Here is a 72089-nt window from a genome sequence, read left to right as displayed (position 1 = left end):
AAAATGCACAGGACATCAATCCTTTTTTCTGTGCCAAGACGCAATTCCATTTCAGATGCTCTCATTTCTGAAGTGTGTTCCTGGTAGGACACTGAAGGTATGCTGGGAAACTTGCATATATCTATATATGGAGGCTTCTTACTTGATAAATCTCACATAGTTTTTAGGTTATTGCACTTAGGACTACTTTATTTTGTTTGGATTTTATTTTGGTTTATTTTTAAAATAACTGCTGGTTTTTATGAGACTTTTACAACTGGGTTTTTCTTCTACGCTTTCAGACTTTAGCAGAACACACTTATTGGCTGACATAGTCCCATGTCATTGAAACTGGGTTTTCTTGAGTTCAGCAAAACTATAAGAAACATTTTTGTATTTGCATCTAGAAACATTTTTGTATTTGCATCTTTTTTTTGTTTCCCCCACATACACCAGGTCCATCAGGTGATCTACTCGATGCCCTCTTTGTGCAAATCTTCCCTCTCTTGTGGTCTTTGTCTATCACAGTCACAACAAGAGAAGCAATTCTTTGTGTGGAAGCAGCAGAATAGCATACTTGTCCTCTTCAGGCAGCAAATGTTATGGCCTCAATGGCAATAACCCAAATGGCTGCAGCCTTTCCTTCAGAAACTCACTGTGGTCTTGTAGAACACTCCAGGCACTTCTTGAACACTTGTTTTAGAGGAAAAAAGAGGAAGAGCAGCTTTTGTAGGGATCTCCATCCTCAGTGATACTCAAAACTCAACTTCACAATTCCCTGGGCAACACGATCTAGCTTTAAAGCTTATTCCAACTGCAAATTTGGCACTGCTCTCATCAGAGCTTGGACCAGATAACCTCTAAAGGTCCTTTCCAAACAAAGGTTTTCTTTGATAGTAAATATCAACTGAATGCTTTCTGTTCTAGCTCTTTATTTTAAAAGGGAAAAGCATACAAAACAAAGCAGATATTATTGTATAAAATTATTTTTCACAATAACACAATCAAATCCCACTTTTCTAGTGTTATCTAACCAGTCACCATCTGCCTCTGGAGACATGTTTTTCTGTATCTCCATTATAATCTTTTCCTAATAAAGTGGGGAATAGAGAATGTCTTAAGAGTCAGAGATATGTAAGAAAGACCAAATATGATTTAAGTCTGGGAAAAGTGTAATAAGCCCAAGACTTCCAAGGTTTCCTAGTCTCCAGAATAAATTTTTAAAATAATTCCCATATATTTAAACTCATTTTTGCTCATCAGCTGTTTGTTTCTCATAGCTTAATTTTCTCACCTCATCCCTGAGTACCAGATTAATCAAATTTAAATTACTTTGTGGGAATGTTCCATGCTGTCTCCATGGGCTTGAGCCATGTCTAGCAGCAGTTAAAAGCTCATCAAGAACCATACTGACAAACTTACAGCTCATATAAATCTACCAATGCTCAAATCTGTGTACATGCCCTGTTTAATTTACCAGCATATTAGAGTTTAGTAGTCTTGGTTATGATATTTAAAGCATAACTAGAGAAAAGCAAAACTATGAGGAATATATCTGAAAATACAATAACAGATAGTCCTTGCTTATTCATTCTTTAAAGTTCATCTTCTCTGCCATCAATAGTAAATCTCTAAAGTGGAGGCAAGATAAAAGCTCGGTATGGGCCCTTCCTCCAGCCTTCCATTGCTTCCAAACTGAGTTGTTAATGCCTGTAATTCTAATCAGCTAATTAGAACACAAACAAATAGTCTGAAGGAGCTAGTCTTGCATTGAAAGAAAATAAGCTACCCTACTTAATAGTATATTTTATATACACATAAAAACTGACCTGAAAAACTAAAATATTTGATGTAAGGGGCAAGGGTAATATATTTTTTCTGGATGAAAAATTCATTGAGCTGTAAAATAAGAGGGTTTCCTTTTCTTTCCTCTTCAAGGCCTAATTGTCCTATCAATAATACTTTTTTTTATTACAAACATTGCATTTTTTTTTGCTGCCAAGTCTACAAGATTTCAAGAATTCTTTTATTCCTGAACTTTTAAAAGATGCAAAAAGATAGTTAGAATACTTTCTTTTAATGTAATAAAAATTACTTAATTTTTGTTTTAAATTTCTGCTTTATGTGTTTAAACAAAAAAAAAATGGACAATTCCCAAAAATTGACCATTTGGTATTGATATTTCTGGACCTACTTTACCTATTCACTTTAGAGGTTGCAGATTAGTAGGTGTATCCAATTAAGGTTCAGAAGCACCTTTTTCAAGGTCATCTAAACAAGCACATTAAGTTCTTTCACTTTATATAAAATCTGTTTAAAAGGCAACACATTGTCTGTAATGACACTAATATTTCAGTGTCACTGTAGGCATGCATTCCCATATTTTCACACGTTTTTCTGCTTTGTCTGAGAGCCTTGTGGTACTTCAGAACTTGAAACCTGTCAACAAGTGAAAATTTCAGTTAGATAAAACCTCCTTAGAATGCATGGAGACTGGCATTTCCTACATCCAAGAATCCCAGGGGAAAATCCTTCTTACTCAAATACAGTTGGTAAAATAGAACTACATTTTTTAAAATTCTAGTATTTTAATTGATGAGAAATTCATAACAAAGTCCTTTGTCAGTTAATGCAAATATGTCTAGAGTGAGAAAATCTAGAATCATTCCTGAAACTTTTCATTTGCATTCTGTAGCAGCTTGCCCTGCAAGGAGTCCTAGTGACAGTGACACTTAATGAACCAAGACTTGCATTCTACATTAGGGATCCTTTGGTGTAATGAGAAAAGTTAGTATCATTGAAGCTCATTTTCTTCATTGAAATAAAGAAGCAAAGAGGTGTATAACCAAGATGAAATAGGTACTTAGCCAAGCACACACTATATTACTGTAGTATTTCTGTTTACTTTATGAAAAACAGAAAAATAAAAAGCATCAAAAGAATCTGCTAATTTTGCTGGTGAAGCTGAACCACCCAAATAGGTGATAATCACAGCTTGACTTTGCTACAGGATGCAGAGCAATCTGAGTACCTACAGTGAATCCAGTTAAATGTTTCCTCTACATCTTATTGTTACCTTGCAGTATTTATTTCTTGTTCTTATTTGCCCTCTTCACTTAATACAGACTAAACACTGATGGTAAGATGGTAAGATTTACATTAAGACATATTAGCACTTTCTGAAAAGGCTTCAGCCGAGAAGAATATGATATCTAATGTGAAGACAGATTTCTCAAAGCAAGCAGGATGCTATTAAATGTGCCATCCCAATGAATTCTCACACTTCACACCCTCATAGCTGAAGCTGTTACTTTCTTAGAACTGAAAAAAAAATTGAGTTTGACTTGATCCTCAACTTTTGATCTTCACTGTTGTGGTTGTTCCTTTTCCAGAATTTGGCAGAAAAAGCTCTGCTGGACCTCAGAAACTTCCATGATATATTATGAGGTTAGAACTTTATATCATGCTTTTCCATGACATTTTTGTTCATCTCTTATTTTCACTTCATAGTCCTTTCTAAAAAATAAAACCAAAACCCAAAAACTAAACCCAAAACCTAAACAAAAACCAAACCCCACAAACAAATACCAAGACTCAGATGTGAACGCTGTCAGATACTGTCAATGTTGAAAGTACTTGCTTTGACTCAAGCATAATCCAAATTATGGTTTTGCATAACTGGGAGACTCAATATTCAGTATTCAATTCATTGTGCCTCACCTCTACAACAGAATATCTCTATACTCTAACTTATGAAATTTATACTGCTGACAAAACATTCTTTTTAAAACATTTCTAACCCTCCTGACCACTCAAGGGATCTGTGCTCATAACAGGAATCTATGTGACATAACAGGTATAAACTTTAGAATCATCAAAAATATTAACTTTGAAAAAAATATGGATTTACCTAAATCAACAACATTGTGCACATTCTCCTTATTCCATGTCCAGAAAGCACAGAGCTAGAAGACTAAGGTAAATTCACAACTTTGCCTAGTTTACTATAAATCCCCTTACTGGGTTTACATTTCATAAGTATCACTTGTTGTTCTAATTAGTTAACTTTTCTCATCAAGCTCTTATCAAGTCTGCATTGTGCTTTTCATATCAACATTGCCTACTAGCTGAATTTTCAAGGTAACTTTCCCATGACAGCCTTTATGTTTGTGTGGAATTTGTAACTCCTCCCTCAAAAAAGCAATACACATTGTAAATGCCACACACTAAATGCCTCTTCTCTCTTGTATTTCCAAAAACTTGACAGAAATTACATTTACCCCACCATTTCCATGCTAATAGTATTGGTTTGTTTCCTATCTTCCCCTATTTGCACTTTGTCATCACCTGCCTTGTTTTATATATGTACATTGAGTCTGCAGTGCAATATGACAACAGAATTTGCTCTTTGTCACCTCAGGTTTGCACGCATTCATAAACTTGTTTGTTTCCCAGCAACAAACCCCAGCTTTTTCATTACCAAAATAAAGCCACTTTCCTGCAAAATAAAAACACACAATCATCATATTTCTCTCAGAATCTGTGCTGTTTTATATATTCTTATAGCCAGAATTCCTTAACAACTGTGCCCAAAAGTTGTTATGCCTTTGACATTGACTGATCTTCTGCAATGGAGTCCCACTTCACATCATCACAGTCATCAGAAGTTCTTGCTCAAACACCTAGTACTTTTTGGTCAACATGATCTATTATTCCCACATTTAGGCTGACAGGCAAGACTCAAGAAAAATAAAGCTAAAAATAAGATTCCTGTAGCAGCATGAATTCGAATATATTTTTATAACTTTTTGGTCTGTATGGACCATCAAGTTTAAAACCAGTCAAGATGTAACAGGAGTTTGAATCATATGAAGAAAGCAATTCAAGACAACTAAATCTTTTCTTCTCACTTTTATTGAAATGCACTCTACTCACTGTCTCATGAAAAGAGGAGATTTCTTAGACCTGTAGCATTTGATTTGTCTGTCAATGCCTCAGGAAAGCTGAAACTCTGGTGTCCTACCAGTGTCCCTTTATGGAGACCCTTCACTGAACAGGCCTGTTGACACACCCCAACAGCATAAGGGAGACCCCTCAGCAGATCCCCTCAGCTTTTCATCTGAGTAAGTTCCCCTCGGCCAGCAACTGCAAAGGACTCACACCAGCACTTTATGGAATAACAATTTATTAATATAAAATTGTGACACGTTAGGGCTTGAGGACTGTCAGTCACAGTATCTGACTGCAAAACCATATTCAAAGCAACACAGACAAGCTTTAATCCCCGATGAAAGCATTCAGTACACACAGTGTGGCTCTGACCCAGTGTGTGTCCCTATGGGAGAGAAGACAGGGTCAGCCCCTTGACTGATCCTAGCAGCTATGTTGGACCCCTAACTTTTCTCCATTCTCATCTTACTGGCTTTTTGTGTTTAGGTGGAGTTTGTGTGACTGTAGGCATGCATACTTTTGTTAAGGATTGATGTCAAATTCTCTTGCTTTGCTTTGAGATACAGTCAGTAAGATCTAGAGCACGCCCCCAGTGAGGTGTGGCTGTGCCCTGGAGGGAGTACCTGTGGGTTGAGGTGTGTGTTAATATTACAGTTAGGCTGTAATGAACCAAGCCCATCTGAGGAGAGCGATTTCACCTCAGCTGTTGGCTCAGCAGCAGGACATCTCCTCCTCTCTCCCCTGGCTGACAGGTGCTATGTGGGTTTTCAACTGCAAAGTACCACTGAATTCCTGTCCCTGAGAGGATTTCAGCTCAGCCTGGTTGTGGTGCCTGCACCCTGCTCCACACTCTGTTCCATCCCCTTTAGCAGTGCTGTGGATGCAGACTGTGGGTGTGGGGAATCACCATGGAATAGGTTATGAGCATGGCAACTGCATTCCATCCAGAGAGCAGCAACTGTAATTTACCCTATAATTTCTGTACCATTATAAATTATATTATGTTGTGAATATAATTTCTCAGTTTCCTCTTATTTTATCTCCAGCCATCCTTCCACATTCACAATTTAGAAATCATATAACTCAAGTCCTGAGGTTAGAGATTTCTTACAAAATCTGTTTGATTTCAAGTACTGTGTGGTGGTACTTCAAGTTGTCTTCTCTTTGAGATACAAATTATCTTTTCAAACTGTATTTTAATGCAAGCTAATGGAATGGTTTGCAAAATAGACTACCAGACAATGTGAGTATGCAAACCTAAATAAAAAAGGATGTGGGTTTTGGTCAGTCCAACATTCAGAAGGCATTGTCCTAATAAATGAATGAATGAAAAACAATTTTTATGGTAATTTAAATGTGAAAATACTGATTAGCTGAAATGTAATAAGTTAAATGCCATAAAAAAAATCTATGAAGGGACGCCATGTTCCTGAATTTCAATTCATAATCAGTTCAGCAGCAGCACCTAAAAAAGTTCTGTAGCACAAATGTCAGTACATTTGTAACAATAAATGTACCACGGTTAATCGCATTTGGCCTCTAAGATTAAACCTGTATGTCTCACAGGACTACTCTAAATACTTGGCAAGACAGGAATGAGACTGCTCTGTTACTGCTTTTTGATACATGGAAATTCAGCTCTGCTCCCTGCTGAAGTAGACATCTTTAGAATTCATAACTCTTTGAATTACAAACAGTTTTATTCACCTGTCTCTAAAATGTTGAAAACTGTTGATGTGAAACAGCTCATTTAAAATATGACTTTGCCAAATATTTCTCTCTAATACAGGCAAGGCAGAGAAAGGGGAAGTAACTTCTAATGTACTGGGGAAAATCTGCATTTTTTAATTATTTGATTCTTTTGGTGAAATGTCATCAAAACACTTATCCCTTGGAATTTGCCAAGTCAGAAATTAATGGAGATTGATTTAATCAAACAGGGTCTCCCTTTTAACATATATGGTGTTTTTGTCAATATGTAAGAACTTCATCTACAAGCTTAAGAATAATGTAAAAAAGTAAAACCAGGTGGAAGCTCACATTCAAATCCTGTAAATAACATAATTATTAGCAAAAAATATCAGTTTGTAATTCTGGCAGGTGTAGTAAGAGCAAAAATTTGAGCTCAGGAGAATCTCCAGCTCATGAATAAATATTTTACAGTGCTTTTCCATTTGTATTCTATCACAATTTATTCTGAACACTGACTATTAAAAAATCCCAAAGCAGCTTAAAAATGTAATAAACTGTAAAGGGCAGAAAGGAGATGATACTTTCATATTTTGGAACCCTTGGCAATAATGATCAAAGTTTTGAGTTCTTACTTCTGGACTAGAATTTTGCCCTGCATAAGAAATTTGTCTGACACTGACCCCAAACCTTAAAATTACTCCCCACAGATTAAACCTTCCTGTTGTCTATGCTAAATGAAAATATTCAATTCCAAATAATCCAATCCAAGATAATATTTTTGTATTTCCAAAAGTCATAGGTTAACAATAGAACCAGAAGAATAAAAATACAAAAAAGGATGCCAGTTCCAGTTCTCATGATGTGTAGAGAGTGGTCAAATACCACAAGGATAGTAACAATCTCTGTTGTCTTTTCAAAAGACCCCTTCTGGAATGCTGTGTCCAGGTTGGCAGCCCCCAGCATAAGAAATACATGAACTTGTTGAAACAATTCTGGTGGAGACTGGTGATGATCAGATCTGCTGGTGCAGATTTCCCATGATGATGGGTTGAGAGGGCTGGGGTTGTTCAGCCTGTAAAAGAGAGGACTCCAGTGAGAGCTTAGAGCACTTTCCAGTACCTAAAGTATTACAAAAGAGCCAGAGAGGGTCTTTTTATAAGGGCATGGAGTGATAGGGAGAAAGAAACTATTTACAGTCAGAATGGTGAGACAATGGAACAGGTTTTCAGGAGAAATTGTGGATACCCCACAGCTGTTTAATGCCAGGCTGGATGGGGCTCTGAGCAATCTGGTATAGTGGAAGGTGTCCCTGCCAATGGCAGGGGTTTGGAATAGATGCTCTTTAAAGTTCTTTCAATTCAAACTATTCTACGATTCTTGAGATTGAACCAAAAGACAGAAAAACAAAATGAAAAAATGCTTGTGGGAGGAAATAGTATAAAAATACTGTGGGTTACTTGTGAGTATGGCTAGGAAAACCATTAAATCCATGTATCTGCCTTATTATTAGGAGTTTTCACATTAATCAAGGACTTCATGCTCCAATACATTATTTTGGCCTAAATCTGTCACTCATGTCAAGAACTTGCAATGCCTTTTAGCACATCTTCAAATAGCTTTCAATAGTGTTTTCACTTTCTGTCAGAAGCCATGAATAGCACAGTTATTTTGGAGGTTACTGTGGGCATAATGCAGCCAGTCTTTTGGGTTAAATACTGTGCCATGGCAGTCAGTTTTCCAGCATCAGCTTCTGTTGGACAAAATCAGATAGTGACAATTCTCTGGTGGTGAGGCTTGCTGGCACGACTTCCACGGTACAGTCAGCCTACACAAAGCTCTGCATCCTGGAAAGGTGCCTGGGCCTGGACTAAGTCCTCTCTGATCAGTATCATCCATATTCTTTTTATTTCTCACGGTTCCTGAAGGATTTTTTAGAAGTGCTTGGAGTTAGGAAAGTGGTTCCTTAGGAACCTGACTTTACTGATCTTTTGCATGAAGCTGTTAGGATTCCAGAAATTCACATTGTGTGACAACCAAGGATTACTGCCCAGAAGAAGACTGACCATATTCTGAATTGTTTCTGAAGAGCACATGGTAGTCTTATGTCTTAGTTCTTATGTTACTAGAAGTAAAATAAGACATACAGATACACTCAAGAAAAGAATACAATAATTCACATCTTTGAAAATGTGAAGAAGCAGTCAAATTTGAATTTGCACTTCATTCCATAACTCTAAATAATAATAAGAGAGAAAAACTCTTCCTTAAGTATTCAGTTGCTTTCCATTTATTTTTGTTAACTCAGGACAAGGTTTAGAAATGGTATTAGAGACATCTGAACAGTGTCTACAAGTGAATGTGACAGTTGTGAGAAAAAGGGGTCTCTTCTTTTTTTCTTTTCTCCCTATATGTTAAAAGGAGAGAAAATAGAAAAGACCACAAAAGGCCTTGTATTGAAATGGTTAGAATATAAATTTTGCTATGGTTTGGTATGGTTTACTGAGTCCTTGATTTTTATGATTGTTAGCAGTATAACAAGTAACCGAGTCTTGAAAAATAGATGAAATAACAATCACTAGAGGAAAAAGAATGTAACAAAGGAATAAGGATAAGAATGGCTCATTTAGGCTGATAATGGCTTTTTCTTTTTAACTAGAATTCTCCAGTCATATGTGAGTCCACACCTCTTGATAGAAATGTTGTAACTGAGATTTGCAAAGAGAAAAACAGTTAAACACACAGAATATACAATTCACAAGCAAATAAAAAACAACCACAACAGCAAACTTAGAACTTCTTTCCCAGAGCAATTAGAAAGTGATATTCAAAAGGAAAAAGCAACACTATAGAATTTATGAAATGTCTTTAGATTTACAGTTAAGATTTTTAGGATGAAAAATAAATAGATTCACTGTCAGTTTGAAAACAACAAATATCACAGCTCAGTTTGATTCCTGGCATTGGAAAAAAGCTGCAAGAATCCAGTGCCTACAACACTTTGCAGGAGCCAGAACAACATACACAGCAGGGATGGAGAGGATGGTAACAGCATCTCTGTATTGGATGAGTTCCTTATGAAATCATTGGACAATATTTCAGGAACAGGTGAACAGAGCAACAGCCTGAAGCAAACAGGATAGTTAAATGTTTTTCAGTCAGGCAAAATTAGGTAAGCGAGCATGATATCTGAATCAGAAGTAAAGAAAAGGAAAGAAAAACAATAGAAAATCAAGATGCATCAAGGAACTGTAGTTACATCGGTTAGCTCGGGTACTTTCTTCTGGGCTGAAATATCTTGTATTTTGTAGCTTGTAACATATAAAAGGTGATTCAGAAAATCAGGCTGCTCATATTTTTTCCTAATTGTGATTAATAAAAACCCTTGATATTTTTTTCAATTTATAATTTGTTTCTCAATTACTTCCAAATATTAGAAAAAGAAAAAAGAAAGGGAATCTATTTCAGCATAGCATTGCAGTGACTTTGATTGATCCTCCACCTTGCCAGAAACACCTTCTGATCAGTTTTCCAATAGTTATATTTAACCCATACACCTTTGGGAGTGTAGTGTTCTCAGTGCTATTTTTCACCCTCTTTTATAAGACTGTGCATTGTTTGCCAGAAGCTCCTGTTTCACAAATGCTATTTCATGTTATTCCACAGGGACATTGAAAAACTAACCAACAAATACTAAAAATTACTTGCATTCAAACTGGAAACAAATAAAGTCATCTTTTCTACTACTGTAGCTACTAGTAAACAATTTTTCTTGTATTGTCACCAGCATAACTTGTTTGTGGCTCTATTGAATTCAGTTTAATCCCTCTGGAATTGCCTCAATGCAACAGAAAACCTATTATCCTCCACTTAATACATCCTGCACTTTGATTTCTGTGAAGTGCAATATTTTTAACTCCCCAGAAATCTTAAAGGGTCCATCCATTTATATACTTACTGCTTATGAAAAACTAAAATCCTGAGCATCACAACTAAAGGTAACCAGTGAGTGCAGGGCTGCATCCCGCAGTCACCTCAAGATCAAAGATCCCAAGGTCTTAAAGCCCATTGCAGGATTCTTATAGATTGAACAAAATTAGTTCTGCTTTTGGAAGGTCATAACTTTCTTCTAAGTCATAACCACTTCTGCCCCATGATGATTAGTTAGTCATCCTCATTTTATTGAAATATGAGCAGGCTAGAGCTTCACATTAGCTAACCTCGCTCGTTTCCTGGCCCTTTGCTCGAGTACTCAGTCCCTCAGTGGACACATGGTTACACAACTCCTTGTGAGCATGCCAGGAGCCCTGCTGGAGAGGCAGCTTAGTTTCAGACACATGATGCTGCACAAACAGCTCTGCTCCTGTTCCTGACTGTCTGCAGTGCAGAAAGGAGGAACACTCACTTGAGAGACATCCTGGGCTGATTGTGTATGGGCTGTGGGATGGTGCTCAGTCAATGCCTTTGTTGTCAGAAGGAAGAGAAATCAAGCAGCCTTCAGGAAAGCAACAGTGTGCATTCTGCATTGATTTTTAAATGCCCAATGTTTTGTTTGGATGAGAGGATAACCACAGTTTGTACAGCCCTCTAATCAATAGTATCAGAGAAGGTGCTGACTTAAATACAAATCTGTATGTTTAAGCTCTCAGAAGCCTTGGGAGACAGTCTCACCTTTGGCAGAGATGCCGTAAGCTGTAACTCAAAAGCTAGTTATTTTCCATTCGCCCTTGATTTGATGAATTACAGTGTCATTTTGCAGCATACAGATTTATGAATTTTTTGCTTGATTCACTCATCTAATTCTATTAATTTGTATTGATAAGTGAAATGTTCATGTACCTCTCAGCCCTAGAACCTTGAAATGATAATGATACCTCAGGCAACATTTTCATTGAGAGCTGAAATGTGATGTCCATCATTCTTTGTCTTTGGTTATTGTATAACTCCAGTGTAACTGCAAGGCTGTCCTAGCAACAGCAGTTTCTCTCCTGTTCTTTGCAGACAGAAACTTCCTGAGAAGTGAGACAGGTAGCAAAGCAGGAGAGCTTAGAGCAGGCTAGCTGAGTGGTGTCCCATGACCCTTATAAACTGATGCCAGCTCTGAAGTGTGTTCTTCTCAGCTGTCTCATGAGAGGACAATTGTATGCTGATGGTGAACTCACAATTAGCTGATATCCCTTGTTTGCATTATCATAAGTCTTACCAATGAAGTGTAGGATTTTCTCTGAAACACTAATTCTTCCTTCCTCCCAGGACCTCCCTCTCCCACCCCATCCCTCCATTCCTGGTTACCACTAATTGGGGCTCTTCTGAGGTATTGTTTCCAATACCTCAGCTTTTAATTTCATGTTGTTATCACTACATCACTCTGCAAAAAAACCTGTTTTTCCAAGTTTCTCATTCCCTCAGAAGGTCCCCACCAGATACACATGGGCATGAACTGCTTTGTACTTAGAAATTTATTTTCCTAATACTGTGAAAAAGTTCTGGAGTTAGATAACAAAGGATAAACATACAATGTAGTCCAGGTGATGGGTTCATGGATTGTACAGAAACAGGAATCAGTGGAATGATCAAGCATCAGATACTGTGACAACTTCTCATCCTTCTCTTACCTGTGGTTTGGCAGGTACAGCTCAGAACAAGCCGTATCTGCTTCTCAGAATCTATCACATTTTCCTATCTCACTTCTCTCAAAGAAAATATTGGTATAGAGAAAAGTAAGAGTATAAAGTGACAAAACAGAGAAGGGACAGAGTTTTGTCATTGGTTAAGTCTCAAGGAACTAGCACCATTCTGCAAAACCATTTCTGCTGTTTCTTCTGTGTGGTGATTCTGACCCCTGTGTTGTTTTACTCTGGGCACTTAAATGTACTAAAAATATGTACAAAATGACTTTTCTGTGCAGAGAAAATTTCTAGATAGATTTACTACACATTTATGACCTTATTTTCAGTTCCACGTTCTAGAATATTTTGGGAAATAATTTATGGGCAGTTTTAGTATTAAATATAAAATAGTGGAGAATTTAAACTTTCAAAATAATATTTGTCCATGCAACTTGATGTTTACTATTATTATATGCAGACAGTAAAAGCTGTCTCTGATCTGAAGATACAGCTAAAAAATTCCTAGGTTTTTTTTAATTATTTTTATTGAATTGCTGGCATGTTTTCACAGATAACAACTCCTACAAAAGACACAGAAAAACTTGCAATTTGACAAATGATTAGCGATGCACATATAAGCAGTATCAGACATAAGTAATAGGATGTTTTTAAGGAAACACAAGAGGTCCTTGGAGTTGCCATTGGAGAATGATGTGTTCAATGCTTCATTTGTTGTAGCCTACCCAAGATTTTGATTCCCACCAAGGGACTCTAGCAGAATTCCACTAAGTGTGTCTGTAACACTGTGTTAAGGCCTGTTTAAAGTGGTTTTATGGGTATATTTCTGGGCTTCAGATTCCGTCTTCCAATATCAACATGGTTCTGTGACTTTTTTTTTCCTCTATAGTAATGCTATTTCCTTATGTACTTGGAATAAAATAGTAAAGTTGACAAATTAGTGCCTTTTATTAGCTCTCCTGAAAGACTGGATTTTATTTCTCATCTGATCACTCTGAAATCAAACTAAGTGTAATTGTCCAACAAAGATGATGGGGACTGAAGTGCATCTCAGAGTAATGTAGAGTAAATCTACATTACTAATGTTTAAAAGAGAAAATCATAGCACCTGAAAGTTTTCTACACACAGAGGTTGCCTGAAACTCCCTTCTCTGTGCTGGTCCCAGCACATCTCTGGAAGATTTGGTCAGATTTCCTGCCATCAGCATTTACTGGCTACAGTAATTGGGTTCATAGAATGCTTTACTTCTTCCTTCTCCTCAAATCTCAACCAGCCCAAACTGTCTCAAATCATGCCCTTCAGGTTACTCAGGGAGGAAAGTATTCTTTGCTAAAAATTCACAGATTTGAGAACTGAGGAGAAAACCTGAGTGACCTGACAGCTGGGGCAGATTTGAACACACTGTTCCCCCAAATTCAGAAGAAACTGGGAAGTTGGTGATGTCTCATCTTAAGCTTGGGACCTAACACACCTGCCCCTTATGGCACTTGTTCTTTAATGACTTTAATCACAGTCACAGTGCTTTATGTTCTGGCCAGCATTCAGGATACTCTTCATGTACATTGTCAGCCAGAAGTCAATAATGAACTACATACACTTAACATTGTTTAGATGTTAAAACCTTACATGTCTTTAATACTGAGATTCACATAACTATAAATTTCAATGAAAAGTATAGACTAAAATATATTGAGCAGCCATCACCCTAAGGAGTGATATTTTTGCCATTCAACAAAATAAAGTGGACACAATAAAGAGAACATGACTGGCCTTGAAGAAAGAGATTTAAATACTTTTAAAAATAAACATATTTATTTTAATTTAGGAGTGCAGGGCTGCCTTCAGATTAGGGAGGGACCACAATGAATTTCACACTTAAAAAAAAATAAGCTTCTCTAGAGCCTTTGAAATGTTAAAAGGAGAGATTAACTAAAAGAACAAATGTGTGATAACAACAAGGAATAAAAGAGAATAGCAATGCCAGACCTGAACCCTTCTGGAAGTGTACTCTGAGGTCTGCTGATAAGCAGAATTTAACAGATCCCTGTCTTACAGGTAAGTTCTGTGACAAAGCCTTCAGACCTAAGCACAAAGCACAGATCCCATCTGCCCTCAAGTCAGGAGACAGCTCTGCAGGACAAGGAAGTAGGGAGAGAGAGGGGTCTTTCTGCAGGCACTTGAGCATAATGAGGTTAGATGTTGGGTTTGTTTCATTTGCAACTCAATTTTTAACCTTCTTATTTTTTTAAACTGTTTTAAATTATGTACAGTTCAAATTCGCTAGACAACAAGCTATTTCCCACGTAATAGTGTAGTGGTTCTATAAACTGAGGCTGTGGGACACCTTCACAGGCCATCATCTACTGGAGAAACTAAAGAATGCCTGAAGGATGCAAAGAATGCAGTCTGAGCTGAATAAATCTGTTAAAAATCAAAAAACTAGTCAGTAGATAGAGAAGTAACTCCTGTGACTACTGGTGACACCAAAGGTGATATTTGTGGTGTGACATCCAGAATTCTCAGGCTGGTGATGTCTCTAATCTGGAAATTAGAGGAAAGAACTATTTAAATAATGCTGCCATTTTATTTCTCTGGGCTCTACATATTCAGCTCAGAGATCAACATAGCAGGAGCTGAGGCAAGACAAGAAAAAATCTAGATGTTTTTGTGACTGGTGAATGAATGATGTGTTAGCCTACTAGAAGCAGCTTGAGTATTAATTAGTGAAAGAAAAATCAAAATAATCCTACTGCCATGCACATTATTCAGACTGGTAACCATCCATTTTATGTTTTGTGTGGTAATTCCTATGACAAATGAAATTATGAGAGTATTCTTCAGAGAAATGAACTGGTCAGTTTTGTGGTTTTGAATGCTACAAAAAGTTACTTTTTTAAAGTAAAATCTGAAATTATGTAAAGAGGAAGGGAGGTGAGAAAGAAATTATTTGGAATAAATGTAAACTTCCAATATTGCAGGTAAATTTGAAAAAGTAAATGTAAAATACATATATGAAATATATCTAAAATACAAAATGTAAACAAATGAAAAGAAAAATATTAATAAAACAAAATTGCTATTAAATAATCTAACAATAATATGAAATAATATATAGAATATATGTATTTATACATCTGTATAATACATATATAAATGTAACTGATTGGGCACGTGCTTGGGAATTGAGTTTATTGACAGCAAAAAAAAAGTACTGGTGCTTTTAGAAATAGGATGCTAAAAATAGCTGTAAGGCAGGAGAGCTAAGCATGCCTAAGTATGTTCACTCCAAACTATGAGCCCCATGGCTGCATAACCCTCCAGAGAGACAGACCAAGTCCCAGCTTCTCTACCACTCACTAGGAGGTTTTCCTCCTAGGTTAAGCTATATTTCAAGGCTTCTTCCACAGCCAGTGCAAACAGTGGCACATTCTGCATTCATGTCACCCCCTCTAGATGGCTACCAAAGGAGGCAAAGAACCACGTGGTGCTGGGTTAATGGTTGAACTTGGTGATCTTAAAGGTCTTTTCCAAACTAAATGATTCTATGATCCTATGCCCTTGAGGCATTGGTCTCAAGTGATTACAAAGAGTATACATAGGACTAATTTAATTATAGACAGCTGTGTTTTATTGAGTGGGAGTTAGATAAGACATACATTAAGTAATCAAGCATTATTGTCTATCACGAGCACATGAGCACCCAAAAGTGCCAGTCAAGTTCTCCATGGGGAATATGGAGGCTGCACCTCATCTGCTGAGTCCAGTTCACATCAGGAAGGACACTGAGGGGCTGGAGTGTGTCCAGGGAAGGGCAGGGAGCTGGGGAAGGGTCTGGGCACAGGTGTGATGAGGAGCAGCTGAGGGAGCCGGGGCTGTTTGGCCTGGAGAAAAGGAGGCTCAGCAGGGACTTTGTCACTCTCTACAGGAGGTTGTGGCCAGGTGAAGTCAGTCTGTTCTCCCAAGTAACAGGTGACAAGACAAGAGGAAATGGCCACAAGTTGGACCAGGAGAAGTTTATGTTGGATATAAAGAAAAATTCCTTCACTGAGAGGGTGAATAAACATTGGAACAGGCTACCCAGGAAAGTGCTGGAGTAGCCATTCCTGGAAATGTTCAAAAACTAAGTAGATGTGTCTGTACACAATACAAGTTAGTGGGCACGGTGACAGTCATTCAAAGATTAGACTTGATGATCTTGGTGGCTTTTTTCCAACCTTAACTATTCTATGATTCTATGACTATCCAAATAGAAAAATAAAATCTGAAGAGTTTATATTACTATTTAATACAGAGTGAAGAGATGGCAGATGTAACTAGCTCTCAGGAAAAAAAAAACCCTCAGACAAAGGCAAAAATATGGTTGATTCATATACATATTGTGCTATAAGAAATTTTTAACATATTCAACTTTGAACAAAAAGAGGTTTTGTCAAAGTCTTTTAATCATCACTGTGCATGGCCAGCTGTGATGTGGGCAGTGTGGGCATTGCAGCACTCCCTCCCTGGCAATGTGCCTTATCCAGGGTATTGAGTGAAGGCAACTCCTGGCTAATGTACAGTTCAGATAATCTCGTTCCAGATAACAGGCTGCAAGCACACTAGCATTTGGTCTGGAATAATAGCAAGGTCAGGAAGCCAAACACCTTTATTTCATATTAATTCAGTTAACATAGCAGTTTTGATATATTCAGACTAGATTGATTTTGAAGGCTGTTATACCACAGACTCTACTTCAGCTACACATCAAATAATCTCCAAATCCCAGAGAATACATAAGGATTTGAACTAGTGGCTGGTAAATTGAGTCAGTTCTCATCCACGTGCTTGTATGTTTGGTTCCAATTAAATTAATCCTGAATTAAATCCTGCGTACTATATTTACTGTAGTGTCTCCTGGCTCACTCTTCTGATCTTCTCCTACTGTACCAAAGCAATTCCTACTGTAGGAATAGCCAGAGGCGATTCTGGAATCACTCAAAACATCGTCTGAGCCATTCTTTCTTTTAGACTATGACCAACTATATCTAGGTGATTTCTGGCACAATACATTCAGTATATTCCTGACAAATCTAGTTTTCCATGAGCTTGTCTTATTCCTGCTTTCTGTTATTGTCCCTATTTTTGCTAAACCAAGTCACTGCCAAATCCAAATCCATTATTTCCATCCTGCACATGGAAAAAATTTATTCTCATCATCTTTGTCAGTAGTATCTACATACCTGAAAGTTGTTGGCATGCCTGGCTCCCCAACAGATTTTGCCTTGATACCTGCACAATCCCAGCCTGTGTAGTCTTCCTTAATATAAACAAAATAAGAAAGACACCAAGACATGCAAGAGTTGAACCCATTTCTCTACAGTCAAACACTTTAAGAACAAGGCTTCCTTCCTTCCTGACACAGTGACTGCCTTGTCATCGTGTTCAGATTACAAGTAATTTTAATTTTTTATGTGAAAAATTTCTGAACCTTTACAGGAAGCATTTATAATCCCAAATATTCGTTTGCAAAGTAATTCTTTAGGGTTGGTTAGGTTGGGTTTTTATGGTCCAAAGCTAACCTGGAGAAGGATGTGGAGAGTAAGAGGAGCATATGAGCATTGAGGGAGTTGAGTTTGGGATTGTTTAGTTTGGAGAAAACAAACAAAAGTTTGGAGAAATCAGGGATGACCTGATTATTCACTACAATTACCTGAAAGGAGCTTTCAACCAAGTGGGGTCAACCTCTTCTTCCAGCAGACAAAAAAAACCCCAAACAAACAAGCAAAAGCTCCAAACCCACCCACCCACCAACCAACCAACCAAAAACCCCCAACAAACAACCCCAACACATAATATTTGAACTGAAAAGCTAAAATTAAAACAAAATCTTGTTAGTTAGATGACAAGGGGTTTAGTTTTTAACTAGACAGCATTTAAGTTTTGCAAAAGTTTCAATATTTCAGATTTTTTTTTTATTAAAACAGAAAGCTCTGGATTCTAATCTGGTTCTTCTAAATTGCAGCTTGGCCAGCCATTCATATGCCCTAATGTTTGACAGTTCTCAAAGTTTGACCAGATGTGAAAATAGTCAGACAGGACAGAGCTCCCAAACTCTGAAATATGAAAGAGGAGTTATAATTGAGAAAATCAAAGTGTAGTACCCAGAGTTTAAATTGTAATTGTCAAAACCATTTACTAATTAAATTATGTTTCAATAGCTAAGTGCAGCATATTTTGAATTAAAAACAGGTGTGAACACAGGGTATGCTAAATATAAAATGTCCACTACAATTGGCACAACCACAGGTAGGATAAAAGCAATGCCTAAAGACAACAAATCAGAGTATTTGGAGAATTAAAATAAGCTGGAAGCATGTAGGCTCATGTAAACTAAGTATGTAACAGCCAATGATTTCTAAAATCTGCATTTTTTGTCTTCTGTTTTAATATATTTTTATTAAATATTATATATTTATATAGTTATTTCTATTTTATATATATTAAATATTATATCATATATTTAATATACTAAGGTTTAAATCTACTAAGAAAAATTGAAAACTCTGTTAAGCTATGGGCTGACTGGGGTTTTTTTCAGTCCAGGAGAACAAAAAATTCCTTTTGTATGGAGGACAACCTCACAATTTGTCTGGTGGTTCACATTTTCTGACCCAATCTCAGTGCTCAACAGTCAAGCCTGGATGGGGGGACCCGTTTGTGAGCTGCATGCTGTCCCATTAAATAATCTTTTTGAGCAAATATCCCAAAGTGCAGCTCCATGTGAGTTGCTCTCCTGTTTTGTAATCCAAATCTCTCAGGGAACATCAGCAGGGATGACTCAGACACATATCATGGTGATCATCAGTGGTCATACCATGATCATATCATGAATACTCATCAGTTCCAGCACCAGCCTTCACTCCATACCTGTGGAGATGCTTTCTGTTCTTGTCTGGCAGGATCTGTCCCTGGATCATGGCTGAAGATCCACAGTATGTACCATTTCCATTGGCCCCTGGCCAGAAGGAGATCACAGAATCACAGAATTATTAAGGCTGGAAAACACCCCTAGGATGATCAGATCCAGCAAGTGTAGATATGACTGACCTGTGACTCATTGGGTCAGAAAAGCAGGGTGGTCTGATCTGTGAAAAGTTCCCTGTGCCTCATTTAGTTTTATGGTTTGGGATAAATCAGTGCTTTGGGGGTTATTAGGTTGTGTGGCTTAGTGCTGACCCAGAAGTCAATCAGGAAGCAGACAGTGACTCAGACATTGTCTCATCAGCATCCTCCTGGGTCTGAGGAACACTCCCTGCAGGAGCACCTCCATTCCCAACAAGACTATTCCCTGTGCAGAGGGGAAGATGCAGAGACAAGGTCTGCAGAAATCATCTTTCCCCAATGCATATCGTAGGTAGTACATGAAATCTATGCAGGGGATGCATTTCTGCATTTGCCTGCACAAATTAAGCCCCTAGTTATTTTCATTCCCTTTTTTCTATTGGAATAGTTGGTAATTACTCTGGTGCTTGCCTCTTAGGATGTCATCATTTATGTCTCACTTCTGTGGGGCTAAAAGGTATAAGAAACTCAAATCTGTGTTAAAATTAAGGGATTTATTCCTTCTACTTGGCAGATCCATAAATTCATGTCTTTCCATCCCCTCCTGGAATCTCTAACCTCAAATATGGCATTTAGAATTGGTTTAATTGCTCCTAAATATGAGAAGAAAAGGGTGAGGGTAGAGCTCATGTAGAAATTTTTTCAGTGCATTTAGACTGAATTTCTATTCTATTTTTACTCAGCCTGGGTTTTTTTCTGCTTCAGCTTCTTATAATTATAAGGCTTTTTCTAGGCATAAATAAGTGCTCTTGGTACACATGGGAACAGCTCTGTGTGAGAATAACTGACATTCAAGGGTTTTAACATTTTCTTTTTTGGTACCAATTCAAAAGCATATCACCATCCAGTTTAGCACAATTAAACACCAACACTAAGGTCTGACTGCAGTGGATTAACAAAACTGCTTCTAACCAGAGCTCAGCCACAGCCTTATTCCATTTGCCCTGTGTACCCACACAGTCAAGTCTCATTTTTCAGCATTTTTACTTACTTGAACACTGAAATGAACTTTAGAAACAACACTAACAGAACACTGTCTAGCCAGGCCTGTTCCATTTTGTTCTTTCTTATTGAATTGAGCCTCAAAATTGACAGTTGCATAAGAATACGTGACTAGACTGTCACCGAGCCAAAGCCTGTTTGGTATGCATCTCACATCCTCCCCAGGATTTCTATCACTTAGTGCTGACAGTATGAATGGATACAGAGATTTACTGACTGACTCTGCAAAGTTGCCATTGTCAAGAGAGGCAGACACCCTAATGATGTACAGCATTGCTGAACCTGAAAGGGAGAAGGGAGGAAGAAAGAGAGGCATTGTTTCCATGGCTGCACAATGCTACTTCTTCTACACCTCTTCTTCTCTCAGCCTTGCCATCTGTGTCCATTCTGCAGTTAGCAGTTATGTCTCATTAAAATATTTAATGATTCCCAAGTTGTTAATTAGCGAAGGTTCAAATAAGATAGTGCCTTGCCGTAAACATTACTCTTATAGTAATACTGAAAAATATTATGTAAAGAAAATGATACCTCTGTGTGCCTAATTTAACTCCATGTACATCAAGACACCTTGAAGCATACTGCAATACAATGGTGGTGAGTTGCCTACTCCATCCTTGCAGTGTGTGTTGGTATTTGCAGCAGAGCACTTACCACAGAGGTTCTTGGGCTGCATTTTTAATCATCTAGTAGTAATGTTACTGACATCTGAAATACAGAAACAACCAGATTAATGTAATTATCTGATTAAGTTGCAGCTCTTGGAAAAATGAATAATCTTCTTTTTGGGGTATTACTTGACCCCCAGTATCAATAGGTGCCACTGTCTGTACTCATTCAATGGGAAAAAGTAGGCAACTTCCAGAGCTATTGATTTCTGCTCTTCAGGAAACCTTCCCTTTTCCTGTCTATCTTGTGTGTGCTGAAATATTCTTCTGGAGCTGACTATGCACTCCTGAGTGGTAAGATTAAGTTGGTACATGAATTGGTTTGATTTAGAAATGTACCCTCCAAAACTGTTCAGTAATCTCTTTCTCAGCACTCACAGTCAGCACTGGATTTCCTGCAGTAATGTGAGCAGCACTGGGACAGCTAGAGCAGCTGCACACCTGCAGAATCGAAATACAAATACAAAATAGAGGATTAAAGCAGATGGAAATCTACAGACATGGGGGGCAGAGATATCCAAATAAAGCATCTTCACATTTTGAAGGTGCAAGTGACTCATTTAAAGATGGCATTCTGTGAAGTTCTTTACTGAAAAGTCCTTTTACATGATTCAAAGGATTTGGATAGTTTAGCAGTATCTTATTCTGTATTATGCTGTATTTGTTTAGTCATAGTCCACCAGAGGCAAAAAACATTCATTCCTCTGACCTCAGTAGCTTCACAGAGGATATAAGTAATGGTTGTTAATAAAAGAGTATTGGTGGAGTTTAATCATTTGCAGTGTGTATAGACTCTCCTTCTTATTAAGCTGCTTTATATTAAATTATTGTTTCCAAAAATTTAAAGGCATAAGAAATTTTGTACATAAAACATACAAAGCAGCTTTAAGCTGAAAGTATCAAGATGCAAAATAAATGAAAATACTTGAAAAATATCTCCTCAAAATTACGCATACATTTACAGCACAATTTCCTTTAATGCCACAGGGAAATTTTGCTGTGATAAGAGCCAGAGACCTGCAGTTTTGCTACAAGATATGATTAATCTTTAATTAAGGTATTTGTGGCACAGAAATACAAGTGTCCCAAGAGCTGCAGACTGAAGATTCACTATTCATTTGTCTGCTGAGCACAGTGGGCTTTTTCAGGCCTGTTCCTACAACTCTGACTTGGTCCTGTGTAGGTCTTCAGCTCAAGTGAATCATCTCTGCATACTGTGAATCATCCTCTGTGAGAGCTGCAGAAGAGATTCTTAGTTGTTCACTCCCTGTGTTGAGAAAGACATGAATAATAGCCAGTAGATGTCCAAAAAGACCATCATGTACCCCGAGTTTCCCTAAGGGTTTCTTTGGCACTATACATTTTATTGGATTTGCTGGGCCTGGCTTTGGCAGTGGAGGGCTACAAGGTTTCTGTGAGGAGTTGGCAGGAAGTTCCTCCATACCAATATAGCCAGCTCCAAAGACAGTCATGCCCCTGGCCAAGGCAGGGCCAGCTAGAAATGGTGGTAATGTCTCTGTGATAACACACTGAGGAAGAAGAAAAAAAAGTTATTACACTGTTGTAAGTACAGTCAGAGAAGGGTGATGTGAGAACATGTGAGAGGAACAACTCTGCAGACACCAAGGCCAGTGACAAGGAGGGACAAGAAGATCTGGGTGCCAAAGCAGAAATTCTCCTGCCACCTGTGGTGATGACCCTGATGAAGGAACTGTCCTCCTGCATCCCAAGGGGATCCACAAGGGTGCAGAGATCCACCCACAGCCTGTGGGGAGACCCAGGCTGGAGCAGGTGGATGCCTGAGAGGAGGATGTGACCCCGTGGGAGAGCTGAGGAGAGAGGGCCCTGCTCCCAGGCTGGAGCACTGCGTTCTTGAAGGACTCCACCCCATGGAAGAGTGACCCTTGCTGCAGCCATCTGGTGAGGGCTGTTGCCTTTGGGATGGACTGACATTGGGGAGGTCCAGGTAGAACTCTCTCCTGTGGGAGGGAACCCACGGTGAGCAGGGGAATGACTCCTCTCTCTGAGGAACAGGAGAAACAGTGGATGATGAACTGACCATAGCCTCCATTCCGTGTCTTCTTGCCCCCCTGGGGTAGAAGGTAGAGCTGGGAAGGAGGAAGGGGTGAGGGGAAGCCAGGGATTTTTTAAGATGTTGTTTTTCTAGGTTTTATTTTACTTCTCATTATCCTTTGAATTTATTGGTAATCAATTCAGTTCATATCTCTAATCAGAGCCTCTTTTGCCAGTAAAGGTATTTGTTGAGTGATCTCTCCCTGTCCTTATCTCAACCCATGAACCCTTTAATATATTTTCTCTCCCCTGTCCAGCTGGGGAGGGGAGTGATAGAGAGGCTTTGGTGGATGCCTGCCATCCAGCCATGGTCACCCCACTACAACATATTCAACAAAATCTGTCTGAATTTCCGAGTTTGAAGGTGGTGACACCCCAGGATGATCCTTGTCTCATTTTGATTAACTGGACATATAATAATAACATTATGCATTTGTCAGCAGGTGTAGAATTTATATACATAATTTGCAAATTGACATTCAGGTTTATGAAGACATACAGTATGGTACTTTGAGTTTTACTACACAGGTTTATGAGCAGTAATACCATAAAATTAACAGCAAAATTGGTCTCTGAATGGAATCAGCTCCTTAGACAGGATAAGGCTCTGGAGGGGGGCTTAGCTTCTCAACTAAAAGACTATTTGGATCGTGGTTGTTCATTCTTTTTGTCTAAGAAATATTATATGATTTTAAAAACCCCAAGCAACTCCACTCAGTTCCCAGTCCCCACTTAACACATTAAAGCATACTTCAATCTTCCTAAACAGCATGAAAACTTTTATTTTAACCTCAAGTGGATGTCTTCATTAGAAAAACTACAAAATACAATGGAATACCTTTACAGCCTTTCATATTTTCTGCAGAATTGTTAAAAGTTCCTCAGAGGATATGGAACCTTACAGTCATGTTCACTTCATTTAGTTTTAACCACCTAAAAAATTAGGTGTCTGGTTCAAGCTACATTTCGTCAGGCTGCTTTGGAAGATGGAACTTGTGCATAGCAATTAATCCTTCCTCTCTTGAAAACCCCTGGTTCATGCTTTGAAATTCCCCTCATCCTCTCACAGACCATAGGTCACAGAATTATAGAATGGTTTGTGTTGGAAGGGACCTTAAAGATCATCTAGTTCTGACTTTCCTGCTGTGGACAGGGGCTCCTTTCACTAGACCTTTCACTAGACATGCTCAGAGATCCATGAGTTCACAGATATCTATGAAACATAGGTAGCAACCTTAGTCTAGGCATGCAATTTTAAGATGGAAAAAGTTAACTGAGATTAACTCACACATTCAGTTGCATTTAAGGAAGATCTTATTCTTAATCCTATTCCATTATATCAGCCACTGCAGGGATGACCTGAAAGTCCACAGAACTCAAATAGGCCCTAAGGTCTTTCTTGAAGATAAACGTATGATGTGATATCCAGGACCATATCTATTTCTAGTATTATTTGCAGATTATCCAGTTGTGTGGCATACTTAGATTGTTTGTTCCTCCTCTTTAATATTCCATTTTAGTCCAGAGTGTCTTTTCCTTCTGGGAAAGTAGTCCATTCCTAAAAGGAAAATATCTAACAATCCAAGATTTAAGGTGGCTAGCAGAATTTAGTTAAACTACCCCTATTTAGGAAGTACATTCAACATATTCAACACATTCTTAAAGCTGCTGAAAATTACAGGCATTTGGGTAAGACACTTTAATAGAAAACTATGTACCATCAGTGTTTGGGATAGAAGGGCCAGAGCAAAAATCTCATCTACATTTCCAGCCTGAAGAGTCTACATGTCTCCATGGTGAAGTGTAGTGAGACAAAAGAGATATACATCAACCAATAAACAAATCTCTACTCTTCCTTTCATATATATTTCAGAGGTATATTTGGAAAAAAATCAAACAACAGAACAAAAAAAGCAAACAACCAAACCAAACAAAACCAACAACAAAAAAACGATGTTAAAAAAAAAGTTCCCACCACATAAAAAAATCCTTCTCTTGAAAGGCTGTATTTTACATATCTTGCTGATAGGATTATTTTTATTATTCCTAATTAGTGAGAAACTATTATTGAGTCCAATGCTGTCCGGATTTCTGCATTTCAGAACTGAAAACCAGCTGCTTGCTGATACCTTAAATATAGGCGCATGAGCATCAGTAACATTGTTCTCAAGTAATACATAAAATATACCACAAATAAAATGATTTTTGAACCAAAATCTTTAAGAAAATCAGTGAACATTAGAAAGAATTGAAAGCAGTATCTCTTAAGAAATCTTTGTTTATTCCCAATAGCATCTTCACAGATGAAAGTTAGTTGGCATATCTAATATAAACCTATCTTCAACAGTTCTGCCTTGTTAGCTTTGGAGAACTTGTCTCATTTATTTAAAATTAATTCTGAAGTTCTCTTCACCATTTGTACATTTGGTGCTGAAAATCTCTTTTCCCTTTATTCTGCTGTCATAATGACCAATTTGTGAACCATCACAATCCCAATAATCCAATAGTATCTGAACACTCTACAGTTTATACTTAGGTATTAGTGTTGAAAGATGCAACAACCTTTTTCTCTTTGGCTGAAGGTTGTATTTTGTTTGGTTTTTTTTCTTAGCAGTTGTCAAAGTAAAACCAAAAGAACAAATGTTTAATATATCCTCTTTTTTAGAGGGTTGCATTTTAATTATATCTCAGAGCCATTTTTTTGCAGATGAAATTTAACTGTGAAACTCTTACGCTCCATAGGGTTTGCTTTGTTTTAATTTACTACATTTAATTACATCCCAGTATTTCCCAATTTGGGAAAATATGTATTCTGTTGGGGATTTCAAGTAATCAGGCTGGGAATGCTGAATACTCTGATCTGGATTCTGAACAGAATATATTCATAATGAAAATAAACAAGCTCAAAGAGAATTAATGTTGAACCACAGTACCCATTTTACCTGTGTGTCTTTCAGCCTGTGTGTTGCTGAGTTTCCTTCACCACTCATTATTTAGAACATGATTATTAGAATGGCCTGAATCAGACTAAAGGTCTATCCTGATTCCAAAAGTTCTGAGACATATTCATGCTGAGTATAAATATGAAGCAAGCACTCAGGGTACTTTTCCCTGACATTTTCCCAATTTCTTCTTTTATAGCACAAGGATTTTAAGAGAATGGAGGCGGTGTCTATGCATTCAGTTCACACAGTGAATTTCCTGGAACTCCAGGAAACTATCTATCTTCTGTTCTTAATTATATTTGGAAAATCTGGACTACATTTTATCTTTTCTCAGGTCCCTTGGGCAGAAATATTGAAAACTACCAAGAAAAATAAGCAAAGAGTTTCAACCTCCTCTTCCAATTCTGTGTTTACTGGAGATTTGGCTACATTCAACCGTGTCAACTATGAGGTCAGACCAGATTGTTCCAGGTGTCATGCCAATTTCAAAAGTACTGCTGCCAAAACCTCTTTGGGGAACATGCTCAACTATCTGACATTTCTCTGGGGCAAAAAGTTGCCATTTTTGACTTTACTTTAAAAGCATGAACCTTTCCTGGTTCAAATTATGCCCATTGTTTCTCAACCTCCATTTAGTGTCTAGTTTTGAAAGTGTATTATATTCTTTAGATCCATGGCATAATCTTTTTTTTCTTCTTCACTATTCGATGTTATTTAAGAGTTTGCTTGCTATAGACTGGATAATTTAAAAAGACAAATCCTAATTCTGTATTTCTGAATGTTTACTTTCTGGAAAATACTTAATAGCTTTCTTCACTTTTTTATTCTAGAATATTTTTCAAAAAACAGCAAATTGATTTTAACTTTAGGTTTCAATTCCAGTTATAGGACACTTAGAAATCTACAGGCATGGAAAACAAAAAATGCATGTTTCTTCCTAACTAGAACCACTCAGCAAAATAAAATAATTATCTCCTCAGGAAATATTTTACTTTAACTTTTTATTCTTACTGTATAATGTGGTATTGAATAAACAAAGTTAAGAAAAACAAGATAGCATTTAGTTTGTGACATGTAAGAGGTATAGTCCTTATGACAGCTGCTTACTGTGAAGATGGTGACAGTGTCAGCTCCAGATACACCTGGAGCTAACAATCACCCGAATCAGCAGGTTATGGGGTACACCAAAAAAGACAGGGCTGCAGTGATTAGAACGAGGTTAACTGCTGCTGCTCAGAGCAGGGGCAAGAGTCTGTGGCATCCCACTGAAATATTCCTTCTGTAACTGTCTCAATTTGTTTTCCAGAAGAAAGAACTAAGCTTCTCCAGGACCTTCCTTCTTCTCTCAGCCTTATTCCTCTCCCAGATATGTATCACTCTTCCTCTTCAGCCTGTGTGGGAGGAAGGCCCAGCTCACCCCTGGATCTTCCTCTCTGGAGCAATGAGTTTTGCAGTGTTCAGTTTTGCAGTGTTCAGTTTTGCAGTATCGAGTTTTGCTCGCAGTGCTCTCCACTGGGAGCCTGCTCTGTATGTAGGTCGTGGCTCTTCCCTTGTTATATTTATGATGCTGACCTCAAGGTAACCTGAAGAGATTGTCTGGGTACGTAGAGGACTGATGTTTCTTTAAGTAAGAATAGCAGATATAGAATACCTAATTAAAATGAAATATGTCAACTTGGAGTCCTAGACAAATCTGAAGCAGAAACTAAGATGACATTGCTTACTTCTGTAAGAACAACAGTCAAACTGAATTTCAGTCTGAGTTTAAAGATACAAACTCTCAGATTTTAGAAGGGTGTGCTTAAGAACTATTGTTCACTTTGTTTTATATTTGGCTTTATTTCTTATCTATATTCTGCTATATATGCTCTAAATAATAAGGTATTGCTTAATTGCTACCCACTGGGTAGCCTATTAAGCAAAGGGATAAAGTAAAAAGTGTCAATATCATTTTTCATCAGCCTTGGAAACAAAACCAGAACAACCAAAAATGTCATAATTACGACAATTTTTTTTCCTTCTAGTGCAGGATTTATATGAAGGATATTTTCAAGTGTAAATTTCCCCAGTCCTATGAATTGCAATCCATACGGCTTCTAGGATCAGGATATCATACAACATGGTAAACCAGCTAACTGTAATGATTTTCAGATTCCCTAATAAAATCCCCTAGGGCAAATTATGTTTTTCAAGAGTATAAATAACCTCTTCGATGAGGATGAGTGTCTGCATTAGGAGGTCTTCCAAGTCTATGTAACCTATCAGTCTGCCTACAATTAGAATTTTCTATGTAGAAGCTAGAACTGTCTGAATAAGAACAAAAAACATATTACAAATAAAGGATCACAACTAAACATATGCATATATATATATATATGTATGTATGTATGCAAATTATGGATAGCTAAGTTGAGAATAAAAAAAAAAGAAATCAATAAATAATGGAGAGGACTGTGCTTTTGAACCAGAGTAGTCTAATTCTAATTATCTAGGAATTTACTGTATAGTTTCAGATAATTATTTTAGAGTCTCAGCAATCAGAAGAAAAGGAATGAGAATACTGTGTTTATATTCAAGCAAGTAGAATGAATCACTCTCTGGAGGCACCTCTTCCTATCCAGACTATAGAAGGACAAGATATAATAAACATAGACTAGGCTGGTGGGACAAGCTTTGATTCAAGACATTTTTATTTATATGTCAACATAAATTAGTGTGCCAGAAAAAAATCAGGTTGTCCAAAAGCATAAAAGCTGTCTAAGCTCTCATTATTGTCAATGAAGATATATTAAACAGAGACATGATCTGGAGCAAATTCAGCTGCCCAACTGAAGGTGTCCACAGCAGCATGAGACAATAGTTGTCTGGTTTCCAATAACTTAATTAACTAGATCTTTATAAAAGATAAAGGATGCTTAGGCACATAGTTTACCAATGGACACACAGAAGGTCCAGTTTCAGACTGAAACTTTTTAAAGGGCTAAAACTAGGTGAGATGGGTCATGTATGATGAATTGAACCGCTTTGGAAAATACTTGTGTAGACAAAATGAAATTAAAAGGCAACCAAAGGCAAATTTAGATAACTGACAGGAACACCAGCCATACACATTGCATGATCAGTATAGACACTGCTTTCTTTGGCAGATATAAAAATATCTGAAATGTGAGTGCCAGCAGGCAGCATATAGTTGGGTGCCTCTGTGAATGGAGTGAATGTCCAAACCCAAACATTTGCACCATCTAACAAAGAGACAGAACTGCTGATTAATTATAAGACTGATTAGACATTTCCTTATGCAAACTACTTTCTATTTAAACTTTTCAGGCAATCCTGAAAAGGTACTGAAGAGGTTCCTGAAGAGAAGAGATGATCTTAGAAAGTCATGAAAGAAGGGAGAGATGACAGCTGGAGGAAGAGTCACAGAGAGGTGTGGAGTCAAATGCTGGGGATGCCCAGGGATTTTAGCCAATGGCACCTCAAACAGGTAACCCTGAGCACCTGAACAGCAGGAACCAGTAAGATTTTCTGCCCTACCTTGCCAGACCAACAGTGATGTCCTTGCAAAATCCTATGAGCATTGTGTAATGGGAGGGAAGAAGTGAACACATGAAATAATTCATGAAATCATAGAATATATTGAGTTGAAAAGGACCCCATATGAATCACCAAGTCCAACGCTCTCCTTCTTTCAGGACTACCTAGAATGTATAAAAAGCTTTAATCTTGTTGATTTTTAAATGAATGCCAGCATTCAGGCCCACTTCAAGTTGTGGCTTACTCTGTCTTACCTGTGTGGCACTTTGGAAAACAGAGGCTATAAAAATGATTTTTATGTTTAGTGGACAATTCAGAATGAGTCTGCATTGCAGTTTTGTGAATCAAATGTATAGTGCAATCATAAAAAAAAATATCTCCCACAGAAAACCAAATAAAGTCCAGGACATATGTATTTTCTCTTTTTATAGCATTGATAAAAACAAAGTTAGGAAAGAATACTGGAAAAAAGTGTGGCAATGATTGGGTGATAGAAGAAACTGCCTCCTATTAGAGAGCTCAGTTTACCTCTGATGAATGCCTTTGTAATGCTAAAATATTCAAGTGCTGAAGAATAGACCACCTAATGCTAGAGTCTGAGTCTTTTTAAAAAAAACACACGCTGTTTTATGGGAAGGAATGAATCTACCTGTACCTCTACATGTATTTGTATATATATTTCCATATTTATGTACAGGGCAGGAAGCTCCTGGTGGAAACAAACATTTCAAGTGGTGACAGCTCTTCACCCCTTGATGTCTTCAGCAAGATTATTTATCTCTAGGGCCAGTATATTTTTTTTTTCAAATTCAAGTTGTCAAAGCGTAGAGGCACTGATAAGGTAAAACCTAAGAACTTCTAATATTTGAGCTTCTCTGGACTGCTTTTTGCCCTTTGTGAACCTGCACAGGAGAGAAAGCACTCACAGTCAGAGGAAGCATCTTTCAATGGTCCTTAGCTGGACTTCAGACAGTGAAAACTTCCAGTAACAGGTAGATTAATGGCATGAAAATTAGTAGCAGCACCAGGCTGGGTTGAGCATTCTTCCCTGTGACAGCACAGGGAGCAGGCACCCACTTGGCTCCCAGGGAGAGCTGGAGAACCAGGAGGGACCCCCAGGTGCTCCCCAAGGAAGGTGTCTCCCCTGGAAGTGCTGGGGTGCAGCAGGGAACATCCTGGGCACACAGATCCCTAGAGCATCTTCCGTGGGAGGGAGGTGCAAGTAGGGACTTCTCAGAGAGGTGTTTGTTCCTGAAACCCATAGGGACTGTGAGAGGATGCGTGTGTGATTTATATGTTAGGTGAAATACAGCAAGTATTTCAAAATCTGCAGCTCTTTGTTTAAGTCCTGTGTCTCACGTTTAACATCAAGCAGTTCCTGAACTCATGGTTCACTAATTGCCAGATAATTATGTTATTATTAAGTCAACACACTTCCAGTTCTGATCTGAAGTCCCTGAGGCAAACATTTTTACACATGACTCCTGTGTGTGTCTGTGACTTGTGCAGCTCTGTGGGTCCCACGGATATGACACATAAATTTGTGTCCAGGCAGCATGCACTATCTGCTGGCTAACTTGGGCTGCATACCTGCAGAAAAATCTACTTAGACCAGCCATATATTCCACATAATCATAAAAATAAGGTTCCATCTGGAAGTGTGTATGTGGATCATAAAAATAACTAAAAAAAAAACAGACCACACCCTGACAGAAGGAATTTTAAATGGCTGTCTAACCACAAGTAGAGGTACTTTGAATGCTTGAGTGGTATTGTGGTACTGCAATATTCAGTGGTATTCAATTGTACTGAAGGACAACTTTCTATAAGAGGTATGCTTACTAATGTAGAATTAGTGCACTTCTCTTTTTGCTCAGTATGAAAATACTTTATTTGATTATCCTCCCACACTCCTTTTAAAATAAGACCATGAGTTATAAAGCTTTCAAATAGCTAGATTAGGTATTTTAAAAGGTCATAGTGACATCTGAAAATAGTTACTTAACATTTTTTAATGTTATAGAGGCTTAAAATATTGCACAGGAATAGAAAAATAACATAATTAAGACTATAGGGAGAGATACCTGTCAAATTAACAACCTTGCAGCCTTTTCTATGGATTTTTAGTGTCATTGAACAAATCATAAAATTAATATCAAGAAGTCAGAAGTCAATTTTAGTAATCTCAAGTTTAGGTTTAAAAACCTCTTATTGCAGGTTAATGACACTTTAATTTTTTTTTTTAAAGAGAGTGTGGGGGGTTTTTTGAGTCTCTGTTAAGGACAGAAAGGAAAAAATACGAAAAAATTCAATCCTACAATATTCTTTCATGTAACTTCTTTTATCCTTCTAAATCCTGAAACTCTTTAAACAGACAAGTAGTATATTTTCTGAGACATTGAAAAAGAAAGAATAAGAAGCAGTTCCAAGCAATTTGCCATGGTAAGAGACCATATCTCATTAGCCTTCAGTCCATCAGTATATTGAAATATATGCTTAACCTCAAAACCAAAAAATGTGTTGTTCCCTTGGTCTAGCACACAACACTGTTCAGTTTAATCCTCTGGCTCTTAAAAAAAAAAGCTGAGCTCTTAAAATTGAAGCCGATCCCTGGGGGCTGCCTTGGTTAAACAAGCAGTCACTTTTTGGTGCTGCAGAAGTGGTGTCCAGGGGATACCTGGGCTTCTCTGGAGACTGTAAGGTTTATTTACATTGTAGGTGATCTTCAGCTGAGGGTTTGGCTCCTGTTGCACTTAGATCCAGGTTTGTGTTCCAGCTGTGCTGTGTTAAACCTCATGTCTTGCCTCTAGCCCAGACACTGACTGTAGCACTGATGAGCTCAGGATCTGAAGGAGATAATTAATGCTTTGGAAATTTTTTTCCAGACTTCAGTAACTGCTGAAGTGTCTAAATAGAAAACATGTGTTCTTATATTCCAAAACAGAAAACAGCAAGAAAAGGAATTCTCATGTTTAGAGAGGAAGGATGTAACCCTTCAGTGATACACTGTCCAAAATATGATCTAAAAAATAACAATTTTTTTCTGATAGTTTCTAATCTTTTAATCCATATTTTTGTATGCACCATATTTAATTATGAAACTGATAAAGGATGTTGCTGTTTTAAAGACAGAGAGTAAATTATATCTTTTTCTCCCCTAGGCCAAGAAGATGGAGGTATTTTTAAATTACTCGAAGACTGAAGCAAATTACCCTGTGACAAATTGGACTAAATTTTTGTATCAACAGCAGTACTACAAATTAAGTCGTGCTACAAATTATTGTGCATTATTATTACATGAATGGATTCAGTCCTAAGTTATTTTTAACCCTCATGCATATATTAATTATTTATATCTGAAATTGCTAAAAGAGGATAAAGAAGTGAAAGAAACAGGCTCCTGGAATTTTCCTATCTGACCATCTCCTAGCAAATGAGAGCAAAGTTATCAGCAGAGTAGATATTTAATTCCAAAAGTGAAAACTGAATTCAACTGTAGCCTGTCTCCAAAAATTAAAGGTTACTTTAAATTTGAAACATATGCATTTCCACAGCTTTATGAACGTTATGCATTCATTATTTTACATACTTTTTTCACTAAAAAATTGTGCCAACAGAGACCACTTGTAATGGAGAAATGTATCATAAAAATCCAACTTCCTCCTTTCTAGATATTAAGTGAAAATGAAACCATTAAAATGCATTTTCAATGCCTTTAACAGCTCATTTTCAAACTTTCTTTCTGCTTACCATAATCCTTATAAGACAGTCATGATTTCTTATGCCTGAAAGACTGGACACTGGAAAACTATATTTCATACTGCATTGTCATTGCTTGTTCTGGGTATATTAAGCTCCAAAGTGTTATACTAAGCTGTGAAGATGATGGCTTCACCTATGGAAAAGACACTTTTATAAAAGCTTAAGTATGTTTTTATACTCTTTATAAGAATTCATCAACAAACAAAAATCAAATTCTTGGATGCATCATTCTTGTGAAATATTCATGTGTATGACTAGACTAGAGAAAAATTCTCAAGTGCCTGTGTGAACAAGATCTGTTGTTACATGTTGGTGAAATCAGAGTACTTCAATCCAAGAGCTCTCTAGTGCTGTGACAAGTTCAGATTCATGCAGTTGAATTACTCCCAGTAAAAATAAAAGGTCAAATCAAAAGTTCCTTCAACACTGAAATCAGACTCCAGAGGGGTTCAGATATTCCAAATATGTAGACTAGTCTAGGGTCTAGAGGATGTGATCACCTTGCCAACAAATGGACCAAAATATAAGAAGCTTGAAAAAAGTTTCAAATCTGAGGAATTTTGATGTTGTAAACTTGCTGATGGGGTTTTATATCTAAGAGATTTTTGCAAAAAATTAGGGAACTATATGGTTTGGATGTTTTTTGTTTGTTTGTTTTAAGTTAAACAACATCCAGAGATGTTTACTTGTAAGGTATCATGCATATGTTATTGTGACTCTTTTTTTAGCTGACTTTGAAAATTAGGTTATTTAATTTATGTGGAATTCTTTTCTCATGGAAATTTTTTTATTGATTTAAAGGACTAAGACAACCAAGTAGTGGTATGTAAACATTATTATATGACTCATTCAAGTTCATTTACTTCATTCCTTACTTTCTCTTCTTGTTTTACACTCTGGGCATATTTGTTATGTTAGACATATTCTGTTACACAGCAAACAGCTATTGATTCCATCTGTGTGTTTGAAATCATGGATAGTCCAAATGTTAGTTAAAATCTGTTTGTTATCAACAAACTGCTTTAGCGAAGACACAAGAGTAGCTTTTCTTTGTTAAAGACATCAAGTGATGTCTTGGAATGCATGAAACATGCAAGGATATTTATAAGTACAAATAGAAAAATAATTTTAAAAGTAACCATACCTTTATTACAGGTTTTTTTGATATCAGCTTAATCCACGTGGGTGAATATTTTGTAGACAGGCAACACAAAGTGAGGGAGACATATATAACAGCTAAAAATAATTATACAGAGGACCAAGAGCTAATACATCATTTTGGGGAATGTTTTTGCTATATAAACTCATATACATTTCAAAACAACTATAAAGCTTTTTATTTACCTACAGGGACCTTGATTATACCTATTAATGGCTTTTTTAAAGTTCAAGGAAGTGGAGTGATTTTTAAATGGGAGAAAAGAACTCATTAGGGGTTACCTTGCCTTCTGTCTTCTAGCTGGTTATTGTAAACTTTGCTAATATTGGCTCTTAAGGGATATCAGAAAACTGTCTTGGGAAGAGTGTGATTCTGTGTTTGTGCTGGTTTTGGCTGGGGCAGAGTTAATTATGTGTACAGAATGGTTTCCATCAAAAGAATACAGTTATTATTTTTTTGCCTTTATTAAAATCAAATCTATGTATATTTAATATTGAAATATTTTTAAAAATGTTTTTCAACTAGCATGATTTGACATTAATTTTTTTCCAGTTGAAATAATCAAATTAACTGAGAAGTGGTTTAAATCAACCCAAATGACTATTCTGTCTAAAGAAAAGGTCTCAGCTGACAAATTTCCCCCCTTCAAGGGAAAATCACACTGCAGTTATTACACCAGTAAGAAGCAGAGATACACATACACCATTACAGAAGGGATGCATTTTGCAAAGGGTGATGTAATAAGGTACAGGCTAGAAAGGAACAAGTCCGTGATGATCAGATAGAACCCAAGAGGCACTGCAAAGGGCAGAGCAGGGAAAGCTGGGGGCAGCACAGGGAGAGGTGAAGCTGCATCTGTGCTACACCCCAGCACTCTGATGAACACCCTGCTATGATGTTTAGACCATAGCAGGATGTTATCCATGCATGTGTTATCCATGACCATTTGAACTGGGTTTATGTGGCGAGATTTTGGTATCAGGAAAGATGTAGGTATGACTTCTGTGAGAAGACACCAGAAATTCCTCCCGTGGTGGACAGAGACAGTTCCAGACCCCTCCAAGATGGATCTGTCACTGCACAAAGTTGATCAATCTTGGCAGCACCTCTGTGATAACATATTTAAGAAAGTGGGAAATGTATTGTGCAACATGTGGGCATGAGGAGTGAGAGTGTGAAAGAAACAGCCCTGCAGGCCCAGGATCAGAGCAGAAGGAGGGGCAGGAGGTGCCCCAGGTGCTGGAGCAGAGATTCGCCTGCAGCCCTGGTGCAGCCCATGGGGAGGCAGCTGTGCCCCCAGAGCCCATGAAGGACCATGGGGGAGCAGAGATCCACCTGCAGCCATGGAGGACCCCACAGCAGAGCAAGACAAGATGCTCTGAAGGAGCTGGTGACTCTGTGGGAAGCCTGGGTTGGAGCAGGCTTGGGCAGGACCCACACTGGAGCAGTGTTCCTGAAGGAACAGGAACACCACGCTGCGTGCACCGTGTGTAAAGGACTCATGCTGTGGGAGGGGACTTCTTGAATTGCTCTAGCCTGTGGAAGAGACCCCATGTAAGTGCAGAGGAGCAGTGTGAGGAGGAAGGAGCAGAGATTCAATGTTATGAACTCCCATTCCCTGTCCCCTTCACTGCTCGGGAGCAAGAGGTAAAAGAGTCAGAGGTGAAGTTGAGCCTGGGAGGGGTAGGATGCTTAAAAATTCCTCCTTGTTTTTCACTGGCCTATGCTGTTTAAATTGAAAAATAAGTTAAAATAATTTTCTGAAGATGAGCTTGTTTTGCCCATGACTGGTAAGGGATCTCCCTGTCCTTATCTTGACCCAGGAGCTTTTTATTGTATTTTCTTCCTGTTCTCTTGAAGATTCTGAGGGATAGAGTAATTTGGTGGGCATTTGATGGCCAGCTAATTCAAACCACAACACTGTTTTATGTAGTTGCTAATTTGGAACAGCCAGGTGATTTGGTTATTCCTGTCTACAATGTTCTCATTCCCTTACCCTGTATAGTGTCATACAAGATGAGTGGGTCCCATTAAGTCCAGTGAGGCTTCTTGGACGAAGGGATCTGACTGGAAAAAGAAGAAAAAAGCAACCTCATTTGATGCTACTGGTGCAGCCATCATTATCAAAGGAACATATGTGAGGGAGAAGGTGAAGGCAAGGGCTCCTGTGGGTCATTACTAAGTTGAGGTTTGACAGCCAGTGAGAGATGGGAGATTAGCCTTCAAATTGCCTTTTTGCACAGGAGCTGACCTCTTCAAGGAAGGGTCCCAGCCAACCTCTCTGTGCCTCAAGGCTGCATCTCAACTGAGAGGAGGTCAAAGGCAGGAGCCCATGGCTGTGACCCTCTGTCCACACTTCAGGTGTGCTGCCTTTCCTTGTTCTCCACCTTTAGCTAAAGGCAGTTCCAGAGGGTAGTTTTGTGTCAGTCATCTCGGAATAAGGCAAGCTTATAATCAGAGGTTCTCATCTCTGCTGGAAGTTCAGCAGGGACTCATTCTTTGACCTTCTGAATTGAAGCAATTGAAACCACTGAAAATGTTCACCAAAAAGTCAAAAATTGTCTTTATCTACAATAACAGAAATTCTCTTTTTTTCTTCTTTTTACTGAATACACAGTTTTACTTAATGAGCACTGGTTTGGAGTCAACTAAAACAGAACAGAGTTTGCCTTTGCAAAAAACATATTATGTAGCTTCTGAGCTATATCTCTCTTGGCCTTCTCAGTGACCATGTAACTGTAAAACATTCCACTGAAATTTTACAATTCTACAAATATAGCAGAGCCTATTTTCCTGGTTCATGATTTAGTGCTGTGAAAGGTGTTAATTTCCTTCATGGTGCAAATTGCTAGTTTATTTAAAGATGTTGACAACAGAAAAAAGCTTTTTTTACTTTTTTCAACTGAGCATTTTTCTTCCAGAAACATGAAAAGATAGAATAATCTAAATATCTATATAAAAAAAATTTCAATACAAGCGACAATTGATTGAAAACATCATGTTCCTCTCATCTCTGTGATCTTTTTGACAGATTCTCTCTTCACTGAAGGGCTGAAATATCAGACAAATGGGCCTACAGATAAGAAAGCCATCTAGTTACCTGCTTATCCAGTTCCTTGGCTGAAAACAGTGTGGGGGTTTTAGTATTGTTTTTCGGAATTAATTTCTACCTTGTGCTCTTTAAACAACAACAACCAAAAAACATAACAAAAGAGCAACAACAACAACAACAACAACAACAAAAATACCAACAAAAAAAAACAGAACCAAAAAAAAAGAATAAAAATGAAAACAAACTACTAAGCAAACAAAAAACAAGGTACATGATTGTTATCTGTTACACTGACTGTAACACTAACTGTGAATCACTAACTGTGAATCTAAGTGCCAAATAAAAATAAACATTCAATAAAAATTTTAAAATGCAGTGACATTTTATGTATATAGAAGACAGAGTTACTAAGGGCAAGAGCTTTCCATTAGTCTTTTAATCCTCATATGGGTATTGTGACTATTTATAGTAATTTCAGTTATCCTAATGACAAGGCCAATGCACTTGCCTTTTAGCTTTTCTCTTTTTCCTCACCATGTATTTATTTTATGATCAGGAAGGCTATATGGAGGGCAGTATAAGACCACCAAATTTTTAATTTTGGCTCATCACTAAATGACAGTAACATCTTTTAATTTCCTTTTATTGCAGAGATTTCTGTGTTACTTCGTCATAATATTGTTTGAATGGCTACTAGCCTGGAACAAACACCTAAGTCATACTGGAGTTAGAGAGAGAAATTACACTTTCAAAGGAACAAAGAAGAACCACAGCTGCTTCTTTTGCTGACTCACTGGCCAGAAAATCATCTCAAACAAGAACCAGGGCGTTAACAGATTATTTCCTTGTAGGTTTTTTTCCCTTGTACAACAATAAAAAAGGCTTAGAAGCACTAACTTGGGTAATGCAAAACATGAAAGAAAATAAAAAGGGAAAAGCGATAAAAAAATTTAAGTTCTTCCTAGAACAGTTATAATTGTTCTGATTGAAGTTGAGTAGAAAATGGCTGCCTAAATATTGTTAGTTTGTTCCTTTTCTACTGATTTCTTTGGTAAGTGGTAATGACAATTTTTTCCAAAAAATGTAAAACCAACATATTAATGGAGTTGTTCATCAATACATAAAGGAATTTTTTTTCCCTGAAGAGGTCATATTATGTCTAATCATACCATACCTGAGGGGAAAAAGTAAACAAACAGTCTTAATGGGCCAAATGATCTTTAAAATAGATCTGGACAAGGGGCAACCTTTTTTCAGATGGGGATTATTCTCTGTTATTCTACTCAATTGTATTACTCTACCCAAGACAGAACATCTATTTTCAGAGAAAAAAAAAAAGATATCCCTAGCTCTTCTCAGACTGTCTCAAATCACCTCTATTCTTCTGCCTTGTTCACTGCTGCAGATGCAATTATTTCACTAAGGCTGCTCAGAATTGTTTTTGAGGAAATAACAGAGATGGAAGATACATCACTTTTATAAAAAAAAGTGTAAAGCATATAGAGCGGGGCAACCTAAAGCTGAAGGAGAGCAAGCTTATTCCATAAGGTTTGCACCTCTGTACTCTGGTTAAATGTTGTTCCATTTGACTTCCCTCTCTCAGCTAGAGACAAGTAAAACATAAGAAACATCAGTTACTCAGAGCCCAAAACAAATAAAAATATTGCAGACTTAGAGGGGTGAATAACCATGGTACAAGGAAAAACTTGTACACATTAATAAGTAATTTATCAGCATCAAATAAATAAAAGCCAGCACCACTGACCTTTTTCATAAGTACCCAGAGCAAATTAAATCCAAAACTCTTCCCATAAAATCATAAAATCAAACCAGATATGCAATCCAATGCAACTGTTAGCAGCACTCAATTGGATGGACTTTTGTGGAATTGCTCCTACACTTGTAAAAAATAATGAATCCTTAATAAAGTGGAGGATAGATGAATTCACTCTTTGATTACTGCTATAATTTGACTTCAAATTGGAAATAATTAGGAACAGAGTACTGAATCTGGGTTTTTATTTCTATACTTTGGGCTTCTGAAGATTGTGATCTGAACTGTGTTGCATGAGATTGTGTATTTTTAGGTGACAAAAGTATTAAATTCTAAGTTGGAATGTGTTAGAGGTAGACAAAAACAACAGTCTTTTCACCATTAGAGTCAGTGAGTTTAAGCTTTGCCTCAGTGAGCTGTTTCAATCTATTCTCAAGCACAGAGACTAAAACCTCAGCTGATGTTAATGGAAGTTTGGCATGTGATGATGCATTTTGTTGAACTGAAGCCTGTGATTATGTATTTTGATGAACTGGAGTCTGAGGACTTATCAAAATTACAACCACTGCAAAGACTTCCATTGCCTTTTGCTAGGTTTAAGATAGGTTGTTTTGTAAGTTAATGGGTATAAAAATCTCATCCTCTCATCTGATAACATTTTGTTCTCACCCTATTGGGAAAAATTGGTTGTCCAGACTCAACTGTCTGCCTGTGCTTCATCAAAGACTGGATCCCTGAGAGCCAGTGCTGTACTTGAAATAGTTCCATTTGAGGTTCAAGCAAGTTTTTAATCTGTATTTACTTGTGTGTGTTTTGCTTCTGTGCCATTGGTTGGTGCTGTCCTCTGGAAAACTCAGAATATTTGTTGCCTTAGTGGTCCTTTCTTCTTCATATAAACTCTTTGACTTGACTGCTACAGTGCAGCAAAAATAAACATGTTTTTCCTCTCCTCTTCTAATCACACAGCTCCAATATCCATATTCAAGTATGCCTTTCATCAGAGCTTGTGATGCTTGTATAAGACAGTTAAGATTATCTCTAACGAAAAACATTTGTCTTTGCTTTTGAGAAAGGAGAGCATTTCTGTAAAGCCTTCATGATACTCATGTTCTAATGTCCTGCCTGAGCTTGTTAGAGGTGACTACTGGAAAAGGCAAACCAATGAAAGTTACCCTAGGGAAGAGAGGGAACATAGATGTAAAAAGTCTCAAATTAAGTTCTACCAAGCTAATATGGTTTAAGTTTTCAAATTTGAGAAAAGCAAGATGGAGGGGGAATCCTTAAACTTCATTCTGATGTTGGAAAGAAGTGTTGGTACTCAGGAAGTGTGTGCAAGTCAAATAAACACAAACCCGGAGATTTTCTGGTTATTAAAGCCTCCCTTCTCAAGCCAACTATTTACTTCTTTTTACTTTGCCAAATAGGATCTGTTTCTTTACTAAACAAGTGCTAAGTATTTTTATTTTAGTTATTCTTTTGTGTACATGCTGTAAAACTATAAATTGGAAGATAATTGCTCTTTATTTTGAATTTTCTTTTTGACAGCGAATTCTTGCGAATAAATTAGTTTGGGGACCACTGGCTGTTCAATACTTACATGCACTGGGAGGCCTGAGAAGAGAAGCCAAATATTTGTGTTATCTGACCTGCATACAAAGAACCACAGAACCACAGAATCTCTGATGTCAGAGAAGAGCTCTTAGATTATCACCACCATGTTAAACCATGCCCTCAAGTACCACATCCACACATTTTTGAACACTTCCAGGGGTGATGATTCCACCACTTCTGTGGACAGCTTATTCCAATGTCTGACCATTCTCTGGAGAAACATGTTAGACCTTAGCTGAGATCCTTTGTCACTGATCATCCAAACCTACCCGACACTCCTGTTCCATCTCGGAATCACATCCCTGTAGGTGAGAGAGCACGCGGCAGAAAGGCACCAGGTCATGCTTCCATACTTCCTTTAGGTGGAAGTAGGATTCAAGTTGTGCTCATGTATCCATCAAGACAGACAGAATGATTGGATCATCTGCATCTAAACACTGGGAAGAAAATGAAAGAATTTTGATCCCTGGCCTGAGGAATACACTCTTGGAGAAAAACAAATTTAAGAGGCAATTCACCTGATAATCATGAAAACCATTCTCACATCCTAAATCACACTCCTTTTCTATATGTGTTGTTTAGGAAGGGATGTGTGTTACGACTCTTCTGATAGCTGAGAAGTCATTTCCATTTGCTACTATAATGATGTCACAAATTTCCCATTACTTACCCTGTTTTTCTGGCAGTAGAAGATCTTAAGGTGTTTTTTAGTCTCTTCAAGACAAAATAGTGCAATCAGAGTTCTGTTGTTGCCTTTTATTTTTCATTTTCTTTTGGTTATGACTCCTTGTTCTGTTCACAATTATGTTTGTATTAACTTCATCTTTTCAGGCATAAATTTTCCTTTCAGATTCCTCAATGGATGTCAAGTGCATTAATTAAGAGATTGCCTGATTTCATAACTTTTTAACATTATGACATATCCCTAAAATAATCAAACCATTGAGGTATTTTCTGCCTTATTCAAAGTCTTTTTTAAAGAGTTTTTGAAAGATTCCTAGGCTTTGGCATGTGTTCAATTACTTATAACTTTTCACCAATGCACACTTGTAGGAGAAACATTAGCCTCATTGTAGATATTTCCAGGCTTGGGGTCATGGTTTAAGAGTTTTACCATAGAAATTCCATTATACCCAGTAGCTAAAACAGGGTCTGAGTTCCAGGCATAGCCTTCAAATTTCAGCTATTCAAACAAATTAAGGCAAGATCTTAGCACTTGAAAATTTTTCTCATATGTTCTTGGCATTTCCATTGAACTCCATCTGACATCTAATTTTGAGAGCTGGAAATGTGATGAATACATACTCTCCCCCCATGAGATTTTATTTTCACCAATATCTTTAGATATAAAGCCTGGAGGATGCAGTAAGAAGTTGGCATGCAGAGAGGTGATAACTTTTAGGAATGTCACCTGAGATTATGTGATTTACTGCTTTTCAACCTACTGAATGGATGTAAAAACTTTTAAAAAACAGTATCAGAAGCAATGTTGCCAAAACCTACTCCTCACTAAAGTGTTCTGGATAAACACATCTGTCAGTTGGCTTAAGTCAGAGGTTTAAGACTGCGGAATGCAAAAATGATTCTTTCAGACACTCTGATTTCATATAGCATGTATGGATTTTATCATCCTGCCTGTCTTACCTGCCAAGGGTTTACCTTTACCCAGACTTCAGTAAAGTCTCTGGTACTGTCTCCCATAGAGTTCACTTGGAGGAGCTGTCAGCCCATGACTCAGACTGGTGCACTCTTCACCGGATTAAAAACTGTTTGGATGGCCATGCCCAGAGAGGGGTGGTGAGTGGAGTTACATCCAGCTGGATGTGGCTCACCAGTGATGTTCTCCCGGGCTCACTGCTGGGGCCAGGCCTGTTTAATGTCTTTGTCAGTGGTCTGGGTGAGGGGACCAAGTGCACCCTCAGTTCACACATGACACCAAGCTGAGCAGGAGTATTGCTGTTGACACCAGCAAGTGAGCTGGAGGGCAGGAAGGCTCTGCAGAGGGATCAGGACTGATGCTGAGGCCAATTGTATGAGGGTCAACACAGCCAAGTGCCAGGCCCTGCCCTTGGGTCACAACAACCCCTGCAGTGCCACAGGCTGGGGAAGAGTGGCTGGAAGGAGGCCAAGTGGAATAGGGGGTGTTGGTCAACAGCAGCTGAACGTGAGCCAGAGCGTGCTCAGATGGCCAGGAAGGCCAACAGCATCCAAGCAGAAATCACGTGGCCAGCAGGACCAGGGCAGTGATTGTTCTCCTGTGCTTGGCAGAGCTGAGGCCACACCTCAAATCCTGTGTTAGTTCTATGATTCAATAAGTCTAGTGTCAGCCTCAACACGGTCATGTAAAAATTATTATCTTTATTCACTTTCCCATGAAAATTGAAGCACTAAATAAGGCACTCAATTTCTCATTTTAAAGTAGCTGAGAAATCCAAAAACATATTGACAAATCACAACTGGAATCCCATCTGGTCATATGCAGTGGAACTGCCATCAAAAATAAAGCCTGAAATTGTTCATAGAAACAACAGGGAAAAACACACTGCTTTTTAAGTCAACTAAATTAACACTGCTGTGTATACTTCCACATGCATTTCATTGCCATCAGAGCAGTGATACTGAGATAAACAAGGTTCATATTAAGATCTGAAATTTTATTTCAAGCTCTTTCTTTGAATATGGGCAGTGCTTTCCATTCTTATGCTTTATATATGCCTAGGAAGAATAAATCCAGCATTAGAGCCAGTACAAGTTTTTCTCCACTTGTCTGTGGTACAGGCGCTGCACAGACAGAAGCAGCAACTCAATGATGTCAGGAAGTCAGATTATGAGCAGGCAGTCCCAGATACAAGACACAAAGTTATTGTTCTTCTACAGCAGTCCTTTAACTCATTGTCAAAAAAGAGATTGGGAATGACCATACTGCCTGGTCAAAAAGCTAAAAGGTGCATTGGACTAGCAGCTTTCACCAACTGCTGCTGGAGGTTATAACAGGGAAAAGACTCTAAGAGATGACCAGTAAAAGTCACATTAAGATCCTCTGACACATAATGTTTTAAAGAGAAGAAATCATTAAAAATAGAATGTTTTTGCTGTAAAATGCATTATTTCTCCACTGCTAACAGTGTGCCTTGATACATAATTTTCTGCCATTGTAATGAAGTTTGATGGTTCTGATTAATGTTGTTACTAGAATTGCTTTTCATGTGATGAAACTAATGCATATATATTTAATTTTCATTTTATGGACCTCTATCTTACATGATCACACATATTTACTTTTGGTTTTCAGACCTGTTTCTCAGCAGTTATTCAATAATTTTATGAAACTGTTTAGCATCTACCATTTTTTTCACATTTTGTTCTTCAACTGTATAATGGGAAATATATTTTGTTTTCTCTTCCACATACCTTATTATAAAGAAAATTATGAGACTTCTGTCAACACTGGCAGTTTAATGTAATTTTGGTTAAAATGAGTAATAGAAAACAATGCTTGCAAAGTTCCAAAGGGAGGAAATGTTTCCATTATTTTCTTAACAACCTACTTTCTTGAATAGCAAGAGATTCTTACCAAAACAAGACACAGAGCTTTGATTTTAGGAGAAATTATGAGAATTCAGAATATGCACCATGACCTCAACTTTGGAGTTACTTCTAAACCCATGAGAGCTGAAGAAGAGAATTAGAAACTGGAAGCAGGAAGAACTTCAGAAAGACCATCTGATCTTCCCTTCTTCAATAAGGCAGTGGAAGTCTGGCCTTCCTCATAGAAATGGCTGTAAAACAAGAAAATTTTACAAGTTTCTTTATATATATAGTGGTTTATCCTAGACACACACTGCTGAATAAAGAATGAATTATGTTGTTGAATTCATGTTTAAACCCAAATTATTTCAATAAGTGACAAAGTAATGTTTTGCTATGGAATATATTTTAAATGCTGTGACTGAAAACAGATCTGCAACCACTTCACAGAGAGCAGTTGCCAGGGAGAGGTGGGGCAGGGCTCCACATCCTCTCATCACCCAGCCATCAACCCCTTATCAATAACAGGCTCCTAGTGTTTCATCTGAGATGTCAAGGGCAACCTAGCTCCAGTTCCATCCATATACTCTGCATTTCTCAACAGGTTATTGAGCAGAACCTGCAAAACCTCCTGAAGGCAGCTTTCCTCCCAGTGGCTGCTCCTTATTCATAAGCATTTCCATTAGTGATGCTTCATCTTGTTTCACAGGCAATTACATCTGCTAGATTCTGGCTTCTTCAGAGACCTTTCTTTTCCCATTATTTACCTGTACTGAATCCATCTTCCCCACCATTCCCAGACTCAGGTTTCCTAGAAGTCCATACTCATCCAGCACAGGTATTAAAGCTACATGCAAACTAAGGTTTGCTAAAGGTTTCCGATTGGAAGGAACACTGAAAGACCCTTTTGCTTGTCTTTCCAGAAGATGTTCCCATTCAGAGAGACCTTAAATGGTAATTTGAAACATCTTTGGTTTGTATTTAAAAATACAGCAATGCTGTGTACTTTTGAAAAGCTTTAGACATATGTTGGCCTTGTGTTGAGAGATAGATTTATACGTACAAACATTTATTAGTAGGGTGTTTAGATGATGGTTTACAGCAATTCTATAGTAAGGTCAGTTTCAAGAAAAAATGCAAACTAAGGGGAGACAGAATAAAAGCAAGAAAAAACCAAAATTCTCTCCAGTGACAATCTGGGAAGTGAAGCCATTGGTATCCTCAAAAAACATCTTCCACTTCAGAGCTTCAAGGCTCTGAAAAGACAAGTTACAGAACTGCAGCTGCAGTGCCCTAGTATTATAAATGTGAAGCCATCTTCTTAAGGCACTAAGCAACATTTCTGGGCTTGAAAGGTGGTTTATTGTTAATTCCCCTCCATAGCTTCACTATTTACTCCTCCTCTAATAAGTGACTGCAGTCTCTTTTCCCACCTCTTCTGTCTGCTGTTCTCCCTCTCCTTCTGTTTCAACATTTCTGACCATGACTAGCACACAGGCATGCCCTGCAGCCAAAATTCAAGTACCTCTGCTTTGCATCGACAAGTACTTTCTTCCTTTCCTTTACTGGACACTGTAATACAGAAATATCTCTAGTGACAAAAACCTCCATTTTGCCTTCCTAATTCTCTGAGCAGCAAAAGTCTTTCCTATTTATGAAATAAAACATATCTGCCAGCTCTGGAGCCACCTGACAGAGCAGTTCCTGTTCTCTCTTAATGGCCTATTTAGTGATAATGAGACATAGTGAGATATCAAATGCCACAATACCCTGTCATTACACATCACTGTATTTATCCTTGCAGTAACTTTGAGATATTTAATAAACTGTATAACATTAATATCCGGATAATTTCCTAGAAGTTTTCAACTCTAGTGATCCTTTATAAGCAGAGATAGTATAAAGACATGTATTTATGTTAGTTCCTTCTTCTACAGCAGTTGACACTGTCCTGCATGAAATCCTTGTCTCTAAACTGGAGAGACAGGAATCTGATAGATTAACTGCTTGGTGGATAAAGAATTGGCTGGAACTGGATGTACTCAAAGATTTGAGGTGGTTTGATGTCCAACAGGACACCAATGACAAAAGGGACTCCTCAGGGGTTGTTACTGGGACAGGTGCTGTTTAATATCTTTGTCAGTGACAGGAGCAGTGGGGTTGAGTGCAGCCTCAGCCAGTTTGCCAATGACTCCAGGCTGTGTGGTGTGATCAGCATGCTGCAGGGAGGGGATGCCAGCCAGAGGGGCCTTGACAGGCTTCAGAACTGGGCCCGTGCAAACGTTCTGGGCTTCAGCAAGGCCAAGTGCATGGTTCTGCATCTGGCTGGGGGCAATCCCAGCACAGATAAAGGTTGGGCAGAGAATGGATTGAGAGCAGCCCTGGGCAGGAGGAATTGAGAATGTTGGTGGACGAGCAGCTCAACATGACCCAGCCGTGAGCCCTTCCAGCCCAGAGAGCCAAACGTGTCCTGGGCTGCATCAAAGGCAGCGTGGGCAGAGGTGAGGGAGGGGATTCTGCCCCTCTGCTCAGCTCTGATGAGACCCCACCTGCAGGGTGAAACATCTTAGAAATAGGGTTCTGCAAAAAACTTAAATAGCTCTCTCAAGACACTGGAAGCAACAATTTTATTGCTAGCAGTTATTATGTACTATTTATGGTAAGCAGCTTTTTAAGGACTGAAATGCAGATTGTGGTCTGTTTGCTATCCCTAATAAAACCAAATATAGGAAAATACATATATAGGAATATGTAATGAGACTAAATATAGGAAAAGTCCATAAGGACACAGATTTTAAAAACAAAATAAAAAGATCAACAACATATCAGGTGTGGTGGAGAAAAAGAAATAACGCTGTAGGTAGGGCTTTAGCTTGTGAAAAATGTGCAAACAAATGCCAGGAGGAAGAAATTGGATAGCACAATAAAGAAGAGGAAAGGTTCTGGGGGAAAAATCAAGTAAATGGAGCATAAAAACAATACTGGTAATTAATACAAGAAGGCACAGGTGAAAAAAAGCTTACAGGGGAAAAGAATTCATAAGTCACTCAAGCTGTGCAGAGCCAGAGTGCAAATGAAAATTCAGTAGCTAACACAAGGAAAGGAAAAATCAAACTGCAGTTGGAGGAACTCGAGATGTGCATTGACAGCACAACTGCGAGGAGGCAGATCTAAAAGACGGATATATCTTCCTTTCTCTGGGAGGTCATGCAAGGACACTGAAAGGAAAATGGAAAACAAAAAGATCTTTAAGAAAATATGGAAAGGAACACAAAACCACTGAGAACACAGCCTATTGATTATAAACTTCTAGAAACCATGGAGCCCATAAAAATCATGGACAAAAAAAATTATAAATCCTATTGAAGATAAAATTGGACTGTTCTGAAAACAACCAGATGACATCTTATTAAAAAGCTTAGAATTTCCTTTTTTTTCTCTCTCTCTCCTTTTTTTTTTTTTTTTTTTTTCCTGCAGACAGAAGGCTCCTTCTCATCTAAACAGCAAATGAAGTAATTTTGCTCTTCCCACTTTTGTAAAAATGATTGGGCAAGAAAGGCAAAACAGCATTACTCACAGGAGATATTATTTCTGCAATAATGAAGGGAAATCAGTTTTTCTTATGAATCTAACTCAACTCAACCAAGAATAATATCAAAATTTACCTGTGTTTTTGGCAGGCATTTCTCAATAGTGATTGTGTGGAACTGTTCTGTGTTTCCCCCTTTTGAAAAGTCTCCTCTTCAGCATTTAACCAAATGAGGAGAGGAATCAAATTTATTTGTGGAACTCCCAGAGGCTCCTATTTTTTTTTTTTAATCATTATTACATCTTAAATATCTGCTATCTGCATTAGTCTGCTTCTGTCTCTTAAGAAACACCTTATTTACAATAAGGTAAGCTCAAGGATCAGTTGATTTTAAAGAAAATGCTTGATATATTGTACTACTTATTGATGTAGGATGTCCATGTTTAAATACTTGTACATGAACTGAATCAATGTGGCTACAGGAAAATGCCTTAAAGCATTTATTCATCCTGTGCAGTGAAGCACATGAGGAAATGGAATTTTAATGACAAACTGCTTTAAACAGTAAATAGAGGAAATCCAAACTGTCATTTAAGTAGACCTTCATGTGAAAAAATACTGCAGCAATGCATGGGAAGGCTGCTGCACAATTCCCATCTGATATACATATTTGCAGCTGACTTAATATGACACTTGGCAGAAAAACAGCAAACTATTTAAATAATCATTTAAGTACTTTCAAGGAATTTAAGTAGAAGAAAATAAATAGAATAAAGCATGTTCATAAGCTGAATTGTATCACAAAGTAATATTGTGTGCATTTCATTTCAGTCTACTGTTTTTGACATTGTGAAGTTGTTAATCAGACACTGAAAATAAAATAGTGCCTTCACTGAATATGTTAAGTGCAATATTGCAGGCATTTTAGAGGTTTATTTTCAGGAGAAATGCACAATAAGCATCTACTTGCCACCTGTGTAGTGCACCTACTCTGACATTTTGGTGTGTGTAAGGGTTTAACTTCTAATTACATGGGGCATGCTCAGCTTAGACCAGAGCACAGCAGAACGAAATAAGGTGACATCACAATCAATTTAAGTTTTATGAGTTAATTAAAGCCTTGAGCTCCCATGTGCATGCCAGGCAAGGAATGTGACAGCAAAATTTGTGAGAGCTGTGCTGAATCTCTGCTACAAGCTGGGACAACAGAAAAATAGTTTTCAGATAGGAAAACACAGCAGAAGCATCACAGCCTCCTGTCTTTACAGGAACATTTAGGAAGTGAATCAGGGTGCATTACACCTGGAAGGGAAGGTGTGGGGTTTGGTTTATGTCATGATACTGCCATGATATAACCCAGCTGTGAGGGAATCTGTTTGAAAGCAGTATTTAAGATCAGAAAAGCTGATTGGTGAGCATGCAACACCTAACATGGAGACCACAGTATATATCAGATCTTGTAGCAGAGCAGAAATCTGGTTCTAGCTCAGTTTTATCATTTTCAGATCTATAATTTTCATTTCTAGACCAGCGAATTTTCTTTTCTGGAGATCACAGAATTTTCTTTTTAAGCTTTCTTGAGATGTTTCTTTCATCTGTAGTAAAGAATACATTTTATTAATTTTGACATGTTTAATCAGTCACACAGCTCTGTCTGACCACCATTTGTTGAATAATTTTTACACCACAAACCTCTCCATTAATTTTCCTGGCTGATTGGACGGCGTAATGGAACGTTTTACAAAGTGCTGCCCTATTACTAGTTCAGCATGGTGCTATATTCAAATCCTGTAAAGGTAGGGAACACTTTTTCCAGAGCTTTAGAGCAGTCTCTATAATGTTATATTTATATTCTTACACAGCTCTTATCACTGTGACATCTGACTACTTCCCAGGCCCCTATTATATGATACAGCTACCTTATTTTATTGGAATGAGCCTAGATAATTTCTCTGCTTGGAAGAAATGGAAGAATGTTATTTTTGGGTTATTTAAAACTGCCTGTTTATTTTTAGCTGGAGAGGTGCCTCTAGCACAGGGAAAATGATGCTTTGAAGCAATTCTTCATTCCATCAAGAGCTTATTGTGTAACTAACTGCAGACCATTACAAAACTCAGGGCCTAAATAAATACCTACTCTACAGACTGGGACTGAATTTTGCCATGTCCTGAAAGCAATCCACTATCAAAAATTGACCTGTTCATGCCTGTGGAGAACCATTAGGTCTTCACTGGCAGAAGCCATGGAAATCTTGGGGGAAAATAAATTACTGGTCATGTTCTAAAGAAGTCAGAAGCAAGAACTGGTAATTGGAGCCACAATGACAGATCATCTCTTTGAGAAAATTAAGGGGGAATTATTAATAAATACACACTAAAAAGAGGGTGAAACATAATGTTTGCATTATACATTAGCAGCAAAATGTGAGAAAATTTGCATAAGGTACACTGGCAAACTTCCAGTGATAGTTTTTTGTTTAAAAGCTATTCATGAAGAATATGTGCTTCTACATTTGCATGTATCACATATCTGTTTTACTCTGAAATTTTATGTTGTTCTATCTCAGAAATTTGACTGAGAATACTTCTATTTATGATTAGTTTATAAGTAACACCCCAAGGTTTAGCATTCTGTGACTTTCCAGACAGATGTCATTCTGGCTGATGCTTCTGTGGAGTCTAGAATTCAATAGTTCTGTCTCTGTGTCTCTCTGCCAGACAAAAACTGTAAAGAATTATGGAAATATGAGCTCCCTTTTATTATGTATTTCTAAATGAGTGAAGAAATAGTAGATTTATGGAAAATAATCATCAATAAAGAAAGTTTCCAGAAACAAGACTTATTTCATTTTTTAATAATTTATTTTGCCTCAAGACGAACAGCTTCACAAATCGATTTCACCATCAGTAACAGACACAATCATCAGTAAACTAAATAGCAGATTTTGTAATTATAAAGCAGCTGATCTGGAATAGGTGGAATCTGGAATAAGTCAGTCTGGAATAAGATCTTGGAACTTATTGTCATCTTTCTGGAAGAAAGATGTCAAGCAATGGTTCCTTGAAGAGTTGAAAAGGTACCAAAAAATCCCTCCCTGCCACTGCCTAATCTAGTATTAGTGTCCAAATCTTGAAAAGCCAGTGTTGAAAGACATTTTTAAACACTGCCCCTATCCCATATAGGCATTAAGAGCCATGTATAATCATTGTCATAAAACTTAAAAGGAAGCTGCAGATATTATTGAAGACCCTTTCCCAAATTCCAGGGCTGCCCTCTCCTCTGTCCCAGCTGTTGAAGGCAGGCCAGCATACAGGAACACATCCCTGAGGAGGGATGGCAGCACGGGGCTCACCTCCACTGCCAGAGTCTGCCCAGAACAGGTCTGACTGACCCAGGCTGCTTTTGCCCATTTGGTCAGGAAGGAGCTTTAAAAAATGAAATTATGGCCACTAGGGATTACTAAAGTCACAAGTGAGATGTTGTATTTTGCTCTTGTTTCACCCACTGCCCAAATCAAAAGGAGTGACATTCCCTTGCTGGTGCCACGGTGTGCTCCAAGAACTGTGCCATGCACACCCACAGCTATATTTCATCACACCTTGAGCAGAAAGATTTTGTCGTGCAGAAGTCAAGCAGCCCATAGCTTCTTAGTTTTCTTTGTCCCAGGGCTGCTACAAAACACAAGTGTTTTTTAAAACCCTGCAGCACAGTGGTAAGCAAAAGTACTGCCCTTCACTTATAAACACTCACAGCTCCTGGTGGTCACTGCTCTGAGCTTGATATTTCCACAGTCTCAAATATCTTTGATACATTCTTGAAAAGAACCTCCACCAAAACTATAGTTATGTTTTTATAATCCAGAGAAAAGTTGCCAATAGTGTAATGTTCCATAATACACAAGGCCAAGAAGTGAATTCCTTCCTGTCCTCTCAAAGCAGAGCAGTAAAGGCAGATCCAGCATGGAGAAGAGAATATGAAAGAACAAAGGCAATTCTGAGCACTCACAGTCACTGATGCTCCCAGGAAGGCTTTCAGACAGATTTCCTCCAGGACCCCTGTGAAATGGCCTCAAGGGTGCTGCTGCCAGAGCCTCTTCTCTGCTTTTCTACCCTGAGTCACTCAGATGCTGAGAACAGCCAGCTTATTTCTTTTCCTACATTAAGCTGCAATTTGTAGCTGTAGTCCTAAGCTATAGCTAGATGTACATTGAACATATATTATTTTGCAGCAGATACTCTAACCACTCCTGCCTCATCTTGCCTGATGAATTCTGGCTCTATAGAAAACAAATTATCTTTGAACTCATCTGGAGAATGGAGGAAGTGCTTGTACTTGGAACAAAAGATGCTTTCCCACTACAGCAAAGACACAAATAACTGCAGTTTGGTTTCCTCCCCCAGACATCAGCTTAGAAAAGAAGAGATCTGTTTTTCTTCAGCATAAAAAGCAAACCCATAAATATCCTATTGAAAGGGACCTCTCTTCCTTTAAAGTTGAAAAATGGTTTATAGATATATATCATATCTGTAGTTTTATTATCTTTCTCCCGTCTTCTCTTTTATCCCTCTTAAAGGATCTCTGAGCTCACTTTAAAAGAGTGAAAAAGTCATAAAGTGAAAATTCCTGTTTTATTAAGAATCCTGTCAGTCTCAATCCAGAAGGAGGTGATGAAAGAATTTGGGCCACTTCTATTCTTTTTAGGTCCTATAAAAAAAATCAAAGCACCTGAGTGCAGAGGCTTAAAAGGGCGTAAAGCTGTAGCTTACAAAACCTTCCTAGAGATTTTCTGCCGAAATTTGCTGTTAAGCAGTTAAGTTACATAGTAACAATGTAAACTTTGTACAGTTTTTGCATGAGAAATGCCCAGGAGGAAAAGCCTTTTTGTACAGAGGTACTGCAACCAAGCTTGTTCAGCCCAACATAGGTAGATACACCTTAATTTTTATGCTGTAAGAAAACAATCTTTTTCAGACAGACTATAAATATGTAGAAAGAATAAATCCTGGAACAAAAAGTACCACCACAAAAAATCCTAGTTTCCATTTCCTACATAAAAGCCTTAAAGATCTGAGTTTTTCATATTTTTCATTTTCTTTTATCACTTCTAACACATGGGATAAGTAGCAAGATCTCACTGTTCTTCCTAAGGGAGTGGTTCCATTGAGAAAAAAAAAAAAGTCTCATGAAAAAAGCTTTGGTCTTTGTTCACATTTTTATTCTTCACAGGGCTGCAGGGCTTGCAGGCTGTCAGCAGTGAATTCCTCTCACCCTCTTTGCTAGCAGTCTCCTGGAATTCAGAGAATGACTGAGAGTTTTCCACTTGATGGGAAGGAGAGAGGCTGATAAGAACAGAGCTCTTGATTCCTCCAGAACCAGTGACCAAGCCTTATGTTTCTCCCACACAGTTTTTGTCAATCTGCTTTCTGAACTTATTTCAGAGCTATTTTAGTGTCTGAACTCCAGCTCTCAGCCTGAGAGTCTACTCCTGTCTCTGTCCCCAGGGCTGAGACCCCTCATCTCCAGGGAATTACAAGCAGTCCTGCTGGAACAATTTTATGCCAGCTTTACCCCACAAACTGTCAGAAACATACTTTGACAGCTCCTGCAAGGAATTATGAACATGAGTGTGCTGAAAATGATTCACAGTACTCCTCTCCAGCCCTCCTGTGCATGAGGGAGAACGTGTTGCCCTTTTCACAGCAACTTTTGCAAATTGCACTTGCCCCAGAATGTCCCTCCCGGGTTTTGGCACAATCCTTCTCCCACACTGTCCTCGACCAAGATGGCAAACTCTTGGCAGAGGTTTTGTGTGTACAATGTGTTACACAACATCCACTTCACAGATCTCTTCTTGTTTTGAGTATGGCACCACTTTGCTTTCACCACCGGGCCTGGTTTGCTTCTGTATATCTCTAACAGAATTCAAGATAGTTCTGGTTCCAGGGTAGTAAAGATTGCCTTTTGGGTTTGGGTAGCCCTAGCCTATCCAATATATTTATAATAAAAGGAAGTTCCAACTTTCTGAGAAAGAGGAACGTGAAATTTCTTTTAATCTGCATAAGCCTTCACAGTTACATTTTTTTGTTTGTTTGTTTGTTTTAGAAATGATAAAAATATATTACAGTGGTAGAAATTCATGATGGAGCATTTTCAGGTAGTCTAGCTTCAGTCTCCTACCTCATTCTCCCAACTTGTTATGTACACACATCTCCTTTTCTAATGAAAATTTTGCAGTTTGTTAAATAGTTGCATGTAACTCAAGTTTGTTACACACATTAGTGTTATGTAATATAGGAGCTTCTTTACAGAAGAAAAAAAGATAATATATATCTTAGAACAATATAATACTGTTAAATGTTATAATATTGTTATGGAATTGTTATGCAAACAAATTGTTGAGCGGTTTAAATCCCACATCTGTTAGAATTTCATAAGGTGGTCATCAGTGGATTCCTAACGTATCATTACAGTATTTTATCTGTTACCTACACTTTTAAAGCAGTTTGACCACTCCTGTTTTTTCCACTATGAAACAAACCAAACCTTTTTTCCAATATCTTTCTTCTATGGAGATGTCATACAATAGAAAACCTGTGGATCACCCCTGATGACAAATCCTTAGTTGAAACACACTGTCCCAGTTCAAGGACATAAAAAGACTGAGCGTCCCAGTTTGCCTGGCTTTGCAGTGTGATCTGTTACTCCTGTTTCTGAGTGCAGAAGTGCTTTGTGACCTTTCATAATTCCTGATTCTTAGTAAAGTTTGAAGAAATGTCCTCTGCAATGAATGATAAATTTAGCTATTTTGTCTCCAGCAATCACTGTTAAATCTATTGGAAATTTGCTTGGTTCTGTAAAGGGTCGTTGCACTTTTTCAGCAGAGTAGATTGATTAAAAATAGAATCTGTTCAATGTGGCTTAGGAAATTAGTCATACTGAATCTACAAAAATGGCATGTAGGTAATGCACTTAAATAATAGCTGAAGAACCACAATCATACATCATGTATTTAACCTGGCACTCCAGCTGTAAGCAGGAAGCATCTAAAGGTAAATGTTCAGCCAGGTTGAGCATCTACTGTGGAACCAAGAAGAACATGGAGTTCTGGCAGTTCTTGCGTTTTAGTCTCATTTCTCATTTCTTTCTGAAATTCCAAGGCCAAGCTCATAAAATCTGATGTACTGTTTTATCAGACCTCTTTGTTAGAACAATGAAGTTGTCTTTCCTATTGTAAGTAATAAAAAACATATTTGCAAACCTCTGCCAAAAGAACTCGGATTAATCTATTTTCTGTTGAACTAAGTGCAAATCTAGCAGTCCACAAACTAAAATCTCCCTGTGTATCTCTTTTCAGTGTTTATTTTGAGGCAGGAATTTTTCCTCAAACACGTGTGTTTAATTGGGACATATTTTATTAAATTCCTGAGTAGAGATTGCATAGTCACATATCTGCTAAAGATAATTTCTTACACAACTTTATAGACATAACAGTTTATGTTACTAGAGCACATCAGGGATTTTTCAGGATCAAGTTTTTAGGTACAAGGATAATGAAATTAAAGATATTTTTAACTTTTTCAACAAAACATGGAGAACTTCAAGATTGTCAAATATTGCCTTGATGCTGTTCATTTGAAAGCCTAAAAGTTTGTTTTTGCAGAAGGGAGAGGAAAGACATTTCAAAACCAGTGGGGTTTGGATTTTCTTCATTAGCTTTGAGGGACTTTTAGGAAGGAAAGCAAAAGAACATTCTTAAAATAGCAGGTCTCTTTTAGACTATGGGTTTCTTTATCTTAGGAAGGGTCAGTTTAAGATCTCATTTTTAGGAGATCCCATTTTTAGGAGATTCCATTTTTGGGAGAGATTTTAAGGGGCATTTATTGTATTCTGCACTCAGTTTGCTGAATCTAAGCTTCTGCACAGACTGGTATGGGCTTCTGCACTGACTGTAGGTGCTGTAAATGCTCATTTGTATTTGGGAAGATGCTAAGTATCCCTTGAAATATGCATGAAATAAATATTTTCCTCATGTTTTTTTTCATTTGCTCTCTGGATCCCAAAACCAGAAGTTTGTGTTTGGAGGGTTGCCATCCAAAATCCTGTGTGCATACATTAAGTAAAAATGTATATTATTTCCCTAATGACTTAAAATCTATCATTTTCAGATGTTTTGTGAACATAAATGCCCAAGGTAAGAGCAAAGCTGTTTCCTACTGTAGTGTCTCAACTCAGTTTCAAGCTCTCATGACTTAACCACACACAGAATCTTCCATAAACTTCTGGGACTTGCAAGTAGCTCTTTCAACATTCATTTAACTAGAAAATAAAGAAAGTTGAAAAAGATTATGTCCTTATGGTGGAAGAATAGTAAAAGACTTTTTTAAAATGAGCTCAGAATATTTGCGTATATATAAATATATACTAAATATATATAAATTGTGTATATATATATATATGCATAAATCTCACAAATTGTAGATTCTTTTCTTAATTTTGAAAACTGTTTAGAGCTCTTAATGCTGACAGTTCTCAATGAAAAAAGGAAAGAGTATCTAGCCACAGAACTGACTACACCCTGGAAAAACAATTGTCAAATACACACTAAGTAAAATCGTGCCCTCAAAAAATCTAGAACAGTTGAAGAAGAAGAAAAATAAAAATAAGAATATCTTTTATACTAGTTCAGATGTATAGTTTTTACCTAGTAACAAGCCACATACTTTCTAGGTATCCTTAAGGTTGTTCAGAAATAATTTTTATCTCTTTGCCACCTGTTTTCTGAGGTGCTCAAAGGGATAAAGCAGATGAAAACACAGGACTGGCCTCAATTTGTATCCTTCCTATTACCCTTCAAAATCTGTTACTCAGAGTTACAAGAGATGTAAAATTTGGTGCCACAATGCAATACCATCACTTGGTTACACAATTTCTGAATGGGCAGTCTCTGTGAAAAATCTTCTTTTTTCTGCTCTCCTTGATTAAAGTTAATTTATGCAGCCCAGATGACTCTACAGAGTTATCAAACACTCTATTTGTAAGGATCTGCTAAAAGCTAACATGAAATTGTCAGGAACAAACCATGTCAAAACAACCCAATTTCTTTCTATGACAGAGTAAGAGGCCTCATGAATGGGAGAAGAGCAGAGGATGTCACATATCATGACTTTAATAAAGCTTTTGACACTGTCTGACATGACAATTGCATAAGAGAACAAAAACACTGGAGTGTGGGTAAGACAGCTCTAAGGTCAACATGCAGCTGGCTTGAAAATGCTACTTAACAAGAAGGTATCATTTGTTTTTTGGCAAAGTGGCAGGAGGCAAGAGGGATATAACAGTCCTAGATCCAATGCTACATAGAATTTGACTTAATAATCTTCTTGATATTGAAGTTTTGAGTTTGGAGGGACGGTCACCACTTTGGAAGGCAGGATTACATTTCAAAACCATTTTACTAAGCTGAAAAGTATAAAATAAATATGTGGTGTAACTCAAGGCAATTGAACAAAATAGCAGAAGAATGATGAACAACATGCATGTATACTGAGGGAAAACTAATCAGGCACAGAAATATCCAGGAAAAAAAAAAGTGAGAAGAAATCCTGAGATATTACAGTGCAAAAATCAAATGAAGAGGAAATGAGATGAAAGGTTGCCCAGCAAGGTTATGGAGTCTCCTTCTCCTGAGATGTTCAAAATCCAGCTGGACAAAACCCTGTGCAACCTGCTCTAGGTGAATGTAGCAATGCAGTTCCACACCCAAACAAATATTTCCAAACAAGGAAAAGGGGTTCCAGCTACACCCCTGACTTTTATGGAGAAGCACCAGAACTTTCTGTGTTCCTCTCACTGTGGCTGGCCCAGTGCAAACAAAGGGACACTCCTTGGGCTTTAGAAATGTTTGTTAAAATGTTCCTATTGGAAGCAAGCCAAATTAGCTCTGCTAAAACATTAAGTACTTAGGAAGGAGCACAGAGGTGCTCAGTGCTTTTAGGGAGTGTCTTAGGCAGGTGTCAGGTGCTTCTCTGGCACCTGCAGACAGCCTTTGGGTTGTTTCTATATTGTTTGTTATTTTCTATTTTATTAAAACATTTGCTTTGCCAAACACACCCAAGGAGCCCTCTCACAATATTATTAAGCCACTCTGGGAGGTTGCAGGTCAGCCCTCAGACTGGATACATCTTCAGGGGGCTCATGGCACTCTGGCCACGTGTAAGACCACATCAGGTGAACCTGTCTCAGCAGGTGGGTTGGACCAGATGATTTCCAGAGGTCCCTTCCAACCCCAGCTGTCCTGAGATTCTGTGATCCAAATATGCCAATCGTTGCTAGAAAGGGGAAAATTATTAAATGTTCTTTAAAACTTTTGGGATAGGATAGAAGCGCCCCTGTCTCTCAGTGAGCCAAATATGTTAGGGTGCAGCTCCCTGGGACAGAGGAAAGGAGCAGGGCTGTCTGAGCCCCTCCCAGTCCCTTTTTCTTGATTCCTCTGAGATGCAGACGTACTAGTGTAGATTCCAGTAAGAACCTAGCAATGAGAAGTGGCAAATGTGCATATTGAAATTGATACAGATTGTGTAGAGAAAGCCCACTGTAGCTTAAACACCCTGGATTGTGATGCTCCCAGACACTATGAGAACAGTAACAATGACAGTATAATTTGTTGTACAACTGCCTGTGTAAAAAATGGAAACTTAAAATTTTTCTCTCATGGAAATCAGGATTAGAGTTCTCAGAAATCTCAAATACATCTCTGAAACATGTAAGACAACTGAGTAGCTTTAGTCAGTCCCAAATATGCTTTCTGTTCTTTTATTACAATTTCACCCTAACAAATCAAAGTTTATAATCCATCCTAGACCAGAGGCAGCATAAAACTTCTCATTGAAAAATAACTGTCAAATATTTTTGGGTATGCCACTCGATAATTTCACAACAGATCAGTTTACGAGTAGTAAAAAGCTGAATTTCTGGGTTTAGAATATCTTTGTAAGATCTTTAAGCCTCAAACAGTTCACTTCAAACACATTTTAAGAGTAAAACAAAGCATTTCTTACCAACTCTGTAGTCTAACCTGACTTTCTGAACTATGTTACCTTAATGATTTTCTGCTTCAAATAAATTTTCTACTTTCAAATTCAAGATGTAACCACCATCCATATTTTAATGCGTGTTTTATCCAAGAAAAAAAAAATAGAATGTGATAAATACCACTCAAATAATATAAGAATCTCTCTGCAAAATAAGAAAAACCACTGTCCTGACTCAGTAGCATTTCTATTCTAAATATGCTCACACTGTTCACACTGTCCTGACACGAGAGTGTCTCACAGCAATTAAATTATTTATCCCCATTGGTCACAGCATCCTTTAGAGGAGTCTAACTACTCACATTTCTCAGGTGAACAAACAGGGGTCTAAGAGCATTTTTTGGCAATGAAGTACTAAACTTCTAACTATTTAGCCATATTTTGGAATCCTTATCCCTGGTTTAGATAGGTTGTTTCCCAGTACGAGGGGCAGTGAGGCTTGCCTGTACTGTCACTGGAGCATAACAAGTCATATATATAGGAAAGACAAAATCTGACATAAATTTATACCAAACCCATTGATGTGTTTGTTAAGAAAACCCCACATTATGTCACAGTGAGAAACTGGGAGTATCTTAGTGTGAAACTCACAAAGCATATGGTTTCCTAGAGTGAGGAAAAGGGGTTGAGTTGCCCAATGTCATCTATCCAAAACTTGGGTTCCTGGGCTAACCCCATCCTCTTTTAGGTGGGAGGTGAGGCTGGAACTGTCAGAGATCAATTTGTCCCCACATCACAGCACACCCTCTCTCTCCTGTTCCCTTCAGTTCTCATGATGAGCACGTTCCTCCCATACCAGCTGGGTCTGTGAGAACACTTGATCTCTCTTCGTCATGTCCCACATGACTTTTCCTAACTTCAGACCATGAAATCTTATTGGTGATGAAGAGCAACTCCCTCAGTTTCCTATTGAAGCTGTTCTAGTTCCTGTAAATAATAAACCCATGACTATGAAGAAAGTCAAAGTCTATTTACATCTCAGCTGAGCTCTGTAACCATCAGACTGCAGAATCTCTCTGCAGCTCACCATCTGGCTCAAAGATTATTTCAATATTCAGCAGTGTAGATCAGCTTTGAAGGCAGATAAAAAGAGGGTGCCTTTGGAATTTACTAATATAATTTGCAGACACCAAGAAAATCGAAGTAACTGCAGTTAGACAGAAAGAGGATTTTGAAAACCAGTATTGTGGATTTAAGCAACAATAATTGGCAACAAAAATTATTTTATGAACATAGCCTGAAATATCTTGTTCAGAGTCACAGTATGCTGAATTTTCTGCAGAAAAGGGAATTGCTTCTGGGTTGTCTTAGTCCCAAGACAGCATCTTCATCATTAGGCTTTCACTGACTCCTGAATTCAAGCTTCTCTTGTGATGTTATCTTTTTCTCTCTGCACAAATACATACAGTTTTGAAGCATTCATAAAAAAAAACAAAACAAACAAAATAAAAAGATAAAAAAGCAACAATAAAAAGAAACTTTTCATTACAAATCCTGCTGCTGTTATGCCTTAGAATGAAAGAAATTATTACAACCTCACATAGCCAACCCAGTTTATCATTTCCATTCAACCAATTTCTTTTTCTTGCTTCTGAAACTAAAAATATTTTTATCATTTGCAATTTACAAGGCATATTAAAAAGCTTTTTAAATCATCTGTAACAAGAATTACATCAAAAAGTTGTAACAACTCTTGTGAGAAAATTCAGTACATGAAAGCTCAGTTAAGACTGTCAAAACCAAGCATAAAACCTATTCCCACTCTGGTAGAAAACATCAAGATATTTCTAAATACAAATTGAATGTCAGTGGCCTCAAGCTCCGAGTTGCCCCTTTGAAGACGCAGATCCTTTCTTATCATAAGAGTAGGCAATCAGATATTTTTCCTTTTTACTGCATCTTATTTATACATTTCTATGCAAATGACTTTAATTTTGCTATTGAAAGCATTTGTTTGGCCATATCTTTGTGCTGTTGCAGACATTTACACATGATTTCAAGAGAGTAATATTTGGGAGTTTTAATAGTTTTTGTCCATTTGTTCACACTGAAGTTCTGTTTGTGTCAATAGTGAAGCAAAGTCCAAAACACATCACAGGAATCATGCCAGGATATGATATTTTCCAGAAAATAAAGAATGTGAGTGTCTGTCTACAAGTGCATAAGAAGCTTGTGTGCTTTATGAGGAGACAAGAAATCTTCCTTGATGTGAGGGAGATATAAACAATGATCATCAGGCTGATTTCATGCTGGTACCTGATACCCACAGGTTTGACATTACCTTAGCAGCCCCATCTGCTTCCTGGGGGATGAGGAGCCTCTCACCAGTCAAAGTAGTGATGTGATATATAAACATTACTTTGTGCCCTTCAATTTAAAGCAAATATATTGTAGAAGTGCTATAGTCTGAAAAAATAAACACTGTTTGGCTTCAGACTTGAGTCAACACTTGGCTTAACTCCCACTCTGGTCTGCATTTTGGGCAGATTTCCTTATAGTCTCATAAACCTCTGTTACATTATTAAAGGAATTTAATTATTTTTACATTTGGGGTACTTGAAAGGCTGATATTCAACTTACTAACACCAAAGAGAATTTTGTTTAGTCCCTACCAAAACACCAACATAGCTGTCAGTACAGTGTGTAGGCTGTACTTACAGATCAGGATTTAGATTAAATTCATCACCAGCTGTGCAAAGCACAGCAAGCTTTTCAAGAAACATAACTGCCACGTGAAAAGATAATAAAGTGGGCAACTTCCAACTTGCTCTCAACCTGCCTCCATGGGAGGGGGGATTCAGCCCTCAGCAGATCTGTCCTCAAAAGGGACAGAAAACATTTAAAGCAATCACATCAAGTGTTCACCTTTGAGAAATTGATATATAAAGTTATATGGACCAAGCTGTGCACAAAGGTCCATGGTATGTGAACAGAAAGCTGTGGGTAAATGCCACTTCCATTTCAAGCACACTAAGCTCAACTTCCATTTAGGAAGCTTCAGTTCATTTTCTGTGTTACTGCAAACATGCTCAGACTGCAGGACTGTGTACAAGGGTGGGATTGTCCATCTGACTGACTGTCCTTGCTCTGCTGCCTTGTGCTGCCAAGAGGGGTCCCACCAAAATCTGTACATTGGATTTCTCCAGCAGTGAACCTGTAGTGAGGGTCTGGGTGCAGTAGAGGGTAAATGGAGACTATCCCTGTTCATTCATGTATTTTCTGTGTGAATTGGGGAGAAAAAGGAGAGAGGCGGGTTTCAGAACAGCCACTTGCTATTGGAAAGAACAGGTTCATAAAGATATTAAACTTCTAGCCTGAAAGCTAAAAACAGAGACAGATTTCAAATAAACCAGGGACAGCAGCAGCTCACATCTAATCAGACATTTTGAGGATATGGATGGACACTGGTGTCTGCAAGTGCTTCTGGGGGAAACAGGTGTATTTGTGATGCCACCATGCAATATTTTGCTGAGATTAAAAGAAGCAGAAAGGCTGGGAGATGAAGGAAAACTCAGTGCTGCTGATACAATCACCAGGGACTCTATTGGCTCAGCTACTCCAAGCTTTGTTTTCTGAAGACCTTTTTGGAGAAACAACCTTGCTTTGCGTGACCCAATAAAAGCAGCAGGTCTTGGGGGAAGATCTCGATTACGTGGGGAGACCTCCACATCCTACAGCACTAGGACAGTTGCCTCTGTGGAGAAGCCATCAGTCCAAAGCACATTTTCTGCACTTTGCTGCTGAGAAAAAAAAGCAGAAAATCAAGCAGAGCCAAGCTCTGTGTGACTCTCATGTAGTTCCACATTATTCCCCTGTCCACTGGACCTCAACTGTTGCAAATTTGAAGCAGAGATAATTCTCATTTAACTTATTTATTTATATGTTTTCACTCCCCTGGTAATGTGCATTCTGCCTCTGAGTTCTACATAAGACACACTAAACCCCTCAATTTTAAAGTCTGTACATTTGTCTGGAGTACTCATGTGATAGTTATGATCCACCTAATTTCCAGTGTTCTTGTTCAAAGTGGAAAATATTGTTTACTTTTTAGCTATTAAAGTCATCTGATTATTTTAAGAAAATAATCTCTAAGCAGCAGTTAAAAATTATTATCTTTTAAAATGTATGTTATGTTAAATTATGTTAATTTTATCTCTGTTTTTCATACATTCTGTGTTCACTATAGCAATTTTAAATGTAGCATTATGATATTCCTCCACAATGCATATTGCTGACTTCCTCAGTTGAAATACAATGTGTCTACCGGGCTCTATTTAAGTCTTGATAACTGAAAAAGAGAATAAAGAATAAATAGGTTGCTTTTCTGTGTGTCTCTTGTTTCTTTTAATATTTTGCTAGGAGGAAAACAAAACTGAGCCTTACTTATCCAGACCTCTGCCCTATTGTGTCTCTTTAAATTAGATTTGCTGCAATGCAGTATTTTGTTTACTCTCCTAGAAATGAAGGACAGTGTTAAGTTGCTACAGAACCAGAGACTGCAGCAAACAGTCCAAACGTTTGTGAGAGCTTGTGGTTTTTTTAAGCTTCCCTGTACTTTGAAGGTTCAGAAAGGTTTTGTGAAAAAATAGAACGGTTGGAGATATAAAATAGAGTTTAAGCTTCACAAGGGAGAACAGAGAAATTAGTCATTCTAATTCCTTCGTAAAAGAAAGGGACGGTAAAGGTAGGTGGCAACACCAATGCTAATAATAAAGGCATGAGGATTACATAAAGAATAAAAGCTACTTATCAGTTATTTAAGTTGCTACTTTTGGGATTTCAGACTAATAAAAGCTGCTGAAAAGGTTTTTGTGGTGCTTTTTCACTGCTCAAAATTACCTGATTTTTTAATGATTTAGTGTATGGATGCAGTATAAAAAAGAAATCAGTGTTTTAGTTAATAACTAGGCACACATTACCATATGCACATGGTGTTTATAATGTACACATATTCATAGGTAAATGTTAAGAAACAGAAGGTTTGTATGTTATACCAGGTCCAGCAAAGGCACCCACATAGGAAGATGGTTGCTGATAATGTTTTGTTATCTGCAAGCTTTGCTATCTCCCAGCCATACACTGGAGATATTATCAGCTGATGGCCTCAAGCAGATCTACTTTTCAGTGAAAAAGTCACACATCTTATTTATAGTTGACAACTTTTGCTAAACATTTACAGGCAAATGTGCAAACATATGTCTGAAAGAGTTAAATACAAAAACAGTCTATAGATGGTCAGTAACCAAACACAGAGAAAAGGAAGAGGAAGGTGCCAAGGGGGCGCCCAAAATGATGGGAAGCAGAGTTTGTGCAAGCCCCAAAGGAGAGCAGGAACAGAAGCTCTTTGCTTCCCCCTGTAGGGGAAAAAACCACTCTGACCAGGTCTGATTTGCATATATTATTTATATTATTATTCATACATCAGTGCACTCCATGAGACTCTCTTCTCTGCCGTGCTCTGTTTCACAAATTAGGAGACACAACGTATGTAAACACATTTGCAAAAACAAAGGGTGAAGAAACTGTGAGAGGCAACATCTAAAGAGAAGAGGTCACCTTAATTACAACTGTCTCCAGTTGGGTAGGAGTTTCACGGAGGCTTAGTGCCTGTTTTTAATGTATTATCCAGATATCCATTGGTACAGTTCTGCTTCTAGATTTTAAAGGGATATTACAAATTCAGCAGAATTTTGAGTGAAATCTCTTCCTTAATCCCTTTCTTTTTCTTCTCAGCTCTCCTTTTTTTCCTGCAGCTACACCCAGACTCTTAGTTTGCCCACTGTTTTTTGTAAGCTCTTATGAGCTCTTCGCTTTGGCTTTTTTCCTCCATGTTAATCTTTGTTCGTTTGCAATGGAGATAGAAATGAAGAACACTGAGAATATTTTTAGTAGTAGATTTATGTAAAAAAATTATTATCTATCCTGACTTACACAAAAAAGAAAAAAATATATAGACTCTAATTTAAGATAGCACTTCATCTCATTTACTCCCATCAACATGAAAACATAGACAGGAAAATGTAACTGAAATAAGGAATGGTTTCTTTCAAAACCTCATGTATTGCTCTTAGATTGAAATCTGAGGACAGTTATACACTCACAAGACCAAACCCAGATTCCTTTAGCCTGTCTGTCATCCACAGCTCAAATCAAAGCAATCAGGATAAGGAAATTTTTTTAATTTGACCAAAAAGTCAGCAAGTGCCACTAGTGAAGGACTCAGGCACTGGAAGGTGAATGAATAATCCATGTATTAGATATATACTAATATTCCTTGGAATGTAAAAAATTAGTATTTCCATATGAAAGTGCAGATTCATTTTGATAGTTTCAAAAACTTAGGGATCATCATCTGTTTTGGGTGGGATACATCTAATCAAAGAATTTTATACCTGATCTAGTTGTCCTTAGTTCCTCTAAAGGTAGAGGAAATACTCTCCAAAAAATATTTCACCTCATCTTGAAGGAGATGTCTAAAATGAAGAATTACAGTGAAATATACCATAAATATGTGTACTTATTATTACTGAATATGAAGACAGCCTAGATACCACCACAGGTATAGGCAGTTACACTACATGAGTCTAAAATTAGACCAGACCAGTACAATATTTTATGTAACAAAAACAAGATCCTTGGAGCATTGCTCATTTTTTATAATCTCTTACTGTTTAACCATAATTACTCATCTTTAGTAGGCTCCAGGCACAGCTATAGAACTTCCCATATTTTTTTCGTCCCTCCTCTTCCCACTTGTCTCTTGAGGAGCAGCTGCCTCACAGTATTGATGCTGCCTTACCTGTGAATGACTGTCCAGTATGAAGCCGTGGAATTATGTCTGGAATATAATGAAAAAGTAATAAAGTAACTTTATATTATACTCTGTAAAACACCTTAGTTTTAGTAAAAAATCCCACCTGGTTCTGCTCTGTTACCCTGTTCACCTGACCACATGACTGACTTACCCTAGGCAAGATGGGATGAAAATCCTCAGTGAAATTGTATTGCTTGTGGTTATAAAATCCATTAATTCTGTGCGTTGAAGTAATTATTTATGTTGGGTTTCAATGTAAGACTATATTCTTAATTATTACTCTTGAATAAACAGTAAACTTTTAAAGATTAAGTAAATATGTTTCTTTGTGGTGTTACATTTTATAATTTCTAATTTATTTTTTTAATTTGCAGGAATCTATATTTAGCGATGAATAAGCTGCCAAGAGCTATCTGCACTATTAACAAGCAGTAGGTTATTTTTTTTAAAAAAATGTCATTTTTTCTAATTTCTTTTCTCATATTCTTTCCTTGTTACCATTTTTCATTAACATAATTGAAGATTTTTGAAGTGCCTATTAAGGCAATGGATTTATTTACTTACCACAGATATTTTGAAACACAAAAATATTTTAAATTAATAAAATAGTTTTTAAAACAGAATAATAACTCAAATTTAGTATATTTTTATCAATAATATTTTCCCCTTTAAGGACTATTTTTCTTAATCAATTTATAGATCAAAACATTTACAGAAAGATGGATGTAAATTCAAAACTCAGAAAAAGTTACAAAGTGAACTTAAGATGCATATATAAAAAAGAGATTTTATGTTAACACATTGCTTTTAACTGTTAGATTATTTTCACTCAGAAAGAGGTAGTCATCAAAACAAAACAGTCCATAAGAAAATGCTGTTTTCTATGAGCACTTAGAGCCACATTCTAAAATATGCTGAACACCAAAAATTTAAAAGCTATAAACTCTCCAAGCTTGCATATACTCTTTGAAAATAATAATGAAAAAATAATGTTTTATTCTTAATTTGCTTTTCAATTTAAAATAGTGTCAAATAATGAAAAACTAAAAAAACTCAGAAACTAAAAATCAAAATGGGATTGTTCAAAACAAACAAAACAAAATGTTTTGACTGAGCAAGACAAATTCTTCTGTTTTCTCTCACAAACATTTCAGAGGATTTTATCTTTTGTCTCACTTCAGCATACAACACTTTCTATAACCTTAGAAATTCTAAGAGTTCTTATAAAAACCATGAGACCAAAATTTCAAACAGACAAAATAGTCAAAGAAATGGACAGATATTAACAACAGTACGCTGATTTGAGAAAGAATCCTTTAATTTTCAGATAAGTAGGGCTAATAGAAGTGAAAAGACATTTATGTGCATGTTACCACCAAATCGTTCTGTGGTTAAGAAAAAAGAAGCAAGAACTTGTATAAATTCATGAATTGTAACCCTTCAGTTATATTCAAAAAGTCTTATCTAGAAGTCAGGTGGCTGGTTTAAATTCTGGTTCTGAGGAGAATCTCCACAGAGCAAGGCCTATTCCAGCCTGCATTAGGCTGAATTGCGATCCTAGGAAATAAATCCTTTTTTCTTTGGCTCATCAGAAAATCTTGGCAATAAGTTTTGCATAGCTAGATACCTAATTTTTATAAAGAGGAAATACTGTCACCTCCATCTAAGTGGGCCTTCAGCTGTCCTGGCCTTTAAGTGTTCCTGGGTTTTACTCTGCAGCACTGGCTGTGGTACAGAACTACTGGTGAACAGTATCCTGCCCATGACTTATGGGACTGTGTTTTCTGAGGTGGATATGATAGATTATTGTAGTTCTTATGTGCAAAATCGGTGCTTCAGTTTGGGATCAGGCAGGATCAAGACTCTTCTAGGCATGGCAAGGAAGCAACCAGGTATCTGGTAGTGAAAGTAACATCCCTACAAACTGATAGATCCAGTTGTCCTCAAAGGAGATTGAAGATAATGGAGGTTACAGGAATACAGGGCATGCAGTTAAGCAAAATTTGTCATTTATTTGTCTCCAGCCATGATTTCCTGTTCTTGTTATTGCAGAAAGCAGGCTATCTCAACTGTGACAACTACTTAGTTCAAAAAAGCGAAGATATCAGTGAAAATTCACAGGCCCTTCTTAAACAAAACTCTACCTCTAAAAGTCCAGGCAGTCTTGAGAAGATAACACTTTCCCTCCATCAACGCCACAGCTTCATAATGAGTGAGGGAGTGACTTTTGAGGCTATTTAAAGACTAAAGTCTGTCTTTTCCAGGTCTGTTCACACAAACCAGAAGTTGCCAAGGGTTCTTTCCACATTTGTCCTGTTGATCCCTCTTCTCCCTGTTGTGAAATGACATATAGTGGCTCACCATATGATGAGCAGGGGTGTTCACACCAGGTTATACAGCAGAATGTCCATTCTTATTGCAAACATCCTGTCTCTGTGGCACAAGGCTTACGCCAAGGAATGTGTGGTTTAGAGTCACCGAATCACAGAATCATGAAAGTTGGAAAAGACCTTCAAGATCATCCAGTCCAACCTTTGGCCAAACACTGCTATGTCACTAAGCCATGTCACAAAGTCTACTTGTTTCTTAAACATTTCCAGGAATGCTGACTGGACCACTGCTAGTAGGACTTTACCTGCACTGGACTTCAGAGTGGCAGTTCTTGGCTCTTGGGAACACTGCAGTTTCTGTTCCCCTTCAGGAATCTTGTGGCACACACACAATTGCTTGGTGGGCTGGGCTGTTGTGATTGTTCTGTGGGATTCCTGAGGGATGTAAAGATGACATGTGAAATATGCTCCTGTGTGACCAGGGGAGTTGTCCTGGGCTCTGCAACAACAGAAAATATTTTCCCATTGGATGTTAGAGGATCACAGCTGTGGTGCAGGACACAGAACCCTTCAAGATTATTCTGTCATATACCTCTCATATTTCCATTGAATTTTTAGCACCTTAGGGTTTGTACAGGGTATTGAGAGACCTATGGCATACAAGGACCTCCTTGAAGCTTCCTTTTATTTCCAGGTACAACTGACCAAATTCCCTATCCTGTTTTGATGTGCTGGCTACAGATATTGCACAGGGAAAATCAGGACAGGAGCTTCAAACAAGTACTCAACTGAACATAAAATTGTTAGTGAGCAATAAAGAGTCATAGTCCTCTGGTACAGTTGAGTGCTGATGTGTCTTCTCTTGTGGGAAACAGTATCTGCTGTATTCTGAGAACTTCAGCTTTTGCTGCATCCATAAATCAGATACATGATTAATTTTTCTCTCCCGGGGCTCTGCTGTGAAAGAGACCTCGTCTGAGATCCCTGGCTTCTATTTAGCTGCCATCTCCAGCTTCAGTAAAGAGCCACATGAGAACTCTCCTCCACACAAAGTATGTCAATTGCATATTTCTGTGAAATCCTCTGTGAAAGGGACTAAACCAGCTTTTCTGCCCAAGTCTCTCTTTACTTCAGATTCACCACTATCATCACTATTGCTTACATAACAAGTTGCTAGCTTCTCAAAATGTTGCTTGGAGGATTTGTAGGTAGAAAGAAAACTCTCAGAATCTGTCCTTTCTTCTGTTTATCCAGAGATAGTGGCAGGGACTCCCGTGCTTTTCACAGCTTCAGGCCAGAAGGTTTACAACCACCCTGGCTGAAGAGTGTCTGTGCTGTAATTCCTAAATTGTACCAGGATATTTTTATTTTTTACTCTTTGAAGAGTTCTTGCAGAAAATCACTGGAAAGTGCTTAAGGAGCAGATTAGCATTTATCTGGCATGCCTCCCCTGAAAATTACATTTTTCATACCGGTGTTAACCCCTTGGTACTTTTGAAGAGAAGTCACATTTAGCTACAAATCCTCTCAGCAACAGCCTGCATAAACAACACAACAGGGCTCAGAAAACTTCCACCTGGACTTTATCCCTGCCTCATTGTAACAGGGACACAAGTGCTATGTAGGATCTGAGGATGGAAAGACTGGGATTTATCCAGAGACCTTGAAAATACACCATCAGAAGCCAGAAGGAGTGAAATAGCCGGGTGGTTTTGATCCTTTCCAGATCTGTGATAAAAAGGTTTCATTTCAAAACTGACAGAGAATGGCAGTATTTCATCATTTCATAGATAGTGAGAAGAACAGCCACTCTGGGAAGGTTTTCTCTATACTGCTGGAAGAGACTAGAGCCAGTGCCTTTCCACAGGCTAATGCCTGTGCCCTCAGAGGGTTTGGGAAATCTATGTGTGAAAGCAAAAAATTTTTATGAAATCATTAATTTATCCAACATTTATTTATTAAAAACATTCATTTATGCATAAATGCTGCAACAAAAGACTGTTGGCAGAACATATTCTGTTTATTTAATCCTTCTGTATTTAAAGGATGGTGGAAGTCCTGATCCCTGCTTGTGCAGTTATCGGATATCCTTTTCAATTTTTTAGTCAACAGTGCATCTGAATTTACCTCTGGAATCTTAGAGTCAAATAAGGGAATACAGTCCAACAGTGGCTACACCAGAACTATTAAATTGATGTGCTCTCAAATTCCCACAGGACGTACCAAGGGACACATCCATCACCCACACCTCTCTTGCATAAAGAACATTTCTTGGCAAACACCTACTAAACTGCATGCCTTGAATCCATCACCTAGTTCTTCGATATTAAATATATTTGAAATCAGACAATCCATGTCATTCTGGAGCTCTCTCAGGGCTGTTGCATAAGGCTGCAGCAGAGGTGGGTGTTGCCCTCTTCTCCCAGACAACAGTGACAGGACAAGAGGACATGGCCCCAAGCTTTGCCAGGGAAGGTTCAGGATGGACCTGAACCTCACTGAAAGGGTTGCCAAGCACCAGAAGGGCTACCCAAGGAGGTGCTTGAGCCACTGTACCTGGAAGTGTTCAAGATGTGACTGGATATGTGACTCAGTTTAGTTGGGTGCTCAGTCAATGGTTGGACTCAATGATCATGGAGGTCTTTTGCAATCTTAATGATTCAATGATTCTATATGTTAGAAAGAGCTATTGTATATTTTTACACATTTCTCCATCAGTCTGACTTCCTTCTACTCTTCATGCTTGGCATAAATGCTAGGGACATTTGCAATCTCTTTCCGGCTCTCTCATCTCCTGGTAGAAAAGCTTCCTAATCCTTGGACTATTATTTCCAACAAGTCAAAAGTTTAATGATAATTTTAGGGTAGCTGTTACTTTCTTTCCAGTTCAACGTTAGTGGGTCAAGTTTGCACAAAAACCAACCAAACAAGAAAAACCCAACAAAATCACAAGTGAGAGATGTGTCACATAGATCAATTATTAGCTGTCGTGACCACAGAGAAAATGTAAACACTCGCTTCTCCTGGGTTCAAGATCCAAAAGGAATGACCATCATGCCATGAGTGCCTGACAGTTCATTTCTGATCACCATTGCCTGGCAGTGCTGTGCTGAGTCTGCCCATGAACCAAGCTGCAATCTGTAAGATTTCCAGCTTGCCCTGACTGACAACTGACCCTCTTGGGAAGGAGTTGTTGGGAGCATTTGTACCCAGGGTGAGGGTAACTGAGCCCAGTGAAGCTCATGCCTGCTTACAGACATGCATTGCACTACAGGGAATATTAAACTAGCATTATGCCTTCATTTCAGGAAGGGGGGTTTTGGATCTGTATGACTTCAGAACTAGTCAAATGTTCATTCCAGTAAGCACAAAAATCTCTTATTCAGTCATTGAACTACTCCTTATTGTCTCCTTTTAAAATGGAAAGAAAAGACCCATTGAACAGAAGGTATAAGTTCTGTGGGAAGTTCTTTGTAAGCTTCTGATTTGTGCTCTTGAAGTGTTTTGTAGAGAGCCAGTCAATGAAATAAAAGATAAGGACAACAAATCAACAAATTCACCTTGAATAAAGCCCTTGAAAGTGTAACAATAAAAAGTTAAGCAAAATGTAAATCGATTATGAATTAAAATCAACAAACTAGTGGATGACTGTATATGAAAAGTAACAACATTATATAGGAATGTTGTAAAATCATAGCAATACTCCACAATTTTGTTTTCCATGACTGCTCTTTGACCATTCAGAAATTAAAATATTAATTTAAAAGAAACACAGCATTTACTATGAAAATGATTTTCCAGATGATCCATCTTAAAATAGACTAGGGCTTCTCAGATCAGCTTATATCTATATTGATAGCTAGAGTGACT

The 72089-nt window shown here is 37.8% G+C and overlaps 1 long non-coding RNA gene across 2 annotated transcripts; it reads right to left on the bottom strand.

The window, feature by feature from the left end:
• Positions 1 to 23553: 23553 nt before the first annotated feature.
• Positions 23554 to 52266, bottom strand: LOC134547680 (uncharacterized). 2 transcript variants are annotated; one of them, XR_010079541.1, is made up of 4 exons: positions 51991 to 52266; positions 41197 to 41364; positions 36487 to 36557; positions 23554 to 27683 (listed from the first exon to the last, which is right to left on the bottom strand). It is a non-coding gene; the product is annotated as an uncharacterized LOC134547680 (long non-coding RNA). The 2 variants fall into 2 exon arrangements; XR_010079540.1 differs by having other exon boundaries at positions 23554 to 27653.
• Positions 52267 to 72089: the final 19823 nt, after the last annotated feature.

Source organism: Prinia subflava, chromosome 2, assembly GCF_021018805.1.
Source record: "Prinia subflava isolate CZ2003 ecotype Zambia chromosome 2, Cam_Psub_1.2, whole genome shotgun sequence".
NCBI lineage: Eukaryota > Metazoa > Chordata > Aves > Passeriformes > Cisticolidae > Prinia > Prinia subflava.
Note: the sequence above shows the minus strand (reverse complement) of the source record. Positions and strands in the feature narration are given on the sequence as shown.